The sequence below is a fragment of the Talpa occidentalis genome, unplaced genomic scaffold (genome assembly GCF_014898055.3).
Source record: "Talpa occidentalis isolate TD23 unplaced genomic scaffold, MPIMG_talOcc4v2.1 talOcc4.11, whole genome shotgun sequence".
NCBI classification, from domain to species: domain Eukaryota; kingdom Metazoa; phylum Chordata; class Mammalia; order Eulipotyphla; family Talpidae; genus Talpa; species Talpa occidentalis.
Genome location: NW_023601104.1, coordinates 102,145,439 through 102,199,092, shown reverse-complemented (window position 1 = coordinate 102,199,092; position 53,654 = coordinate 102,145,439). Strand labels below are relative to the sequence as shown.

General features: G+C 66.6%; 4 gene segments (V, D, J or C); all 4 read left to right on the top strand.

The window, feature by feature from the left end:
* The window catches only part of LOC119239489 (Ig mu chain C region membrane-bound form-like), an 8,830-nt gene extending 7,531 nt beyond the window's left edge, over positions 1 to 1,299 (top strand). Inside the window, 2 exon segments of the C gene segment in view lie at positions 992 to 1,107; positions 1,196 to 1,299. Coding sequence covers positions 992 to 1,107; positions 1,196 to 1,204 — 125 coding nt within the window.
* A 17,611-nt stretch (positions 1,300 to 18,910) lies between these two features.
* LOC119238160 (Ig gamma-1 chain C region, membrane-bound form-like) lies at positions 18,911 to 29,583 on the top strand. The segment is given in 6 exon segments: positions 18,911 to 19,020; positions 24,477 to 25,099; positions 25,352 to 25,720; positions 25,797 to 26,117; positions 29,000 to 29,130; positions 29,500 to 29,583. Coding segments are annotated over 6 exon segments (1,638 nt in total).
* A 146-nt stretch (positions 29,584 to 29,729) lies between these two features.
* Positions 29,730 to 40,585, top strand: LOC119238159 (immunoglobulin heavy constant epsilon-like). The segment is given in 7 exon segments: positions 29,730 to 29,781; positions 37,202 to 37,460; positions 37,526 to 37,893; positions 38,013 to 38,333; positions 38,447 to 38,779; positions 40,259 to 40,392; positions 40,460 to 40,585. Coding segments are annotated over 7 exon segments (1,593 nt in total).
* A 6,189-nt stretch (positions 40,586 to 46,774) lies between these two features.
* Positions 46,775 to 48,142, top strand: LOC119238158 (immunoglobulin heavy constant alpha 2-like). The segment is given in 4 exon segments: positions 46,775 to 46,820; positions 46,907 to 47,206; positions 47,305 to 47,637; positions 47,751 to 48,142. Coding segments are annotated over 4 exon segments (1,071 nt in total).
* Positions 48,143 to 53,654: the final 5,512 nt, after the last annotated feature.

Below are 53,654 nucleotides of genomic sequence, written 5' to 3'. Positions count from 1 at the left end.
ACGCACAGCACCAACCCGGGCCCATGTGGTCCTGGGCACACGTGCACCCTCACACAGGCACATGTGTGTGCACATGCTTACACACGCACACGTGCACACACAGGAACACACTTACACAGGCACACTGGCACCTGTACACATGTGCACACGCTCAAATATGGGCATGCACAGGCACGCACACATGTGGCTCCAGCCCTGGCACATGGTCACTCCTGTCCCACACTCTGCGCCCGCCAGCAGGCTCCCTCCTGCGCTGTGCTGGCCTCAGGCTCCCTGCCCAGGCCTCCGCTTGTCCACCTGTCTCTGCTTGAAGGTGCGGCTGTGCGACACAGCCGGGCGGGGCCCACACAGGGCCTGGCTGGCTTCTGCTCCTCAGAGAGGCCCGGCCAGCAGGCCCAGCCGCCGCGCCAGGGCAGGTGGGCGAGTCAGCCTCCCAGAGGCCCCTCCCAGGAGCCCCACCTGCGGGATTTTGCCCTGCGGGCCGCCCCATATAGAGGTGCAAGACCCCACCCGGCGGGATCCCCCAGACCCGCCCTGCAGGCCCCACTGAGTGTCCCCAGTCTGTCCACCCTGCACCCCTGCTGGGCCCTGGCCCACAGGCCCCTCACCCTGGGGCCATAAGTCAGGGGGCCCCCCACTGGAGACAGCATGTCCACCAAGGAAGCTGGGAGGGGCTTTCAGGCCCAGACACCCCAGCCTCCGTGCTGGCCCGGGGCCCAGGGGCTCCGGCCGACCCACCCTCTCTGCAAGGCTCTCACCGGGGCCCCACCCCAGCCACCCCGCCTGTCGCGCCTCTGCCTCCCTGCCCCGCACAGGGTGGCCCCGCCTGTTCCCTGGCCAGCCCGGCCTCCCGCACGGCGGCAGGGCTCAGCCCACCCAGACCCCCGCACCCGGCCCAGCCCTCCACGGCGCAGCAGAGGGACACGGGCTCAGGCCAGGGCGCTGGGGCCTGCGGGGACCCGCTGAGCAGACCCTGTGCTCTGTCCCACAGAGGGGGAGGTGAGCGCCGAGGAGGAGGGCTTCGAGAACCTGTCGGCCATGGCGTCCACCTTCGTGGTCCTCTTCCTGCTGAGCCTGTTCTACAGCACCACCGTCACGCTGTTCAAGGTGGCCAGCGGCCGGGCGGGCAGGTGGCCGGGCAGGTGGGTGGGTGGGCAGGGCCTGCCCCCCACTCACGCGTCTCTGCCGCCCGCAGGTGAAGTGACCAGGTGAAGAGCGTTGGCCCAGGGACAGAACCGCAGGGGCCCCAGGCTGCCCGCCCGCCATCCACACCAGCACCCCGCCCCAGAATAAACGTGTGTGCGCGAGCCAACTCGTGTGGTCTGTCCCGCCGGCGTGCGCAGGCCACGGGGCCCCCGCGTGTAGGGACGGGGTGCCAGGGTCTGGAGGCCGTCACAGCGTGCGCGGTGGGTGGGCTGTGAGGACACAGCCTGACGGGCCGCACACACGGCAGCTCGGTCCTCCTGTCTGTCTGTCACCCGGAGAGGACAGGCTGCCGGGAGGGGAGTGGAGAGCAGGGTCTGGCCAGGCGCGGGGGGGCATGGCCGCAGACAGGTGCAGAGCGGGCGGGCGAGCACTGGACAGCCACAGACCCGGCTCCAGGGCCTCTGCCATGAGGGGCCACCCCAAGAGGGGCCTCTCAGGGTCTGGGCGATGGGCTCAGGGACGGGTCAGGGGTGCGCAGCAGTGGACACAGGTCCCAGTGGAGACCGTGGCCAGAATGTGGGTGCTGCGCCGGCTACAGCCTCGTGGGTCCCAGAAACCCGTCCCCGCTCAGCTGCCCAGGTCAGGGGACCCAGGGAGGCGGCCAGGCCAGGGGGAGCCTGCCGCAGGACAGGCTGACCACACGGCAGAGCAGTCGGGCAGGTGAGGGGCACCCAGACCCCCAAGCCTGCCGCTCTACGTGGGCGCCACCTTGTGCTGCCCAAGGCGGCAGAGCCCATATGGGGAAGGACGAGCAGTTGGCAGGGGACAGAGAGAAGCAGCACCCGGCCCCACCCCCATGGGCAAGCGCGGTTGGACAGTTGGCCCAGAGCAGGACGGCCGAGGCCCGGCGCTGCCCACGGCCAGGGGCCACAGGACACGCAGGGTTGGGAGGACAGGAGCAAAATCATAATCGAGGCAGAGGCCACCACTGTCACTGCCCCACCCTCTTGCCCCGCCTGTCCTTTCCGAGTGTCCATCCGTGTGTCCCCTCCAAGCCCCGGGTCCCCCACGCGCCTCTGCTCCTGCCTCCCGCGGCCTCGCTGCTTCCCTCTGTCCGAGGCCTCTTCTGTCCCCGCCTCTCACTCAGCTCCGCCCCTGCCGGTGGGCACCAGGACCCCAGGGGCTACTGCAGAGACCCCCCAGGCCTGGGCCCCGCGACGCCTCCCCGAGCCTGCGCCACCCGCGGGAAACAGGACAAGGGCCACCCCACGCTCCGGCCGCAATGACCCGACCTCAGCCCCCAGCGCGTCCGAGGTCAGGGGTCAGCCCCTCGCCCGGCCCTCTCAACACCGGGCCTGGCAGAGTGCCAGCTGGCGGGTGCCCAGGCTGCAGGTGGGGCCTCCTAGCTGGACCAGGACTCGCGGTGCGGCCGAGGAGACCCTGGGGCCGCAGGGGTGCCTGGCTGAGTGTGGGGAGCCCTGCTCCTCCCTGGATGATGGGGGTCTGCAGGGCTGGGGTGGGGGGTTGGGGTGGGGGAGCGGTGCTAGGAGAGGGCGTCATGGGCCTGGAGGAGCAGGGGCAGCAGAGGTCAGCCAGCCTGTGGCCTGAGGGGACACCCAGGGGTGGCAGGAGGGAGGCCTGGCCTGGGCCAACGCCCACCTGGGACGGCAGCCACGAGTCCTGCCCTGGGCAGGGCCCTGCCCACTGCCCTCCCCAAGGGTCTTGTTTTCAGCACAAGGGCCAAGGGGCCAGCACCCGGGCACATGGGCCCCTCCTGCTGGCAGTCACGGTCCTTCCAGCCTCATACCCCAAACTGCAGGGACACGTCTGGAGCCCAGTCCCCAGAGACAGACACGGCGGGACTGAGGGGCCTGCGGGGCCTGCGGGGCCAGGCAGGACGCTGGTCTCCCTCCAAGGCTGCAGCGCCTCTGGCCAGCCCCTGCGCTGGGGCCACCTCCCAGTGCCGGCATGCAGCGTCCAGCCTCTGGCCCTCATGTCCTCCCCGACTCAGGTGGGGGTGCTGAGCACGCAAGGCCAGTGGGAACCAACGGGCAGCCGGGTGCAGAGGCTTGAGGCACAGGAGTTCCCAGTGGGCCCCCAGAGAGGCAGTTGCCTCTCCCTAATGACCCACCCATCCTCCCTGGTGACCACAGGCCCTGCTGCCGGGCCGGACCCTCCCCGCAGAGGCCACGGCCAGCTGTGCCTCCATCGGGACACAGGCCATGAGGGCAGGGCCAGGCTGGGGGCTGAGGTCCAGGGAGCTGCCCTGTCTGGGGGACAGAGGCATGGGCAGCTGAGGGGCCACCTGTTTGGCCTTAGCGAGGGGGATGCCAGGAAAAGAGCTGGGGGCCCTGCAGGTGCCTGGGCCCCCCCCCACCAAAAGGACAGGATGGCCGTCCGCCTGGACTCTCACAGCCCAAAGCCGCCATGCGGCCAGAGTCCAGGCCAGCCCAGCACCCAGCTGACTGGCCAGGCTCCCCCCTTACGCCCTCCGGATGGGCGTGAGGGAAACATGCCCCCGATTCCAGGCTTCCATTTGTCACAAGTGCAGCCAAGAACTGGGAGACGTGCAGAGAGCAGAGGCCGACCCCCAGCAGCAGCGGGAAGAGCCGGGTGAAGGCCAGCCCGGCCAGGCGCCCCTCACACTCCTCCTGCTGGAAGGGAGCCTCCTGGCCTCGGGCGCGGGTGTCCAGCTGGAGCGGGGGACTGACCCGGGGTGTCAGGGCCCGGTGTAGGGTAAATGGTTCTCAGGTTTTCTGCCCTCCCGCCACAGGGCTGCCCCGCCCGGCGGGCACCTGCAGGAGTCACGCTGCGGGGCGCTGTGCTGCGCGCCTTGGGGGCCGCGCTCAGGGTGGAGACAGTCGCCAAGAGAAGCAGAGGCGGAGAGAGACGGGGAGAGACAGGGAGAGACGGGGAGAGGGAAGCCAGAGAAGCCCAGAGTGAAGACTTGCCGGGGCTGGGGGGCCTGCCGGCCTCCCCCCCCCGACGCCCGGCCGCCGCGCGCCTGCTCGCTGCACCGCGTGTAAACGCGCGACGAAAGCCCTAGAAAGGCACGGAGGGCCCCGGGACCTCCTCTACCCGCCTGCACAGGGTCTTAGAGAACCTGCCCCGGGCCATCCCGCCACTACACCCGGTCCCCCGCCCCCTCACGCAGCACCTGCTCAGCTTGCCCGCTACACCGATGGCGCTGGGCACCTGCACCCCCCCACCCCACACCCCGCCTCCCCCATCCCACAGCCCCATGACCCTGCACCCCACGGCCCCTGTACCCTGTGACCCTGCACCCCACCATCTTGCAACTCACAATCCCTGCATCCCATGACCCCTGCACCCAGGGTCCAGGACAGGCTTCCCCAAGTCTCCGAGGCCAGAGCCGCCTTTTTGGTTTTTTACATATTCTTTTTAATTTATTTATGTATGCTACAAGAACTGGGGCACAGGCCAGAGTTCTGGGGGGTGAGCGGACTCCCCAGAGACAGAGTGAGGAGTGGAGCAGGCGGATCCACTGAAACCCACTGCTGAGGGAGCAGCGGGGAGCCAGGGGAGGTCTGCTGCGCCTGTGGGCAGCTCCCTGGCCGGGGATTGAACTTGCACAGCAGAGGCTGTGGATAGCTTCATTTTAACCCCTTGTGCCACCAGGGAGGCCCCGTATTTGTTTTAATGGTGCCCCAAGGTCTAGACTCCAAGCTTGCTGCCCACTTTCAGTCGACAACACTGCCGCACGCGCTCAGGGGCACGACCACCGCAGGGCCCCCTTCTTTAAATTTCCAAATCTCCAAGTCCTTGAGGTCAAAACCCCTTCAGGACACAGAGGAGGTATTGCCAGGAGGCCAGGCTGAGGGGCGGGCTTGGCACCCCCCGCAGCCTCACCCGGCCCCCCAAGGCCTCACCCCGCCCTCTGACCCATGGGAGGTCCTGCCCACCCCAGGGGCCATCCCGTGCCCCCACCACCACACCCCCAGCCCAGCACTCCTGCCTGGGGCGCAGGAGGAGCCCCGAGTGGACGACTGTGAGGATCGCAGGGCAGGGCCAGCAACTAGGGTCAGCACAGAGCAGCAAAGGCCTCGAGCACGAAGGGAGGCTCCAGAGAGCAGGGCAGCAGATTCCAGGGGGACTGACCAGACACCCCCGGACTGGGGCAGCAGACTTCCTGGACGAAGGAAGGGGCTGGGATAAGGGCTGTACACCTGCACATGGCTCCTGGGGATGCCAAGGTGGAGGGGCGACCGTGCGGCGCCCCCCAGGTCTGAGGGGCCTGAGGAGCCGGGAGGGGCCTCTTTGTTCTTTCTCCTTCAGAACCATCTCCCGTGTCTGTTCCTTTAACTAAATTTGCCTCCTCGCGCCTGCCAGGTGCTGCGCGGTGGCCCCAGCCCGGGGCTCAGCTGCCCGCAGCCCGCGGACTCTGGCCAGGACTAGCCCTGACAAGCTGGGGTCCGGCCCCACCACCACTGCCCCCAGCCGGACATGGCCATGGCCTTGGCCCCTCCAACCTCCAGCCAGAGCCCCCTGCTTGGTTCTTGGGTGTGCCCTCTGGGCCCGGCTCTGGGGACAGTCGTAGGCCCTGCCCGGCTGAGGCGCTGCCCGCACCCGCCCGCGCCCCGGGTCAGGGCCTGTGGGCAACTGCCGCCTGCTGCCCCCTGCTCATCGGGCTCCTCCCACGACTGAGGGCTGGCCACTGAGCAGCCTCCCTGGCCAGGCGCAAGGACCAGCTGTCGGGTCAGGTCCACACCCACGGGTGCTGGGCCACCTGACCCCAGGGCCCTGGCACCCAGCAAGGCTCTGGCAGGACAGGTGCACAGGGCGGGAGGGCGCTGATGGAGGGACAGGTCCTCAGAGGGGACTCCACTGCCCGTGAGAGGGGCAGGCGCAGGGCCGCAGGGTCACGCACACCAGCCCTCCCCGGCCAGCGCCCGCAGTGAGGACAGCAGGGGCCTCAGCCCTGCTCACACGAGGGTGCCCCGCCCCCCCAATCCCAGGGGGAGCCCAGGCAGGGCTGTCCCCATAGCCCCTGGCCTGCCGCGGCCAGAAGCAGCTTTGCCGGCTCTGGTCCAGGTCTGCCCGGCCTTCGGGGCGGCCTCAGCGGAGCGTGCGGGCCCAGGCCAGGCATGTGGGGGCAGCAGGCACTGGCCGCCGAGGGGCCTGAGCAGGGCCCTCCTGGGCGGGAGCCTCGACCCCGCGCACGGGCCCCGACACACGACCCACAGGAGAGCCTGGCGCTGCCCACATGGCCGCCTCAGGCTCGGATGGGACACCCCTTGGAGGACGGGGGGACAGAGGGGTGGGGGGACAGGGGGAACAGGGGGATGGGAGGACAGGGGTGATGGGGGGACGGGGGACAGGGGTGCAAAGGGTACAGGGCATGGGGGCACAGGGGGCACGGGGGGCACGGGGGGCATAGGGGCAACAGGGGTCACAGGGGGTACAGGGGCACAGGGGGAATGGGGGTACGGGGGGCATAGGGCTGACAGGGGAATGGGGGTACAGGGGGCACGGGGGCACAGGGGTACAGGGCACAGGGGCACGGGGGCACAGGGGGCATAGGGGGTGCAGGGCATGGGGGTCCCTGCTGACAACACTGGGCGTCCACACATCAGGGACACAGAATCCGCGTTCCTGGTCATTTCCCTCGTGTCCACCTCAGGGCATGACAGCTGGCAGCGGCCCCACCGGGCCGGAGGCTGACTGTGCCCTGTAGGGCCCTGTGGCCCGCCCACGGCCCCGGCCCCCCCGCATCTGTGGAGGCAGCAAACCTGGGACCGGCACCCCCAGGGGCCACCGGTCAGCCCTTGGGCCCTCGGCCCACTGCCGCGGCCCCGGCTCTGCCCGGCTCTGGATGGTAACCCCGGCACAGGGCCCGCTGCGTCCACGCCTGGAGCAGAGGTGGCTGTGGAGAGGCCAAGGCCACGAGGCTGAGCCCGCTGAGCTGCCCGCCCGGCAGCCGCCTGCCCTGTTCACCCATCGGCCCTGCCGCCCGGCTGACGCCGCTGCCCGGCACCAGCCCCTCCGAGCAGAAACCTGCGGGCACCCCGAGCCACTTCCCCTTCCCACCCCCTGGCGCAGCGGACGGGGCCCTGCAGGGAGCCGTGCTGGAGGGGACACCCCGCCCCCCCACAGCCGCCCCCACCCGCTCCCTCCCCCTCCGCGCCTACCGTCCCCACCGCCCCGGCGCCCCCGCAGCCTCGGGCAGAAACATCTGCTTCCAGCCGCGTGGTAAACAGGACGCAGGGCCCTCACCCTAAATCAACGCTTGACAGCGGCCCCGCGGGGGGGCACCGGCCAGCCCCGACCCCCGCTCCCGCCCCCCTTACACCCCCACCCCCGCCGTGCCGCCCAGCCAGCCTGCGCCTGAGGCCTCCCAAGTCCTGGGCGCAAGCCGGGCAGTGCCGCCCAGCCAGGGCTCCTGTCCACTCCTGGCCATCAGGGGCCGAGGCTGGCAGGACACACCCACAAGGGGACCAGGGCCTCAAAGAGCTAGGATGGGGTGTCCCTGCTGGGACACAGGCAACCCCAGACCCCCACGTACCCCCCAATTCAGGGCACTCTCAGAGCCACCCTTGCCGGGAGCCCAAAGGTGGACAGATCTGCCCACGAGAGATAAAAAGGCGTCCAGGAGAGCCAGGGAGACGCGGGGCGGCCGTGGGATGGCAGCCGGGAGGGGGGCGCAGACAGGAGGTGACGGGACAGAACAGGTGGGGAGGCCAGTAATAGACACAGAGAGACAGCCAGCCAAGGACAGGCAGGTGACAGGACGCCGGCCGCGTTGACCACGCCATCACGCCGGCCACCGCCTTCACTCTCCAAGGCCCCTGCGCACCTGGGCACCCCCTCATCAGGCCGAGCCGGGGCGGGGGCGCACGGCACACCCCACCTGCAGGGAAATTGCCAGGCCGCTTCCGGGAGGTGGGGACACTCACGGCCAGCAGACACACACCGTCGCCGTCTCCAGGGGTCAGGAGACCGACACGGGGTCGCTGCGCACAGGGTCAGAGAGCCAGAGCAAGGCCAGAGGGTGGGGCCCACGCCAGCCCTCGAAGGCTGACCAGGGGCACGGGGCAGGGAGGGGCGAGAGGGGATGGCAGGTGGTCAGGGAGGTGGGGTGCCCTCTGAGGGCAGCGGCAGCACCCGCAAGGAGACCCCACGCCATGGAGGACGGAAAACAGCAGAGTTTTGTCCATGAGGGAGGGAGACCAACAGAGGCCCACAGGGAAGGGCCCCGCACACGCCCGGCACATGCCCAGGACACGCTCAGGACACGCTCAGGGCACACGCCCAGAACAGCTAAGTGAGCTGTGGACCCTGCTCGGGCGGAACAGGGGTTGGGGGGGCTGGGGGGTGCTGGGGGGAGCGCTGAGTCGTGCTGGGTCCAGATTTGAAAGCCGGGAACAGAACAAAATGGCTGCAGAGAAGAAGGAGCAGCTCAGCACATAACCCCAAAATGCATGGTCACTTTTGGGAAGGCCAGGGCTGGCCGGGCAGGGAGTTCGGGTCCCGACGGGGGCAGCGCCGCGGAGAAACAGGGTCTGGGTGGTCATGGGCCCAGGCCCAAGGGGACACGGACCCTGGGCGTCCAGCCGCGGTGCCCCCAGGCGCGTGCTGGTTCCACAGTCACCGCTGAGAGGCCGGCGGTGGCGCTGTGAGCCCGGGAGGGCGCGGGGCCGGAGCTGGGGAGCCATGTCCGGTCCAAGGCCCCAGCGGGCAGGCTCAGGATGGACCGTGGCAGCGGCAGGACCTGGACCCGGGGGCGTTCTGGCCAAAGCCGAGAAGGCCAGTGGGAGAGCAGCCGAGGGCCCCGCAGCTGGGGCGGGGTTGGGGGAGCCAGGGTCTCCTCCCCCAGGCTCCGAGCCACAGGGCGGGGCCCCCCCAGCAGGGCCCTCCCGCCACGAAGGTGACTGTCCTCTGCGCGGAGGCCAAGCGCAGGGCCAGCCACGGTCCCGCCACCCAGGGCCACCTGCTCGGGCCTGGCCTCTCAACCACATCTGCAAAGCCCCTCTGCAGAGATGTCCACCCTCACCAGCTCCGGGCAGCCATGAAGGGGACAAGGGGACCCCCCTCAGCCACAGTGGACGTCTGCCCGGCAGGGGACCCACGCTCAGAGCCCCGCAAGGTGGGCGGGCCTCCTGCTGCCGGAAGCACAACCAGCGCCTCAGAACCCAGAGAGAGGGGGGCCCTGGGTGGGTGGGGGTGGCGGCAGAGAGGGGTCTGGACACACGGGGACGTGGAGGCCGACCCTCCGGGAGGAATGCAAGAGCCAAGGAGCGCTGCAGGCAGCAAGGTGGGGCGGGCCGCGGGTGCCGGGACGGGCTCCCTTGAACCCACACTGGGCACAGACCCGGCCCCGCAACAGCCGGGGCGTGTGAGCGAGCGGGGGGGGGGGGGCGGCGCGGGGGCGCAGGGTGGGGGGCTCAGGCGCGCACCCAGGGACCCCAGCCTGCCCGCACCAGTCTCCCGTAGCAGCCGCGCCCACAGCGGCCGTGCCCACCAGCAGGACCTGAGCGCCTTGGAGCAGAGGCAGGTCCACTGCGGGCACAAGGACAGGCGTGCGGGGCCAGCTGGACGGGGCTCAGCAGCCCAACGAGGCTCACAGTGAGCCTCGGGGCGTGGCCACCAGCAGGGCCAGAGCGTGGAGCGGACGACAGCCGCCAGCCCCAGCCGGGCAGACACGCAAACCCCGAGCCGGCGGGGCGTGGAGGGCGCTGTCTCGAGGCACCCGCGGGAAGACGCCCTCGCAGGGGGCGCAGCCCGGCTTGGGCACCTTCCCCCGAGGCCGGGCGGGCACGGTCCGGTGCGAGGATCGGCCGCAGCGAGCAAAGCCGGCGCTGCAGCCGACCCTGCAGTCTGGCCGCAGAAACCAGACCAGCCCGAGTCCCACAGCCGCCGCGGCCTCCGCAGGCCCAGGGCAGAGGGGAGGGCCTGGGTTGCAGGCGGGGCCTCGGGCCAGGGCCCTCGCAGCCTAGGGGTGCGTCCACGGCGGTGTGCGCACCGTCCTGGCCCGAGGGGTGGTCTGTGGGGCGTCCCCTCAGGACGGGGTCGGCGCTGGCCTGGCAACTTCTCCGCAGGTTTGTATCCAAGAAGCTCGTTCCTGGAGGCGAAGAGAGGCTTGCAGAAATATGAGATGTGGTATGGGCGGCCAACCCTCAGTGCACACTTCACCCGCCCCAGCCGGACCTCAGGCAGGAGGAAATGGAGCCCAGGTGGAGCTTGCCAGGAGGCGGGGCTCAGCGTGGAAGAGCCGCAGGGTCAGGAAGCCGCGGACACCAAGGCATGAGCAGGCTACAGGCGCCCTGTGTGGGGCTGATGGCATCATCTGCAAAGATGACAGAATCAGTGAGTGTTCCCGGGGAGGAAGAGCAGCTGGGCCAAAGCTCCGTCCACAGGATGGAAACTGGGGAGCTGAAGACCTGCGGACGGCATGGACTGGCACCCAGAATGCAGGGTTTGTACTCGACGTGAAGGGCTGGGGAGGCCCCAGGTGCTCCGCAGGCCCCAGGCACTCGTGCAGCGGCCAAGCCCACAAGATGGGCAAGAGCGGCTTTTCCAGAACTCTTGAACATAGTCAGAAGCGACAAGCAGCCAGGGGAGGGGACAGGGGAGCTGCTGGGCTTTGGCAGCGAGGACTGGTGTCTTGTGTGACCACATGCAGAACTTCATCACTTCCAGAAGCAGCCAGTGTCCATGGTGTGGCCCTCAGGTGCCACAGGCCTGGGATGGGAGCATGGCTGTGGGCCGGCCTGGTCCAGTCCCTGAAGGGTCGGCTGCCCCACGGCCCTCTCAGGACGCAGGGACCCCCAGGTGGTGGTTGTCAAAAGCATCCTGCAGGCTAGAAGGAAGACCACCAGACAAGAAATCAGCGCCAAAGGAGAACTAAACCCCAGCACCGCAGATGCGCGCCAGATGCACGGTAGGGTGAGATCCAGGGGACCATGCAGGAAGGGCAGCGCCTTACTTGTTCTCTGCCTAGTCTGGTAATTTTTGATGATTAGCCTAAAAGCAAGTATTATTGTATTTATGGCTTAGAAATTTCAAATGTTGTTTTCCACATAACTTGAGACTAATGCATTCAGAAGAATTATCTGTCTGTGCCTTAGCATAAGATCTATAAATCTGTAATTTTGTAACATCAGCAACAAAAAGGGATGGAGATGCAGACATAGGAGCAGAGTAAGGACTGAGGAGCTGGGGTACATTTAAATTCCCATGTTATGATTTTAGGCCTTGATTACAATGCCCCTGGCAACCACAAAGAAAATAGCTACAAAACAATCACAAAAGAAATGAGAAAGGAAAAAAAACCAACTAATCACAAAATCTAATCACTAATCACTAATCACCACAAAAAATCAACTAAACACAAAACTAAACAGTAACGCAACAAATGTAAAAGTTATAGGGTATATAGAAAACAAACAGCACAAAGGCTGATGAAGGTCTCTTATCAGTACTTTAAATATAAGTGGGTTAAACTGTGCAGTAAAAAGGCAGAGAATGATAGTGAGTGAAGATACAAGGCCTGACTATATGCCTTTTTTTTAAGAGACTCACTTGAGATCCAAATGGAAAAGACATTCCATGCAAATCGTAACTAACAGAGAGCAGGGGTGTTTACACTCATATCATAGAAAATGGATTTTTAAATTTTTTTTAATTTATTTATGCATACAAGAACTAGGGTGTAGGCCAGAGGTGCAGGGGTGGGTGTGAGAGGATTCACCAGAGAAAGGATTCACCAGATCTGCAGAACATGCAGATCCACTGAGATCCACTACTGAGGGGAGCAGCGGGGAGATGGGAGAGGTCTGCTGCACCCTATGGGTCACTCCCTGGCCGGGGGTCAAACTTAGGCCACAGTGGCTGGCGATAGCTTGATAGCACTGAGACTTTACCCCCTGCGCCGCCACGGAGGCCCTAAAATGGATTTTAAATAAAACGAGTTTCTGAGACCCAGAAGGACATTGTACACTAATAAAAGATGCAGTATCGCATGAGGGACATAGCAGCTACAAACACCTGCACGCCTAGTGGCAGAACAGAAAAATATATGATGAAAAAACTGGCAGAACTGAAGGGGGAAATGGACTGTGCTATAGTAGTAGCTGGAGACATCACTCCCCTGCTCACAACAATGGAAAGAAAATCAGACAGGAGATAATCAAGGAAACACAGGACTTGAGCAACCGTGACCCAATTGCACACGCGCACAGCACTCTGCCCAACAAGGGCACACACATTCTTCTCAACTGCACACGGGACACGTTCCAGGATGGCCGTAGGGTAGGCTACAAGTCAATGGATGTTAAAAGATAGGTGTCATATACAGAACCTTCCCCAACCACGACGGGATGCAGTTAAAAATCAATAACAGGGTAAATCTGGAAAATTCACAGATTTGTGAAACATAACACATTCAACCAACCAATGGGTTGTAGCAGAATTTAGAAAAGACTTAGAGATGCATGAACACAAACACATCACACCCAATCAGCAAACACAGTCTAAAGAGGGAAATGTGACAGCCATAAATGCTATCGAAGCAAAAGATGTCAAATCAACAACCTAACTGTACAACAGAAGGAACTAGCAAAGAAGTAGAACCTAGGCCCAAAGCTAGGAGAAGAAAGGAGATAATAAGATTAGAGCAGAGTGAAGTGAAATAGAGGGGGGGGAATAAAGTCCATGAAATTAAAAATTGGCTCCTCAAAAAAGATGAACAAAATTGACAAGGTTTTGGCCAGTGGTCTAAGAAAGGAAAGTGGGGCCATTATTACTGGTTTTACAGAAATAGGAAGGATGGGGCCTCCCTGGTGGCGCTGCACTGTGAAGCTGCCCGCAGCCTCTGCAGCATGGGTTCAATCCCCGCCAGCTGGCAAGAATCCCACATGGTGCAGCAGACCTCTCCTGGCTGGCCCGCTGCTCCCCTCAGCAGTGTATTTCATCAGTCTGCCTGTTCTGCTCCCTGCTCTGGCTCTGGTGCACACTCTCACACCCCGCATCTCTGGCCTGTACCCCAGCTCTTGTATAAATAAATAAATCTTTAAAAAAAAAAAAAGAAAAGAAAAAGAAATAGGAAGGATTATGAGTGGCTGTAACCAATATGTGTGCCAGCAAATCAGATAAACTGGATGAAACAGAAAAATTCCTAGAAACACAAAGTCTACCAGGCCTAATTGTGAAGAAGTACAAAATCTAAGCAGAGCTACAACAAGCAATTGGGTCAGTGGTCACAATCTGCCCAACAGAAGCCCAGGACGTAATGGTCTCAGTGAATTTGAATTCTGTCAGATGTTTTCAGAAGGACTAATCCCAATCCTTGAACTTTTCCCAAAGGTTGAAGAAGAGGGGGCACGTCTGACTTATGTGAGCCAGGTCATCCCGACCTGAAGTCAGGAGAGACCACTGGCCGGTGGCCCGTGTGAACAGTCATGCAAAGGCCTCCACAGAACCCTGGCTGAGCAAATCCAGGGCACATTAAGGGGCTCACACACCGTGACCAAGTAGGGTTCATTGCTGGAGTGCAAGGACGGTTCGACACACAGACAGTGATCAGTAGGACACATCACCCTCGTGGATGGTGCACAAAAAACATTTGACAGAATTCAACACCTTTTGGATTTTAAAAAACTCAAATAAGTAGGCAAAGAAGAAAACCCAACACCACAAAAGCCATGTCTGAGAAATCCACAGCAAACGTCGCACTCAGCTGTAAAAGCATCTTTTCTTCTAACAGCAGGAGGGAGGCAAAGGCGCCCGCGTTCATCACTGCTCTTGAAAAGCGGCCTGGAAGCCCCAGCCAGGGGCCGCCAGAACGAGAAGTAAAAGGCATCCAGATCGGGCAGGAAGAAGTAAATTCATCTCTGTCAGCAGATGATACGATCTCATACGTAGAAAACCCTAGAGATTCCACACAGAAAAAAAAAAAAAAACTGCTAGAAATCGTGAATTCAGCTAGGTAGAGGGCGCAGCGCCAGCTGCTGTTCTAGGCACTAGCAAAGGGCAGTCTGAACAAGAAGCCACGAGAACATTCCTGTTTGTACCAGCATCAAAAAGAATAAATACTTAGGAATTTATGAAAAAGGAGAAAGACTTGCACAATGAAAACCACCCAAAATGCTGAAAGGAATGAAAGAAAATGGACGTCCACGCTGTGCTGGGGCTGGAGGACTTGACGTGGTGAAAGCGTCACGCCACCCACAGAGATGGAAAAATGAGATTTTTTTTTTTTTTTTTTCAGAAACAGAAAAATAGACCCAAAAATTCATTTGGAATCTCAAGGCCCCCAAACAGCCAAAACAATCAGGTGAAAGAAGTCCAAAGCTGGAGGGCTCGCGCTTCGAACCCCAGAACTTACCATGTCAAAGTCACCAAAACATCGTGGCACCAGCACCAAGGCCTCCACAGACCAGTGGACAGGCCAGTGGAGCAGAATCAGGGTCTGCAAGTGCCCTGTGCACCCGGCTCCCGGTCATGGGCACGGGCGATGATCTCCACAGACGGTGCCGGCGAGCTGAACGGCCACACGCTTGTCTAAACTATGCGCAATAACGCAAACACCTACACGTGAGACAAAACTCTCAGAAGAAAATACAGGATGAACGTCACCGCGGCCGGGCAGCGACTTCTGGCTCCGACTCCAACAGCGCAGGCGACAGAAGAAAAGTGGACAGTCCGAGCGCGAAGCCTCGCTCTCTGCTGGGACGGCGCCCGCAGGGCCACCTGCTCCTCCGTGAGGCGACGACGTCCCATGCAAAGCCGACTCCTAAGGCACAACGGCAGACACAGACGCCCAGGTGGGGCGGGCGGGGACCGCTCACTGCCCCGCTCACAGCCGTCCGGCCGCGCCCTCGACGGGGTGGGCGAGCAGGGCAGGCACTGGGACAGCGCAAGGGCCCCTGAAGGGAGCAATGCTGATGCGCTGGAGGCCCTGGAGGCCTCACCGCTGCGGCCCTGGAAGGCGGGCCGGGCCTCACAGCCAGAGACATCAAAACACCCCGCCAGGAGCCTGTCCTCCCTGTGGGGTCCCGGCTTGCTGTGCCCAGGAATCCCAGTCAGGCCCAGGCCCCGGCTCCCGGCACCTCCCCTCAGAGCCGCACGGCTGCAGCCGGGCACCTGGGGCGACAGCCAGCGGGCAGGCCGCTCACGCCCGGGCGTCCGGATCCGGGGCGCTGCTCCCCGAGTCTGCAGGTGCAGGGCGGCAGCACCCGCCCCCGCCAGCCCCCCACCCCTCCTCCCTGCCCCTTCCCCCTCCCCGCCCCTCCCCTCCCCAGCTCTTCCCTGAGTCCTTAGGACGAGGGCGGCGGGGTGAGAACGGACCCTCGGAGTCCGCGTCCAGAAGCCGAGCGGGATCCACAGGCAGGCGCAGCCCAGCTCCAAGGGCAGCGCGTTCCTCTTTAGACTCAGACAGAAAATGAAAGGTGAGGACGGCGCGGGCAGCGGGGATGCACACGAGCGGGCCGCGCCGCCAGCTGGCCCAGCCCCGGCGGGAAACAGGGAGAACGTCAAGGAAAGTCTCGGTGCTGCTGCTGCCCCCCCACACACACACCTGCGGCCGCTCCTGCACGCGCCGTGGTCAGCGCGGAGAGACCCTGCCCCGGACTCCTGCCCGAGAGGCTCCTTCCCCGCTGCCCTGTCGGCGCGGAGCGGCACAGGACGGTCACCGCAAAGAACAATGAAGGCAAAGACACGGAAGAGCTGGGGCTCACGGCGGCCTCAGCTCCCACACTTCCCGCCGCACCCCCACGCTCCCCCCTCCCCGCCCCGCCCCTCCGCTCCCCATGCCCCCCAGGACAGCTGGTGCGGCAGACTAGCCGCAGGGTGGACACATCAAGCGCCTGCCCGGCCTTCCCTCTGCTCCTCGGCGGCGCCCCCTCCCCCGGTGTGGGCCTCGCTTTCCCTGCTGCGTCATTCTCCCTCCCTGGGGAGCGCCCTAAGGCCCTCCTTGCGGGGGGCAGGGCGCTGGCAACAGACGCCCTGTTTTGCTGCCCTCACGTTTAAGGGATAGTTGTGCTGGGTACGGAATCCGGCCGCGGGCTGGCGACCAGGCACTCTCCTGTCCCTGCGCCCCCACCTCACCCCGCAGGCTCTCTCGGCTGCACTCAGCCTTTCCTCTCGTCTGACCCCCCGGGGTCGTGACCTCCCAGGGGTCGCGATGGGGCCCGCCTCTCCCTGGCTCCCGGGTCTGTGGTCCGGTGCCTGCCACTAATTCTGGAGGATTTCCAGCCTTGTTCCTGAAAAGATTTCTCCTGCTCCTTTCTTTCTTGCCCTGCTGCTCTTCCTTTCTTCTCTTTCCTTTCTTTCTTTCTTTTTTTTACTTTTTTTTTTGGCCTAGTCAAGAAATTTGTTCTATTATTTTCTTTACCGAAGAATGTCCATTTGAGATCCCGGTTTGGTCTGTCATCTCTCACCGTCCACTGCCGAGCTCTGCGGACATCACCTTCTGGGCCACCTGCCCATCACCCTGGGGGAGAGGCCTTGGGCGCTCCCACCTCTCCCTGAGGCCTTCTCGTGGCCTGGACCCCGCGCGCTGCAGTGCTCCTCGCCCGCCTCCTGGCGCCTGGAGCTGGTCCTCCCATGTGGACAGCTGTGCTCCTTGCGCGCCGCCCGCTTCTCCCTCCAGGCACCGCAGCCCACACCAGCCTGGATGTGCTGCTCCCTGGGGCCCCTTGCTCTGGAGGTCATGGCGCTGTGAGGAACACACAAGCCTCATCCACGGCTCCCTTTGGGCCCACAAATCATGCCAGTGGTAGTTCTGGCAAGTCCCGCACCGGATGGCAGGTGAAGGCTCCAGGTTGACCATCGGTGCTCCCACATGGTGCCCACCGCCAGCCAGCTCCACGTGGCTCCCTGCCCCACCCCCGCTGGACCTGCTGAGACCCTGCGGGCAGCAGCCACAGCATCGCCTGTCAGGCCCAGCCTCACACTGCCCTCGGCGCGGGAGCAGAAGTGCACAAGCCCCGCGTCGGCAAGCAGGCTGGCCCTGGCCCACACAGCCTGGCGGGGCTGGGCGCCTGCTCGTCTACTCTGGTCACCAGGCATCTCCAGCGGGCCGCCACGTCCCCTCTAAGCTGTGCTGGGCGCCTCCGGGACAGGCCTTCCCCGAGCCGGCTCAACACGCCCACCCGCGGGACGGGGCACCGGCAGCCGGGCAGGCGGCTGCCCCCCTGCACCTCGGATGCCCCTTCCTCCCGCGCCTCCTGCCCTTTCCGTTGGGTCTGACGCGCCCTCCGGTCCCTGGGCCCTCCCCTTGGACGACGGGCCTGGGCTCCCCGCACCCCCGGACTCCTGCCCTCAAGGTCCCTCTCTGCTCCCTGGCGCGGCTTTCTTCCCGGAACGCCCTCGGCAGGTCACTCCAGCAGCCGGCTGCCCCCAGCCCGTGCGGGCGAGTCCGGCCGTGGCCTGGCCCCTGGGCAGTCAGCGCGGTGCGTCCGGGTGGGGCCTGGCCTACGTGTGGATGGCGACGCCTGCCAGAGGCACGGACAGCGGAGAGCGCGCGTCGGCGTGGCCGGGCGGGTGGGCGAGGGCGAGCCTCGCGAGCAAACTGCTCCGGGGGAGAGGCTCTCCTCACAAGGGCCGAGGCCAGACCCTCCAAGCGCACACTCGTCTCCCGTCCGGGAGTCCCGGCCAGCCCCAGGACAAGGGGGGACGGAGCCGTGAGTATGGAGAGGCAGCCGGTGGCCGCTGCTGACAGATGGCGCAGCGGCCGCCGGGGACCGTCCAGGGGGCTGAGCCCACTGCAGGGGCTCACGGGGAGGCAGCAGGCCCGCGGGGGCCGAGCCCAGCCCGCGGGGACACCGAGGCCCACCGTCCCTGACGGGCCTGTGCACGTGGCTCGGTCATGGGACGGAGCCCGGACGGCAGGCGCGGGTGGCCGCGTTTGAACCCGGCGAGGAGGGAAGGGACTCGGAGGAGCGGGCGGGCGTGCCCGGGTCCGGGTGCCGGGACGCCGGCCGCGGGGGCTGCAGAGCGCTCCTGCCAAAGCGGGTTCCGGACCGGCCCGGGGGCCCGCAGCCAGTTCCGGTCATCGGTGGCCCGGACGTGTTGCCGAGTGGGGTGGCACCGAACCCGGACCGGTGGCGGCAGGACAGGCTGGAGCGGCGGCGCTGGCCACGCTGGGCCCCCGGGCAGCGGGGGGAGAAGCTCGCACACGCGATTCAGCGGCTTTGCGGCAGAACCCGAAGGGCTGGAGGAAACCAAAATCCCGGGCGCGGGCCGAGGCGCTCCCACCTCTCCGGCCCGCCGGAGAGGACGCGGTCCCGGCTGACCAGGCGGCCACCCGCCCGGGGACCTGGACGGGACACGCCTCCTGGCGGCCAGTGGGGTCTCGGCCCACACGCCCCGTGACCCCCGAGCACCCCCCCCCAAGCCCCAGAGCTCGTCTGTGCCCGACGGGAGGCCGTGGGCGGAGCTGGCGAACCGGGGAGGCGGCCAGCGGCCTGCGCACCCCCACGCCCGGCCGGGCCAGTGCCATTGGGGCCGAGCGGGCACCACCCAGATGGGGGCCGGGGCAGGCAGCACGTGACCCCTCCCCGGGCACCCCCTGGTGTGCCCCATGCGCGCACCTGAGGCCCTGGACTCCCCCCACGCCCCGAGCCAGAAACCACCATGAGAAAGGGGAACTTGAGCCGGTGCCCCCGGTTTCAATCCCCGTCTTAGTCCTGCAGGGCCCAAGGGGTTCACACCTCGGCCCCGGGCACCAGGCAGGTGCCGCCCACGGCGAGGGCTGTGGGGGCAGGGGACAGAGGCTCCGCGGAGCCGGGGCCAGGGCAGGGCCGCCATGGGCCACGCAGAGGGACAGCCTGGCCACCCGAGGAGGACAGGACGGGGCTGCAACGGGCGAGGTGCCCCACGCCCGCCCCAGCCCAGGCCCCCGAGCCAGGGCGGCAGGTGAGTGGGAGTCGAGGGGGGCCCAGTGCTGGGCCCAGACGGCACAGGTGGGGGCCAGAGGCTGGGGTCAAGGCACTGACCCCCAGACTGGGGGGACTCAAACGGGGCTCCGAGCGAGGGGAGGGGCCTGGAGCAGGAGCTACTCTGGGAGGGCTGGTGGGCGGGAGGCCCGAGGGGTCAGGGGCCAGGGGCCCACACACCCCCATGCGCACTGACCAGTGCACAGAGGGGCTTGCGGGGGGCGGGGGGCCCGGCTGGGCCTGGACAAGGGGCAGCGGGGACAGGAGGGCAGGGTCACCTCCAGAGACCAGGGGAGCTGGCAGAGATTATATAAGGGTACAAGGGCAGCTGGGAACAGAGGATAGACATGGGGCTCCCCAGATTCAGGGGAACAGACTGAGCTGTTTAGGGGTAGAGTGGGGTAACAGGAGGGCAGGCCAGGGGTTCCCAGGAGCTTGGAGAGCAGGCAGCTAGTTCAGGGGTACAGTGGAGTAACAAGAGCTCAGGGCAGCTCAGGAGCTCTCCTGCAGCTCAGGGGAGCAGGCAGGCATAGCTAGTTCAGGGGTACAGTGGGGTAACAGGAGGGCAGACAGGCAGAGCTAGTTCAGGGGTACAGTGGGGTAAGAGGAAGGCAGGGGCTCACCCGGAGCTTGGGGAGCAGGCAGAGCTAGTTCAGGGGTACAGTGGGGCAACAGGAGGGCTGAGCAAGCCAGGGGCTTCCGAGGAGCTTGGGGGGCATGCAGAGCTAGTTCAGGGGTACAGTGGGGTAACAGGAGAGTAGGGAAGGCCAGGGGCTCGCCAGAGCTCAGGGGAGCAAGCAGAGCTAGTTCAGGGGTACAGTGGGGTAACAGGAGAGCTGAGTAAGCCAGGGGCTTCCCAGGAGCTCAGGCAAGCAGGCAGAGCTAGTTCAGGGGTACGGTGGGGTAACAGGAGGGCTGAGCAAGCCAGGGGCTTCCCAGGAGCTTGGGGAGCATGCAGAGCTAGTTCAGGGGTACAGTGGGGTAACAGGAGGGCTGAGCAGGCCAGGGACTTCCAAGGAGTTCAGGGGAGCAGGCAGAGCTAGTTGAGGGGTACAGTGGGGTAACAGAAGGGCAGAGAAGGCCAGGGGCTCCCCAGAGCTCAGGGGAGCAAGCAGAGCTAGCTCAGGGGTACAGTGGGGTAACAGGAGGGCTGAGCAGGCCAGGGACTTTCATGGAGCTCAGGGAAGCAGGCAGAGCTAGTTCAGGGGTACAGTGGGGTAACAGGAGAGCTGAGCAAGCCAGGGGCTCCCCAGAGCACAGGGGAGCAAGCAGAGCTAGTTCAGGGGTACAGTGGGGTAACAGGAGGGCTGAGCAGGCCAGGGGCTTCTCAGGAGCTCAGGGGAGCATGCAGAGCTAGTTCAGGGGTACAGTGGGGTAACAGGAGGGCTGAGCAAGCCAGGGGCTTCCCAGGAGCTCAGGCAAGCAGGCAGAGCTAGTTCAGGGGTACAGTGGGGTAACAGGAGAGCAGGGAAGGCCAGGGGCTCCCCAGAGCTCAGGGGAGCAAGCAGAGCTAGTTCAGGGGTACAGTGGGGTAACAGGAGAGCTGAGCAAGCCAGGGGCTTCCCAGGAGCTCAGGCAAGCAGGCAGAGCTAGTTCTGGGGTACAGTGGGGTAAACAGCTAGGCAGGAAAACCAGGAGCTCCCCCAGAGCTCAGGGGAGCAAGCAGAGCTAGCTCAGGGGTACGGTGGGGTAACAGGAGGGCTGAGCAGGCCAGGGGCTTCTCAGGAGCTCAGGGGAGCATGCAGAGCTAGTTCAGGGGTACAGTGGTGTAACAGGAGGGCTGAGCAAGCCAGGGGCTTCCCAGGAGCTCAGGCAAGCAGGCAGAGCTAGTTCAGGGGTACAGGGGGGTAACAGGAGGGCTGAGCAAGCCAGGGACTCCCCAGAGCTCAGGGGAGCAAGCAGAGCTAGTTCAGTGGTATAGTGGGGTAACAGGAGGGCTGAGCAAGGCAGGGGCTTCCCAGGAGCTCAGGCAAGCAGGCAGAGCTAGTTCAGGGGTACAGTGGGGTAACAGGAGGGCTGAGCAAGCCAGGGGCTTCTCAGGAGCAGGGGAGCATGCAGAGCTAGTTCAGGGGTACAGTGGGGTAACAGGAGGGCTGAGCAGGCCAGGGGCTTCTCAGGAGCTCAGGGGAGCATGCAGAGCTAGTTCAGTGGTACAGTGGGGTAACAGGAGGGTTGAGCAAGCCAGGGGCTTCCCAGGAGCTCAGGCAAGCAGGCTGAGCTAGTTCAGGGGTACTGTGGGGTAACAGGAGGGCTGAGCAAGCCAGGGGCTTCTCAGGAGCAGGGGAGCATGCAGAGCTAGTTCAGGGGTACTGTGGGGTAACAGGAGAGCAGGGAAGGCCAGGGGCCAGAGCTCAGGGGAGCAAGCAGAGCTAGTTCAGGGGTACAGTGGGGTAACAGGAGGGCTGAGCAAGCCAGGGGCTTCCCAGGAGCTCAGGCAAGCAGGCAGAGCTAGTTCAGGGGTACAGTGGGGTAACAGGAGGGCTGAGCAAGCCAGGGGCTTCCCAGGAGCTCAGGCAAGCAGGCAGAGCTAGTTCTGGGGTACAGTGGGGTAACCAGCTAGGCAGGAAAACCAGGAGCTCCCCCAGAGCTCAGGGGAGCAAGCAGAGCTAGCTCAGGGGTACAGTGGGGTAACAGGAGGGCTGAGCAGGCCAGGGGCTTCTCAGGAGCTCAGGGGAGCATGCAGAGCTAGTTCAGGGGTACAGTGGTGTAACAGGAGGGCTGAGCAAGCCAGGGGCTTCCCAGGAGCTCAGGCAAGCAGGCAGAGCTAGTTCAGGGGTACAGTGGGGTAACAGGAGGGCTGAGCAAGCCAGGGACTCCCCGGAGCTCAGGGGAACAAGCAGAGCTAGTTCAGTGGTATAGTGGGGTAACAGGAGGGCTGAGCAAGCCAGGGGCTTCCCAGGAGCTCAGGCAAGCAGGCAGAGCTAGTTCAGGGGCACAGTGGGGTAACAGGAGGGCTGAGCAGGCCAGGGGCTTCTCAGGAGCAGGGGAGCATGCAGAGCTAGTTCAGGGGCACAGTGGGGTAACAGGAGGGCTGAGCAGGCCAGGGGTTCTCAGGAGCTCAGGGGAGCATGCAGAGCTAGTTCAGGGGTACAGTGGGGTAACAGGAGGGCTGAGCAAGCCAGGGACTTTCAAGGAGCTCAGGGGAGCAGGCAGAGCTAGTTCAGGGGTACAGTGGGGTAACAGGAGAGCTGAGCAAGCCAGGGGCTTCCCAGGAGCTCAGGCAAGCAGGCAGAGCTAGTTCTGGGGTACAGTGGGGTAACAGCTAGGCAGGAAAACCAGGAGCTCCCCCAGAGCTCAGGGGAGCAAGCAGAGCTAGCTCAGGGGTACAGTGGGGTAACAGGAGGGCTGAGCAGGCCAGGGGCTTCTCAGGAGCTCAGGGGAGCATGCAGAGCTAGTTCAGGGGTACAGTGGGGTAACAGGAGGGCTGAGCAAGCCAGGGACTCCCCAGAGCTCAGGGGAGCAAGCAGAGCTAGTTCAGTGGTATAGTGGGGTAACAGGAGGGCAGAGAAAACCAGGGGCTCCCCAGAGCTCAGACGAGCAGGCAGAGCTAGTTCAGGGATACAGTGGGGTAAAAGGAGGGCAGGGAAAACCAGGGGCTCCCCCAGAGCTCACAGGAGCTGGCAGAGCTAGTTCAGAGGTATAGTGGGGTAACAGAGGGCAGGGAAGGCCAGGAGCTCCCCAGAGCTCAGGGGAGCAAGTAGAGCTAGCTCAGGGGTACAGTGGTGTAACAGGAGGGCTGAGCAGGCCAGGGACTTTCAAGGAGCTCAGGGGAGCAGGCAGAGCTAGTTCAGGGGTACAGTGGGGTAACAGGAGGGCTGAGCAAGCCAGGGGCTTCCCAGGAGCTCAGGCAAGCAGGCAGAGCTAATTCAGGGGTACAGTGGGGTAACAGGAGGGCAGGGAAGGCGAGGGGCTCCCCAGAGCTCAGGGGAGCAGACAGCTAGTTTCAGGGTATATTGGGGTAACAGGAGGGCTGAGCAGGCCAGGGGCTTCCCAGGAGCCCGGGGCAGCATCAGAGCTAGTTCAGGGGTACAGTGGGGTAAAAGGAGGCCAGGGAAGGCCAGGAGCTCCCCAAAGCTGAGGGGAGCAAGCAGAGCTAGGTCATGGGTACAGTAGGGTAACAGGAGGGCAGGGAAGGCCAGGGGCTCCCCCAGAGCTCCAGGAGCCGGCAGAGCTAGTTCAGGGGTACAGTGGGGTAACCGGAGGGCTGAGCAGGCCAGGGGCTCCCAAGGAACTCAGGGGAGCAGGCAGAGCTAGTTTAGGGGTATTTTGGGGAAACAGGAGGGCAGGGAAGGCCAGGGGCTCCCTCAGAGCTCAGAGTTCAGTGGGGAGCCAGGGGAGCTGGCAGAGTCATTCAAGTGTACAGTGGGGTAACAGGAGGCCAAACAGGCCAGGGGCTCCCTGGGAATTCAGGGGACCAGGCAGAGCTAGATCAGGGATGCAGTAGGGTAACAGGGGGCTTAGCAGGCCAGGGGCTCCTCAAGAGCTCAGGGAGGCAGGCAGAGCTAGTTCAGGAGGGCTGAACATGCAGGGGCCCCCCAGGAGCTCGGGGGAGCAGGCAGAGTTAGTTCAGGGGTACAGTGAGGTAAAAGGAGGGCTGAGCAGGCCTGGGGTTCCCCAAGAGCTCAGGGGAGCAGGCAGAGCTACTTCAGGGCTACAGTGAGGTAACAGGAGGTCAGGGACGGCCAGGGGCTCCCCAGAGCTCAGGGGAGCAGGCAGAGTTAGTTCAGGGGTACGGTGGGGTAACAGGAGGACTGAGCATAGCAGGGGCTCCCCAGGAGCTTGAGGAGCAGGCAGAGCTAGTTCAGGGGTACTGTGGGGTGACAGGAGGGCAGGGAAGGCCAGGGCTCCCACAGAGCTCAGAGTTTAGTGGGGAGTAGGGGAGCTGGCAGAGTCATTCAAGGGTACAGTGGGGTAACAGGAGGAATGAACAGGCCAGTGGCTTCTAGGAATTCGGGGGGCCAGTTAGTTCAGGAGTAACAGGAGGGCTGAGCAGGCTAGGGGCTCCCCAGAGCTCCGGGGAGTTGGCAGAGCTAGTTCAGGCGTGCAGTGGGGTAACAGGAGGGCTGATCACGCCCGGGGGTCCCCAGGAGCTTGGGGGCGCAGGCAGAGCTAGCCGCTCTGGGGTAACGGGAGGGCAGGACATGCTGGAGACTCCCCAGCAACTCGGGTGCAGACAGGGCGGCAGGGCAGGGGTGCCCCTCAGAGGGGTGCGGGCAGGCGGCTGAGGATCCTGGGTGGTGCTGGACCCGGCGCACAGCCCCTCTGGGCGGGTGACCCCCGCCCCGCCGCGGGCGTCGGGGCTCAGCGGGGAGGCGGGTGGAGGAGCGGGGGCCAGAGCCGAGCCGCCGGGGCCCAGAGGAAGGTGGTGGAAGCCGGAGACGCAGCCCCCAGGGGCCCTCCCGGGGCGCTGGGCTGAAGGGGCGGGGCCGTCCCCAGGGACGCAGGCCCCGGCTCCGGGGTGGGCAGCAGCGCCCTGCCGGGTGCCCGGGGTCTGCGCGGGGGCCCAGCGCCGGCCGCCCCGGGAGAGCGGGGCCCGGACAGGGGCGGGAGGGCCAGGGCGGCGGCCGTGCCCCGCCGGGAAGCCCCGCTCAGGGGGCTCGGGGCAGGGCCGGGCTGGGCCAGGGCGGGGCCCGGGACTCGGGCAGGACGGCCATGCCCCGGGGGTCCCGCCGGCCCGGACCTCGGGGGCCGGGAGGGGCCGGGGTGGGCAGCCGGGCACGAGGGCGCCTCCGGCGGGGCCCGGCCTCACGCGCCTTCTCCCGCAGCCAAAACCACGGCGCCCAAGGTCTTCCCGCTGGCCCCCGCCTGCGGGCTCAGGAGCGGCTCCACGGTGGCGCTGGGCTGCCTGGTGTCCAACTACTTCCCTGAGCCGGCCACCGTGTCCTGGAAGGGGGGCGCCCTGTCCGGAACTGCCCGCACCTACCCGGCCGTGCTGCGCGCCTCGGGCCTCTACAGCCTCAGCAGCATGGTGGCCGTGCCCGCCGGCAGCTGGCCCAGCCAGAAGTACACCTGCAGCGTCTCCCACCCGGCCAGCAGCACCACGGTGGACAAGGCCATCGGTGAGAGGACGGGCTCCGAGAGGCGGCCGGAGGCCTCCCCGGCCCGGGGCGGGTCCGCGGGGCGGGTCGGCGGGGCGGGGCGGCGGCCCCGACCTGAGCCCCCCAGGGTGGCGTCTCCCGGCCCCAGTAACCCCGTCCCCTCCACTTGCAGTGCCAGGCAAGATCCCGGCCCCCAGTGCCCGCGTGAGTCGAGGGGCCTCGCCCCGCGGGGGTCACCCAGGCAGGCGGGGGCGGGGGGCGGGGGGCGGGGAGGGGGGGGGCACGCCGGCTCCGGGGGCTGACGCCGCTGTGTCCCCACAGCTCTGGACGTGGGGCCTTCCGTCTTCATCTTCCCCCCGACACCCGAGGACACGCTCAAGATCTCCCACACGCCCAAGGTCACGTGCATGGTGGTGGACGTGAGCCTTGACAACCCCAAGGTCACGTTCAACTGGTTCGTGGACGGCACGGAGAAGACGGAGTTCGAGACGGAGTCCGAGGAGGAGCACAACAGCACCCTGCGCGTGGTCAGCCGGCTGCCCGTCGCGCACAAGGACTGGCTGGGCGGGAAGGAGTTCAGGTGCAAGGTCAACAACAAGGACCTGCCGAGCCCCGTCGAGAAGACCATCACCAAGACCCAAGGTGGGCACGGCGGGCGCGGCGGGGGTGGGCGCGGGCGCCGGCCGGGCCGGAGAGTGACCGCGCCGCCCCCCCCCAGGCCCCCCCCAGCCGCCGCAGGTGTACGCGCTGCCCCCGCCCAAGGAGGAGCTGACCCAGAGCAAGGTGACGCTGACCTGCCTGCTGAGGGGCTTCTTCCCGGGCGACACGTACGTGGAGTGGCAGCAGAAGGGGCAGCCGGTGCCCGAGGACCGCTTCCACACCACGCCCCCCCAGGAGGACGGCGAGGGCCACTTCTTCCAGTACAGCATGTTGCGGGTGAACAGAGACTCGTGGAATGCGGGCGACACCTTCTCCTGCACCGTCATGCACGAGGCCCTGCACAACCACTACACGGAGAAGACCATCTCCAAGTCTGCCGGTAAATGACCGCGCGCCCGCCCGCAATAAAGCTGTGCCCGCACCGCCTGTCCTCCGGCTTCTTCACGGCGGGGGGCGGGGGGGCGCCGCAGCCGAGCCCGCGCACGGAGCACACGCGCACACGCGCACACGCCGCGCCCAGCCGGCCGGCGGCCTCACACACGCGCACACGCGAGAGCCTCCCCCGTGCGTGCGCAAGCGGGGACCTCCCACCTGTCCACACGGGCACGAGTGCACACACAAGAGCCTCACAAGCGTGCACGCACTCGCACTCCAGCCTCCCTGACTGGGGCCCCGAACACACTCAGCCCCCACACACTGGGCCCTGCTCACACTCAGCCCTCACGCTCTGGGCCCCGAACACACTCAGCCCTCACACGCTGGGCTCTGCACACTCATCCCACATACACTGGGCCCTGCTCACACTCATCCCACACGCTCTGGACCCTGCTCACACTCGGCCCACACAAACTGAGCCCTGCACCATCATCACGCATACACTGGGCCCAGCACACTCCTCACACACACTCTGAAACCTGCTCACACTCAGCCCTCAACTCTGGGCCCTGCACACTCATCCCACATGCTCTGGACCCTGCTCACACTCAGCCCATACACACTGGGCCCTGCACACTCATCCCACATACATTGGACCCTGCTCACACTCAGCCCCCATACACTGGGACCTGCTCACAATCAGCCCTCACACTCTGGGCCCAGAACACTCAGCCCCCGCACACTGGGCCCTGCTCACACTCAGCCCACCCACACTGGGCCCTGCTCACACTCAGCTGTCACACTCTGGACCCTGCTCGCACTCAGCCCTCACACTCTGGGCCCTGCTCGCACTCAGCCCTCACACTCTGGGCCCTGTTCAAACTCAGCACCCACTCTAGGAGCCCTGCTCACACTCAGCACCCACACTCTGGGACCTGCTCACACTCAGCCCCCGCACACTGGGCCCTGCTCACACTCAGCCCACACACACTGGACCTGCACACACTCATCCCACATACACTGGGCCCTGCTCACACTCAGCCCTCACACTCTGGGCCCTGCTCGCACTCAGCCCCCACACTCTGGGCCCTGCTCGCACTCAGCCTTCACACACTGGGACCTGCTCACACTCAGCCCCCACACTCTGGGCCCTGCTCACACTCAGCCCCCGCACTCTGGGCCTTGTTCAAACTCAGCACCCACACTCAGAGCCCTGCTCACACTCAGCACCCACACTCTGGGACCTGCTCACACTCAGCCCCTGCACACTGGGCCCTGCTCACACTCAGACCCCGCACTCGGGGACCTGCTCACACTCAGCCTCCACACTCAGGGCCTTGCTCACACTCAGCACCCTCACTCTGGGACCTGCTCACACTCAGGCCCCGCACACTGGGCCCTGCTCACACTCAGCCCCCACACTCGGGGACCTGCTCACACTCAGCCCTCACACTCTGGGCCTTGTTCATACTCAGCACCCACACACTGGCCCCTGCTCACACTCAGCACCCACACACTGGCCCCTGCTCTCACTCAGCACCCACACACTGGCCCCTGCTCTCACTCAGCACCCACACACTGGCCCCTGCTCTCACTCAGCACCCACACTCAGGGCCCTGCTCACACTCAGCACCCACACGGGGCACTGCTCACACTCAGCCCACACACACTGGCCCCTGCTCACACTCAGCACCCACACGGGGCACTGCTCACACTCAGCACCCAACTCTGGGCCCTGCTCACACTCAGCCTTCACACACTGGCCCCTGCTCACACTCAGCATCCATACTCAGGGCCTTGCTCACACTCAGCACCACATTCTGGGCCCTGTCACACTCAGCCCACACACACTGGGCCCTGTTCACACTCATCAACCACACCCTGGCCCCTGCTCACACTCAGCCCTCACACTCTGGGCCCTGCTCACACTCAGTCCTCACACTCGGGGCCTTGCTTACACTCAGCCCTCACACTCTGGGTCCTGCTCACACTCAGCCCTCACACTCTGGGCCCTGCACACTGAGCTCCCACACTCTGGGCCCTGCTCGCACTCAGCCATCACACTCTGGGCCCTGCACAGTGAGCACCCACACTCTGGGCCCTGTTCACACTCAGCCCCCATACACTGGCCCCTGCTCACACTCAGCACCCACACTTGGAGCTCTGCTCACACTTAGCCCTCACACTCTGGCCCCTGCTCACACTCAGTGGCCACACTCTGGGCCCTGCTCACACTCAGCAGCCACACTCTGGGCCCTGCTCACACTCAGCCCTCACACTCTGGGCCCTGCATACCTGTCCGGGCGTCACTCACATGCAAGCCTCACACACAGGGCATACTCACTGGGATCTCATGACCCACACAGCCTCACATACACACTCAGCAATGTCACATGCAGATATCAGCCTTTCACTCCTACAGTTGCATACTCAGGGTCGCACACTTGCTGTTCCAACAAGGGCTCCTTGCACGGGCCCCCACCCAGGCCCCGAGCACAGGATTGGGAGTCGGGCACACTTCCCTGGGCACCAGCCTAGCCCTCACCCCAGACACACTGGCCACACACTGACCACTGACTGGCAGATCTCAGCCTCCCTCCCCCTCACTACAGAGCCCCCCTGCGCCCTGCCCAGGGGCTCCCCAGGCCCTCCTTGACCTCCCCTGGGCTCTGCTGACCCTCCTGCCCCTGGTCTGGCCTCGGGGTGGGGGGCCGGGTTGGGGCTGCTTCCTGGAGGCCCCAGTACAGGTGGGAGGAGGACAGGGAGTGAGTGCCCTCAGGCCAGCCAGACCTGGGGAGAGGACAGAGAGCTGGGGGCCACCCCAGCCCAGGAGGGCTCACCCCCAGCCAGCCCAGAGGGCACAGCTGAGCACCCCTCCCTGCCCAGAGCTGCTGCTGACCGACAGCTGTGAGGACGCCCAGGACGAAGAGCTGGACGGGCTGTGGACCACCCTGTCCATCTTCATCACCCTGTTCCTGCTCAGTGTGAGCTACAGTGCAGCTGTCACCCTCTTCAAGGTGGGCCCCACGCCCCCTAGTCACCCCCAAGTACCCTCCAGTTGCCCCCAGTTGCCCCCAGGCACCCCTCCAGAACCCCAAGGCACCCGGCCACCACACAGCTGCAGTGTGCCCTAGTCCCACTGTGCCCCACGGCCCCCCACCCCTTTAGTGTCCCCTCTGTCCCCCATTCTCCCCTTAGTGTCCCCTCTGTGCCTACTGTCCCCTCTGTCCTCCACTGCCCCCGCAGAGTCCCCCATCCTCACTGTCCCCTCCTGTCCCCAGTGTCCTTCTGTCCACTGTCCCCCACTGCCCCTCCATGTCCCTGTCTCTGCTGTCCCCGCCCCCATCGCCGGGGTGCTTGCTGGACTGGTGTCTGACCCCCCACAGGTGAAGTGGATCTTCTCATCGGTGGTGGAGCTCAAGCAGACCATCGTCCCCGACTACAGGAACATGATCGGGCAGGGGGCCTAGGCCGCTCCGCTCTGACCACGGCCGCCAGGCGTCACCCCCCCACGAGCTGCATCCTGCTGTCTGCACCCCCGAGAGCCGAGAGGACGGCGACTGTGGCCCCGCGCTGAGCTGAGAGACGCCCTCTGGCCTCGGTCCGGCCACCGGCCATGGCCAGGCTGCTGGACGCCAGGCACACAGGTCCCTCGGTGGCACTGCCCGGTCAGTCCGTCGGCCCCACAAGGTCCCCTGCAGAGCCCAGCGCCTCCACGGGCCTCGTCCCATCCTCAGGGCAATGTCTGCTGCCAAACAGGGAGAGCCCTGGCCGCCATCCGCTGGGAGGGCCTCTCCCAGAGGCTGCCAGGAGCAGGCTGGGGCTGGGGCCGCCGGGAGCCGAGGGGGTGCAACCCGAGGAGGGGGCAAGGCCAGCCAGCAGGCCTCTGGAGGGGCCCTGGTGCACAGGCCACAGGCACGGCCGGCCCTCCCCGCCAGCCCAGCCACCCCAGGGACTCAGCTGAGCGGGGGCTCCGTGAGAGACCAGGACCCCCAGGCAGGCCCAGCCCGTGGCCTCCCAGGAACACCGGCCATCTCTGCAGCCAGAGCAGCCAGCACCCCCGAGGGGGGGCCCCGACTGGGATGGGCAGGGAGCCCACAAACGCCAGCCGCTTGGGCAGCTTTCCTCCCTTCCAGGCCGCGTCCTGCGGTTCTCTCTGCTGTCGTTTCTAAACGTCAATAAAACAGTTGGGCCCTCCTGGGCCACCCCGAGTCCACGTCTCCTGAATTCCAGTCGGGCCAGGCCACAGTGCGGCCCCTTGCCAGTGCCCCTCCTGGGGGAGCCCCCAGCCCGTGGGCCAGCTGGGAGCCAAGCAGGGGCGGTGGGAGGTTCAGGGGGACCAGGGGGATCTTGGGGGGCCATGGAGGACTTGGGGGGCCGGGGGCCACAGGGGGCTCAGGGCTATGTGGGGCCACATCACAGCCACAGACTGTCCCTAGTCCTGGAGGTGGGCACACCAGGCAGCACCACCCAGGCCCAGGTCCCGCCGAGGCCTCGCTCCCGGCATATAGACATGTCCCCCGCGTTGTCCCCAGCTCACCTGTGTCCTCCCCACAGAGACCGGCCCTGTTGGGCAAGGATGTCCACTGGCCTATTTTCGCGAGCTCTCAAGTGGCTCCTCCAAGCCCAGTCTCATTCTGAGGTCCTGGGTCAGGACCTCAAGATGTGAATTGGGGGGACACAGTTCAGACCCAGATGGGGAACTGGGTACAGGCATGGGTGCGTGGGGTGCAGGCCAGGGCCGAGGTGGGGAGGCAAAGACAGAGAAGCTGCCCATCAGCAGGGCACAGCGACAGGGCAGGACAGTGGGCAGTGCGCAGGAGGCAGCTGTGCTCCCACAGTGGAGACGCGGCTCGGGGAGGGGCGGGCAGCCCGGGAGGGTTGGAGGGTCAGAGCTTGGAGAATCAGAGGCTGCCACCCCTGATGCGAATCCCTCTCGAGGGCCAAGTTTCCAGGACGGTCCAGGAGGGGACGCCCTGGGGAGTGATGCCCGTGGGAGGGACGGCCTGGGTAGAGGCCCAGCCGCGGCAACTGCCCGCACATCACCCTAGAGGGGGTCCATGAGGCCCCCGGGTAGCTGCCCACGTGACTGTGGTGCCGGTGGCTGGCAGCATGGTCAGCTCCCTGTGGGGCGGTCACTGAGGGGCAGGCGAGGTAGGCACGGCCCTAGGACGGCAGGCATCACCCTGCGGGGTGGGGTGCACAGGCAATCACCTCCCTGCCCCACACTTTCGGTGTCCGCCTCTGAACTTCCAACTGAAAAGCTGGAAGGGCCCCGCAGCCTCCCGCCCAGCCCGCCTCTCACGTCACCCCTGGGCCAGCTGTCAGCCCCGGCCAGCCCACCGTGCCCACCGTGCCCACCGGCCACCAGCTCCAAACTCTGGTCCCTTGGCTCTGCCAAGCACCAGGCCCTGGCCCAGGATGGACACCCACACCCAGCACCTCAGCCCCCAGCAGCTGGGCACCCAGCATCCTGACTACTCAGCACCCCAGTATCCATGCACCCCAACACCTCAGCACCTGGCATCCATGCACCCCAGCATCCATGCCCCAGCATCCTGGGGTGGGGCTGGGCAGGGCAGGGAGGGGTGGGGCAGGGTGGGAAGAGGTGGGGAGGGGAGTGGTGGGGTGGGCCAGGTAGGGGCATGGAGGGGAGGGGAGGATGGGGAAGGGTGGGGTGGGGAGGGACAGGGAAGGGCAGGGAGGGGTGGGATGAGCTGGGGTGGGTGGGGAGGGGCGGGGCGGGGTGAGGTGGGGAGGGGTGGGATGAGGCGGGGTCAGGTGGGTTGGGGCGGGGAGGGATGAGGCGGGGCTGGGCAGGGCAGGGTGGGGCGGGGTGGGGCGGGGCGGGAGGGAGGAGGCGGGGTGGGGTGGGGAGGGATGGGAGGGAAGAGGCGGGGTGGGGCGGGGAGGGGCTGGGCGGGGCTGGGCGGGATGAGGCGGGGCGGGGCGGGGCAGGAGGGATGAGGTGGGGCGGGGCGGGAGGGAGGAGGCGGGGTTGGGTGGGGAGGGGCGGAGCGGGGCGGGGCGGGATGAGGCGGGGTGGGGAGGGAAGGGGGGCGGGGGGCGGGGGGGCAGGGGGCGGGGCGGGATGAGGCGGGGCGGAGCTGGGCGGGGGGGAGGGATGAGGTGGGGTGGGGAGGGAAGAGGCGGGGAGGGGCGGGGCGGGGGCGGGGCGGGGGCGGGCGGGGCTGGGAGGGAAGAGGCGGGGCGGGGCGGGGCGGGGCGGGGGCGGGGCGGGGCTGGGAGGGAAGAGGCGGGGCGGGGCCGGCGGGGTCCCGCCCTCGGCCGCTGCCGTCGGGCCGCAGACCAGGCTGGGCGCCGTGTCCACCGGGGGCAGCGGGCGCGCGTGGGGCCGGGCGGGCGTCCGCGCCTCTGGCCGGGCTGGGGCCGCGGAGCCGGAGTGGCCACGCGCGTCCCGCCTCAGCCCGCGGGCCCCCCCGGGGCGTCCAGCCGCGGGGCGCGGGGCGGGGCGCCTCCCTCCGCCGCCCGGGCCCTGCCGAGGCCGGGGCGCCCCGGGCTGCCGCGAGCGTGTCCCCGCGTGGGGGGGCGCCCCCGATCGCGCCCGGGCCGCGCGGGGCGGGCGTGGCCGCCGGCCGAGCGCGGGAGGCCCCGGGCGCAGAGGACGCTGCGGCCCGGGCGCCCCGAGACGCAGCCCCCTCCCCCCCACGGCCGCCGGGTCAGCACAGCCGTGGGGTCCGGCCGGCGTGGGGACGGCGACGCCCCCGTGGTCGGACGACCACCCCCCGCAGCAGAGGCAGCCCCGGGCCGCGGTCCCGGGCTTGGGCTCCGGACGGACATGCCTGCGCCCGCGACCTGGCTGGGCCGCCGGCCCTGGGGGGGGGGGGGGGGGGGCCAGCGGGAAGGCCGCGGGAGGCCCCGGGCTGGGCACCCTGACTGGCGTGGGCAGCACCTGGGGGCAGCCGGGCCTCCGGAGGGAGCAGGCGGGCCGCCGGGCAGGGGCTGCAGACCCAGGGCAGCAGCCCCCACTGTCCCCCCACGGCAGCCCAGCCCGGCCCGGGCAGGGCGTCCCACGGGGTCCGAGGCCCGCGGGTCAGGGAGAACAGCGGGGGCGCCCCCACGCGGGAGGCCGTGGACGGCTCTGCCTCAGGCCTGCGCCCCAGATCCAGGCACCCCCGGGAGCGCCGTCCCTTCCGCCTCCCGGGCAGGGCAGCCGGACAGACCGGGCCGTCGGGGCCGTGGGTCTCGGGGACGGTGGGCCTCCGGGTCCCGGCTGCCCCAGCCTCTGCTGTGGCTCCCCGGGCCAGCCCCTCCTTCCAGCCAGCGCCCGCGGGCCTCAGGGACCCCAGGCCCGATGGCCCAGCCCCGGCCCCCGCGTGGGGCTGGCTCCGGCCGGGCTGACCCGTCTCCAAGACCCCGCTGGCCCTCAGAGGCCCATGCTGGCCCAGGGCCCCCGCACGCGCGGCCTCGGGGCTGGGACCAGGCCCGGGAGTGGGCGAGCAGGGCCCGCGGGTGCCCAGGAGGGCCAGGCCCGCGCCTTGGACTCGCCGCGGAGACCACCAGGCCCCCTGCAGCTCCGGGCCTCGGGCGCCGCCGCCTCTGGACACCGGCCGCCGGGGGAGGAGGCCGGGCAGCAGGCCTCGAGCAGGGAGCAGGCCGCCTCCCGCACGTGGCCGCAGCGCCGGGCGCCTGGGGGGCCGGGCCGGGCGGGGCAGAGGAGAGGCCTCGGGACCCGCTGCGCCGGCGACTTCCCGAGAAGAGAGAGTCGGGGACTTCCAGGCCTGCGAGGCCGGGGCTTCCCGCCCCGCTTTTAGCCGCGGCCCCCGCCCCAGGCCCCCGGCCGACGTAAAAATAACGCCAAGGCTGGCGGGCGATTGGCCACCTGGGAGCCCACCGGGCAGGCGGACGCAGCGCGCCGGACGGAGGCCCCGGCCCCCCAGGTACCCCGGCGGCGGGTGGGCCCCGCGGCGCCTGGCCACGGCCGGGCAGGGGCTGGGCTGCCCGCTGGAGTGGGCCAAACCAGGTCCCTCTGTGCCAGCTGCCCCCGCCCTCGTGGGCACACCGCCCGGCCTGGACAAGGCGAGGGGCTGTGGCTCAGACGGACGGGGGGGCCGGAGCCGGGAGGCGAGCTGCGGGGGACAGCGGGCCGTGCGGGGCTGGCCGGGAGGACGCGGGCAGCTGGCTCTGCGCTGGACGCGGGCAGGCGGGCTGGGCGCACACCGGCCTAACTGGGTGTGAGCAAGGGGGGAGGCGGGCTGGGCACACCGGCGGGTGCTGCCTGGCTGTCCGGGCCTGAGCGGCCGCCAGGGTGGACGCAAGGTGAGTGGGGCCAGTGGGCTTGGGTCCTCCATGAGCCGAGCGTAGCTGGGGGCGGCTCCGCACCTGGCAGCCGGGGCTGGGCTTCAGGGGGTTCCTGCTGCCCAAGCAGCCAAACTAGGCTGGACTGGGCTGGGCTGGACCAGACTGGGTAGAACTGGGCTAGGCTAGGTCCGGCTGGGCTGAGCTGGCCTGGGCTGGGCTGAGCTGGCCTGGGCTGGCCTGGGCTGGCCTGGGCTGGGCTGGGTCCAGCTGGGCTGGGCTGAGCTGGCCTGAGCTGGCCTGGGCTGGGCTGGGCTGGGCTGGGCTGGGTCCAGCTGGGCTAGGGTGGGTCCAGCTGGGCTGGGCTGGGCTGGCCTGGGCTGGGCTGGGTCCAGCTGGGCTGGGTTGGCCTGAGCTGGCCTGGGCTGGGCTGGGCTGAGCTGGCCTGTGCTGAGCTGGGCTGGGCTGGGCTGGGCTGGGCTGAGCTGGGCTGGGCTGAGCTGGGCTGGGCTGGGTCCAGCTGGGCTGGGCTGAGCTGGCCTGGGCTGAGCTGGCCTGGGCTGGGTCCAGCTGGGCTGGGCTGGGCTGGGTCCAGCTGGGCTGGGTCCAGCTGGGCTGGCCTGGGCTGGGCTGGGTCCAGCTGGGCTGGGTTGGGTCCAGCTGGGCTGGGCTGAGCTGGCCTGGGCTGGGCTGGGCTGAGCTGGCCTGTGCTGAGCTGGGCTGGGCTGAGCTGGGCTGGGCTGGGTCCAGCTGGGCTGGGCTGAGCTGGCCTGGGCTGAGCTGGCCTGGGCTGGGTCCAGCTGGGCTGGGCTGGGCTGAGCTGGCCTGGGCTGAGCTGGGCTGGGCTGGGTCCGGCTGGGCTGGGCTGGGCTGAGCTGGCCTGGGCTGAGCTGGGCTGGGCTGGGCTGGGTCCAGCTGGGCTGGGTCCAGCTGGGCTGGGCTGGGTCCAGCTGGGCTGGGCTGGGCTGAGCTGGGCTGAGCTGGGCTGGGCTGGGCTGGGCTGGGTCCAGCTGGGCTGGGTTGGGTCCAGCTGGGCTGGGCTGGGCTGAGCTGGGCTGGGCTGGGCTGGGCTGGGCTGGGCTGGGCTGGGCTGGGTCCAGCTGGGCTGGGGTGGGTCCAGCTGGGCTGGGCTGGGCTGGGCTGGGCTGGGTCCAGCTGGGCTGGGCTGGGCTGGGCTGGGCTGGCTGGGTCCAGCTGAGTTGGGCTGGGCTGAGTGGGCTGAACTGGGTCCAGCTGAGCTAGGCTGGGCTAGACTGGGTAGGACTGGGCTGGACTGGGTCCAGATCAGCTGGGCTGGGCTGGGCTGCCCTAGGTCCAGCTGGGCTGGGCTGGGCTAAGCTGGACTGGGCTGGGTAGCACTGGGTTGGGCTGGGTCCAGCTGAGCTGGGCTGGGCTGGGCTGTGTCTACCTAGGCTGGACGCTGAACTGGGCTGAATTGGGCTGGACTGGGCTGGGTCCAGCTGGGCTGGGCTGGGCTGGGCTGGGCTGGGTCCAGCTGGGCTGGGCTGGGCTGGGCTGGGCTGGGCTGGGCTGGGTCCAGCTGGGCTGGGCTGGGCTGGGTCCAGCTGGGCTGGGCTGAGCCTAACTGGGTCCAGCTGGGCTGGGCTAGGCTGGACTGGGCTGGGTAGCACTGGGTTGGGCTGGGTCCAGCTGAGCTGGGCTGAGCTGGGCTGTGTCTACCTGGGCTGGACTGAGCTGGGCTGGGTCCAGCTGAGCTGGGCTGGGCTAAACTGGGCTAAACTGGTCCAGCTGGGCTAGTCTGGGCTCAGTTGTGTCGGGCTGGGCTGGGCTGGGTCTAATTGGGCTGGCCTGGGTCCGGCTGGGCTGGGCTGGGCTGGGCTGGCTGGACTGGCTGGGTCTAACTGGGCTGAACTGGGCTGGGCTGGACACTGAACTGGGCTGAATTGGGCTGGGCTGGGCTGGCGGACAAGCATTCTCACTGGGTTGAGCTGGGCTGAGCTGAGTCCAACTGGGCTGAGCTGAGCTGGACTGGGCTGAGCTGGGCTAAGCTAGCTGAACAGGGCTGAGCTGGGTCCATCTGGGCTGAACAGGGCTGGGCTGGGCTGGGCTGGGCTGGGCTGGGCTGGTTTCTGCTCTTGGACTCTGGAACTCCCCAAGGGTCACTGTCTGGAGCTAAGTGGCCTGGGTTGGATGGAGCGGCTGGTCAGTGCTTGTCTGGACTGGACTGTGGAACTCTGGGCCTGGCACTCCTGACGGGCCATCTGGTGTAGAGCTGGGCGGATGGGCAGCTGGGGAGAGTGGACAGAGCTGAGCTTGGAAGAGGCCAGGGCGGGCGGCCAGGGACGCCTGCAAGACTTGGCTGTCGGGAGGGCGAGAAGAGGGCCCCGCTGGGTCGTCCGGGCCTGCAGGCGGACCCCTGGGCCATGGGGGAGGGGGCCTCCAGGGGGACACATGGTGAAGGGGGCTGAGTGCTGGGCCACCCCTGAGAAGCCCTTGGGGGCTAGGGAGGCTCCCCGGCCACAGGGAACGGGGCCCAGTGGGGGGCAGACGGACAGCTGAAAGCCCGGGACTCGCGGCGCGGCGCGCTCAGGACACCAGCCCCAGTAGGTCTGTGGGTGACCAAAGAGACAGCGTGGCCATTCCTGGGGGCCCGTGGCTGGTGCTGGCAGCGGTACAGGGCAGCTGAGGGCCCCTCTGGGGATCGGGGCACTAGGGGAGGTGCAGGAACTGCAGGAGGGGTCCGGCACCCCTGTGCACCACCGTGAGCCCCCCACAGCCCTCCAGACCCCAGGGCAAGGGGCGGACCCTCGACCTGGGCTGAGCCGGCAGCCTGGCCCCAAGGCCAGCACTGACCCCGCCGCCCCTCAGCTTCCCCGCAGGGTCCATCGGTCTTCCCCCTGGGGCCCTGCTGCCGGGACAGCGCCCCCGACTCCTCCGTGGTGCTGGCCTGCCTGGTCACCGACTACTTTCCGGATCTGGTGAACATCACCTGGGACACCGGGTCGCTGGCCAGGAACGCCTCCACGACCTTTCCTGCCATCCAGCAGAAGGCCTCCGGCCTCTACACCACCGCCAGCCAGGTGACCGTGTCCGGCGAGTGGGCCACGCAGCCGGTCACCTGCACTGTGTCCTACAAAGACACCACACGCGTGGAGACCTTCTCAGGTGAGCCCGCGGGAGGGCGGGGGGGAGGGCGGGGGGCGGGCTGGGGCTCACCCGGCCCTCCTGCGCCCCAGCCTGCTCCAGGAACTTCACCAGCCCCAGCGTGAGGCTCTTCCACTCCTCCTGCGACCCCAGCGGCGACACCAGCACCCCCATCCAGCTCCGGTGCTTCGTCTCCGGCTACCCCGGCACACACATCAGGGTCACCTGGCTGGTGGACGGGCATGAGCACGAAGACTTGAACACCTACACGGCCCCCGCGCAGCAGGAGGGCGAGCTGGCGTCCACCTACAGCGAGCTCAACACCACGCAGGGCCTCTGGGCAGCCCAGAGCACCTACACCTGCCAGGTCTCCTACCAAGGCTACACCTTTAAGGACGAAGCCCGCAAGTGCACAGGTGCGCCCAGCGCTCCCCAGCGTCCCCACCAGCGCGGCCCCCACCAGCGCCCCCACACCCCCGGGGCCCACACAGGGCAGGCCAGGGCCCAGCCTCACGCCCCCTCTGCTCGCTCACAGAGTCCGAGCCCCGCGGCGTGAGCGCCTACGTGATCCCACCCAGCCCCCTGGACCTGTATGTCCACAAGTCACCCAAGATCACCTGCCTGGTGGTGGACCTGGCCGGGGTCGACGGCATGACCCTGACCTGGTCCCGGGAGAGCAAAACCCCCGTGCGCCAAGACCCGCCGGTCACCAAGAAACACTTCAACGGGACGTTCAGCGTCACGTCCACCCTGGAGGTGGACATCAATGACTGGACAGAGGAAGAGACCTACCGCTGCACAGTGGGCCACCCAGACCTGCCCAGGGAGATCGTGCGCTCCATCACCAGGCCCCCAGGTGGGCGCAGGGCGGGCGCACGGGCGCCGGGTGCGGGGCGGGCAGGGAGGTGGGAGGCGAGGCGGGGCCAGACCCCCGGCTGTGACCAGCACGCTGACCCCCCCTCCTCCCAGGCAAGCGCTCCAAACCGGAGGTCTACGTGCTCCAGCCGCCAGACGAGACCCAGGGCACCGGGGACAAGGTGACCCTCACCTGCCTGGTCCAGAACTTCTTCCCCGCGGACATCTCCGTGCAGTGGCTGCAGAACGACAGCCCCGTCCCGAGGGAGGAGCAGGCCACCACGGGGCCCCGCAGGACCGGCGGCCCCGACCCCGCCTTCTTCGTCTTCAGCCGCCTGGAGGCCAGCCGGGCCGCCTGGGAGAAGGAGGACAGGTTCACCTGCCGCGTGGTGCACGAGGCCCTGCCCACGACCAGGATCCTGGAGAAATCGCTGTCCAAGCCCCCCGGTAAATGACGCCACCAGGACCGCGTCCTGCTGCGCAACGCCCCAATAAACAGTCTGCCGCATGATGCTCCAGGCCCTTCTTGGGGGGGCTGCGCAGGGGCCCAGGAGAGGGGCAGGGTGGGCCAAGACTCGCCCCCGCCCCACCCCTGTGAGGCCTGCTGCCCTGAGAGCAGAGGGAGGTCGGGGCAGGGACCCCGGAGACCCTACGGAGGCCCCAGAGGCCTGGCCTCCGCCCCCTGCGCCCTGCTGACCCCTGGTCACAGTCAAGCCCCAAAGGCAGGTCAGACACCCCCACGCAGACCTGGTGCCCCACCCCTGGTCCCACAGCACCCCCGGTGCCTGGGGCCAGGCGGAGCCCCCATCAGAGCCCCCTCTGCCTTCTGCCTCCCACCCCGCATCCATCCCAGGATCCATCCCGCTGCCTGCTGTGCCCACGCCCACCCACTCACACCGGCCAGCCCCACACACGCCCGGCCCCACGGCCACCCAGCACCCCCACACACCCGGCCCCACAGCCACCCAGCACCCCTGGCACCACAGGTGGCCGCAGCCCTCCTAGTGCTCCCCTGAGCCCTGGCCGCACCTTGGCCAGCAGCCCAGACACACCGGCCACCCCAGCCGGAGCCCAGACGGAGCCCAGCCGGAGCCCAGCCGCCCACTGGACCCCACACCAGCCCAGCCCCAACCCCAGCAGTGCAGCAGGGACAGACACACAGACACATGGATACACATGCTGACACGTGCACACGTGGAAACACATGGACACGTGGGCATACCGAGACACATGGACAGACACACACACAGAGACACATGGACACACGTGGACACACAAGGACATACGGGCACACACAGACACACATGGACACACGGACACACATGGGCACATGGGCACACACAGACACACATGGACATGCGGACACATATGGACACACATGGACACATGTGGCCACATGGGCACCCACAGATACGTATGGACACTTGGGCACACATGGACACACATGGACACACGGGCACACAGAGACATACATGGACGCGTAGACACACATGGGCACACACAGACACACATGGACACGTGGACACACAGACACGCGGGGAAGGCAGGGTGACCGCCAGGCCACATGCAGCCCCACACCAGCCCCATGGCCGAGGGCCACGCTGATGGCCCCTGCTAGAGCCAGGGGCCCCTGGGGAGGCGGCCCAGGTGGGCCAGGACCTGGCGGGGATCCACAGAGCCAAGCAGGCCCAGGGCTGGGCTGCCCCTCAGCCACCAGCGATGGCCAACTGAGGAGCCACGACCCTCCCACTGGCCGTGGCGGTGCCACCAGGCCAGTGGCCAGCGCCGGGGCCTGTGGGGCTGAGCGGGGGTGTGGCAGGAGTCCGCCTGGGGCCGGTGGGCCAGGAGGGAGCAGGCAGGCAGGGCCCCGGTCTGCGGGCAGAGCCTGAGGCTGGCCGAGCGGAGCTGACCCCGTCTCCGCCGCAGAGCTGGACCTCGCCGAGCTGTGCGTGCAGGAGCCTGAGGGCCAGGAGCTGGACGGCGCCTGGGCCGGCCTCCGGGTATTCGCGGTGCTCTTCCTGCTCAGCGTGGCCTACGGCGCGGCCGTCACGGTGCTCAAGGTGGGCCCCGGCCCGGGCGGCGGGGCGGGCGGGCGCAGGCGGCCGAGTCTCACGCGCGCTCCCGCAGGTAAGCTGGGTCTTGGCGGCCGAGCAGCAGGACGGGCCTCCCGGCCCCCACGACTACACCAACGTGCGGCCCGTGGCCACCCGCACCCCGCAACACCCCCGCTGCCTGCTCTGTCCCTGCGCCTGAGGTGGTCCGGCGGCCTGGAAGACGCCACTGCAGCCCCCACCCCACCGCACCACCGGAGCAGGCGAGGGTGCCGCCCACCTGGCTTCCTGGCCCCTGGGGAGGACCCGTCTCGCTGAGCCCCGGGGCGAGCGCCCCAGGCCCCTCGCTGTGGGCTCAGAACCTCCACTCGGGTCACCTTCCAGCCCAGAATCCCTGCCCCGCTTCCCAGGCTGACCGCCCTGCCCCTGCCTCCTCCCCTGCCCAGGCTGACCGGCAGGCCCCTGGGCAGCTGGAGGGGTTCCCACAGCAGAACACACCCCAGGGGTCTGCCCCAGGTGCCCAGCCCTCCCCGGCTATCCTCTGGGGGGGCCGTGGGGGTGGGAGGCAGAGGCTCTGGACTGGTGGGGGGCAACTTGGTGGACCCAGGTAGCTGGCCTCAGGCATCCCTATGACCCTGGGGCCCGGGAGCCCCGCTCAGCCCGCGTCAGGTCCCCAGCCCAGATGGACACCCCTGCCCACGTGTAGTAGCAGCAACACCTCCGGCTGCTCCTGTGGTCAGGTCCACGGACAGGCTGCAGAGTTCCGAGGGCAGCGTCAGTCTTTGGACTCGGTCACCACGCCCAGCAGCCAGCCCATGCATGGGCAGCGAGGCCAGCACCTCAGAAGGAAGCTCGGGGCCAGCAACAGAGGCCACCATGGGGATGGACACTGGGCTGTGGCCCACTGTGGAGGAACGATGGACTCTGCTGGACAGACCCACCCCCAAGAGCCTCTGTGAAGCTGGCACAAGCGAGGGAGACACCCCAAGGCTGTGGGCACCCGAGGGACAAGGAGCGCTCAGAGCCAATAAAAAGGGGCCGGTGACGGCAGCGAGAGGGTCTCAGTCATGAGGAAACCCGGGCTAAGGGGGGGACCAGCGCCTGAGGTCGCCGCTGAGGCCGGCTGGGGCCGGAGCCCGCCCAGAACCAATACCCAGAACTGCCGGCCGCCGCCGGGGACTGCAGCCCATCTGGAGACAGGTGCCAGGTGGCACGGGGAGGGCGTGCCAGGGCAGGCTGCGTGGACTCACGCTCGGACTCACACTCGGGCACTCAGACTCACAGTAGGACTTGCACTCAGACCCACACTCACTCACACCCAGACACACAGTCCCGGGGAAGCGGCCCCAAGCCTCCCACAAGGTCTTCCATGACCAGCGGGCCCTCCCAGGCTGCCTGGACACCCTCGCCGGCCTGCTGGGCTCACAGCCCAAGCCCGCACTGTCTCGCACAGGGGTATCCCCGGTGGAGGGAGACGTGAGGCCCCACCTAGAGGGTGGCAGAGGCCACAGTCACAGGCGGCCCTGGGACAGCTGCCTAGGGGGTGCTGCGGGCACCGCCCGTCTAGCCCCAGGGGCTGACACCACCTGGGGGTGTCTGCCCAGTGGGCACTGCCCAGGTGCCCTCCTCTGGCCACCTCCTCCCCGCCCCAGGCCGGCCCAGCTGAGCGCCTGGGGAGGACTGGCCGGCCATGCGCCCAGCACAGGGTCTCCGCGCCTGCATGTGCAGCTCTGCCAATGGCCTCCGGACCTGCTGGCACCAGAGCTTCTGTGCCAAAGAAGTGAATGCGTGGGTGGGCACAGCGCAGACCCAGGAGGGGTCTGGCCCTGGTGCCCGGCAGCGTCTCAGCATGTCTGCAGAGCCCAGGCAGGCCCAGTGACGCCACAGAGGCTGCCGGCTGCCCAGCCAGCAGGCCCCAGGCCTAGGCGGCCGACCCCACGGAGCCACCCTGGCCCATTAGACGGCACAGGTAAGCCCGCTCGGGACCCTGCCCCCACTCCTGACCCAGGGTCCTGTGGCTGCAGTGCCCACGAGGCTGCCCCGCTGCCCGTCAGCACAGCCCATGCCACATGCAGCCTCGTGGCCTCCCGGGCAGACTCCCGGCCTCCTGGCCCCGGCCACACACACCTGGCCCCACCACAGCCAGACCACAGACCAGACATGACGTGGCGAGGCGGCCACGCCGGCGGGGCAGGAAGTGGGCGAGCGACCCCGAGGGGGCCAGACAGCCGCGGCTCTCCCGGGAGCCCCAGCAGGCCCAGCCTCGCCTGCGACCGTCCCAGAGCCTCGCCAGCCCCCGGCCCAGCTCACTCCTCTCTGGACAGGCGAGCAAGCCGCCTGCGGCGTGGGACACTGGCCCGGGAGGCCTGGCCTCTCAGCCCAGCAGACTTGTCAGCAGCCAGACGGGTGGATCTTGGGGGTTCCCACCCCAGCCTCTCCTCGGCCAGGCCAGTCTGCACCCCAGGAAGAACAGGGCGGGAGCAGACATGGGGAGGGATGCCAGGCGGACACAGGACCCCAAGGCACAGGAGGCTCCTGACCTCAGCACGGTGCACTGGGATACAGGGTGACTGGGTGGGCCATGGGGTACACTGGGAGACGGGGCAGGATGAACTGAGCTGAGTTGACTGGGCTGAGCAGGACTGCGGAATGGGCCGGGTTGCATCAAACTGAACTGAACTGGTCTGGGCTGAGGCTGAATTGAGCTGGTTTGAACTAAACTCACCTGGCTCAGCTGGGCTGAATTGGGCTGAGCTGGGCTGAGGTGGGCTGGATTGACCTGGGCTGAGCTGGGTGAGCCGAGCTGGGTGAGCTGAGCTGGGCTGAGCTAGGTTGGGTGGAGCTAGGTGAGCTGAACTAGGTTGGGATGGGTTGACCTCAGCTGAGCTGGGTTGGGTTGAGCTGAGCTGGGCTGGGCTGATCTGGGCTGAGCTGAGCTGGGCTGAGCTGGGTTGAGCTGAGCTGGGTTGGGTTGACCTGGGCTGAGATGGGCTGGGCTGGGCTGAGCTGGGCTGAGCTGGGCTGAGCTGGATTGGGTTGAGCTGAGCTAGGTTAAGCTGGGTGAGCTGAACTGGGCTGAGCTGGGTTGTGTTGAGCTGGGTGGGCTGGGTTGGGCTGATCTGGGTGAGCTGAGCTGGGTGAGCTGGGCTGGGCTGGGCTTGGCTGAGCTGGGCTGAGCTGGGTTGGGTTGAGCTGGGTTGGGTTGAGCTGGGTTGGGTTGAGCTGGGTTGGGTTGAGCTGGGGTGAGCTGAGCTGGGTGGGTTGACCTGGGCTGAGTTGGACTGAGCCGGATTGGGTTGAACTGAGCTAGGTTGAGCTGGGTAAGCTGAACTGGGCTGAGCTGGGTTGGGTTGAGCTGGGTGAGCTGAGCTGGGTTGGGTTGAGCTGGGAGAGCTGAGCTGGGTGGGTTGACCTGGGCTGAGCTGGGCTGAGCTGAGCTGGCTGAGCTGGGCTGAGCTGGGTTAGGTTGACCTCAGCTGGGCTGGGCTGAGCTGGGTTGGGTTGAGCTGGGTGAGCTGAGCTGGGTTGAGCTGAGCTGGGTTGGGTTGACCTGGGCTGGGCTGGGCTGGGTAAGCTGAACTGGGCTGAGCTTGGTTGGGTTGAGCTGGGTGCGCTGAGCTGGGTTGGGTTGAGCTGGGTCAGCTGAGCTGGGTTAGTTGACCTGGGCTGAGCTGGGCTAAGCTGGGCTGAGCTGAGCTGGCTGAGCTGGGCTGGCTGAGCTGGGCTGAGCTGGGTTGGGTTGACCTGAGCTGGGATAGGCTGAGCTGGGCTGAGCTGGGTTGGGTTGACCTGAGCTGGGCTAGGCTGAGCTGGGCTGAGCTGGGTTGGGTTGAACTGGGTGAGCTGAGCTGGGTTGGGTTGACCTGGGTTGGGTTGACCTGGGCTGGGCTGAGCTGGGCTGAGCTGGGTTGGGTTGAGCTGAGCTAGGTTGAGCTGGGTAAGCTGAACTGGGCTGAGCTGGGTTGGGTTGAGCTGGGTGGGCTGAGCTGGGTTGGGTTGAGCTGGGTGAGCTGGGCAAGCTGGGTTGGGCTAAGCTGGGTGAGCTGAGCTGGGCTGAGCTTGGTTGGGTTGAGCTGGATGAGCTGAGCTGGGTTGGGTTGAGCTGGGTGAGCTGAGCTGGGTTGGGTTGAGCTGGGTGAGCTGAGCTGGGTTGGGTTGAGCTGGCTGAGCTGAGCTGGGTTGGGTTGGGTTGAGCTGGCTGAGCTGAGCTGGGTTGGGTTGGGTTGAGCTGGGTGAGCTAAACTGGGCTGAACTGGGTTGGGTTGGGTTGAGCTGGGTGAGCTAAACTGGGCTGAGCTGGGTTGGGTTGAGCTGGGTTGAGTTGGGCTGAGTTGAGCTGAGCTGGGTTGAGCTGAGCTGGGTTGGGTTGACCTGGGCTGAGCTGGGCTGGGCTGAGCTGGCTGAGCTGGGCTGAGCTGGGTTGGGTTGAGCTGAGCTAGGTTGAGCTGGGTAAGCTGAACTGGGCTGAGCTGGGTTGGGTTGAGCTGGGTGGGCTGAGCTGGGTTGGGTTGAGCTGGGCAAGCTGGGTTGGGCTAAGCTGGGTGAGCTGAGCTGGGCTGAGCTTGGTTGGGTTGAGCTGGATGAGCTGAGCTGGGTTGGGTTGAGCTGGGTGAGCTGAGCTGGGTTGGGTTGAGCTGGCTGAGCTGAGCTGGGTTGGGTTGGGTTGAGCTGGCTGAGCTGAGCTGGGTTGGGTTGGGTTGAGCTGGGTGAGCTAAACTGGGCTGAACTGGGTTGGGTTGGGTTGAGCTGGGTGAGCTAAACTGGGCTGAGCTGGGTTGGGTTGAGCTGGGTTGAGTTGGGCTGAGTTGAGCTGAGCTGGGTTGAGCTGAGCTGGGTTGGGTTGACCTGGGCTGAGCTGGGCTGGGCTGAGCTGGCTGAGCTGGGCTGAGCTGGGTTGGGTTGAGCTGAGCTAGGTTGAGCTGGGTAAGCTGAACTGGGCTGAGCTGGGTTGGGTTGAGCTGGGTAAGCTGGGCGAGCTGGGTTGGGCTAAGCTGGGTGAGCTGAGCTGGGCTGAGCTGGGTGAGCTGGGCTGAGCTGGGCTGAGCTGGGCTGGGCTGAGCTGGGTTGGGTTGAGCTGGGTTGAGCTGAGCTGGGTTGAGCTGAGCTGGGTGGGTTGACCTGGGCTGAGTTGGACTGAGCCAGGTTGGGTTGAGCTGAGCTAGGTTGAGCTGGGTAAGCTGAACTGGGCTGAGCTTGGCTGGGTTGAGCTGGGTGAGCTGAGGTGGGTTGGGTTGAGCTGGATCAGCTGAGCTGGGTGGGTTGACCTGGGCTGAGCTGGGCTGAGCTGGGCTGAGCTGGGTTGGGTTGACCTGAGCTGGATTGGGCTGAGCTGGGCTGAGCTGGGTTGGGTTGAGCTGAGCTAGGTTGAGCTGGGTAAGCTGAACTGGGCTGAGCTTGGTTGGGTTGAGCTGGTGAGCTGAGCTGGGTTGGGTTGGGTTGAGCTGGGTGAGCTAAACTGGGCTGAGCTGGGTTGGGCTGAGCTGGGTGAGCTGAGCTGGGCTGAGCTGAGTAAGCTGGGCTGGGTGATCTGGGCTGGGCTGGGCTGAGCTGGGTTGGGCTGAGCTGGGTTGGGCTGAGCTGGGTTGGGTTGAGCTGGGTTGGGTTGAGCTGGGTGAGCTGGGCTGGGCTAAGCTGGGTGAGCTGGGCTGAGCTGGGTTGGGTTGAGCTGGGTCGGGTTGAGCTGGGTGAGCTGAGCTGTACTGAGCTGAGCTGGGTTGGGTTGAACTGAACTCGGCTGGGCCGAGCTGGGCTTGCTGGGCTGAGCGATTTGAATTGAGCTGATGTGGACTGGGCTGAGCTGGGTTTAGTTGAGGTGAAAGGGGCTGAGCTGAGTGGGCTGCCCGCGGCTGGGCTGGGCTGGGTAACTGATAAATGATGGCAGAGCTCCTAGTGCCCCTGCACATCTTGGGGTACATGAAGCTCTGCAGCCTGCGGGTGCATAACTCTTATGCTGTCAGTGTTGGTGGATAATGGGGTGGTGCGGGCAGAACACTCCCAGAGCCACGGTGTTCAGGAAAGAACCCGGATGATAGGCTGGATTGGCTCTGGGGCCTGAGAGGCCGAGGCTTCTGGGGCTGCCTGTCGGGACGGGCTGAGCGTGGTTGGGTTGAGCTGGGTGAGCTGAGCTGGGTTGGGTTGGGTTGGGTGGGTGTGGCTGGCGACTGGGACCCTGGCGGGCCAGGGACCTGCGAGCACTGTGCCCCCTCAAGGCCCCCCAGGCAGCCCTACCCCCGTTTGGGGCCCTGAGGCCCAAGCACTTGGCAGAACCAGCTGGTCAGAGGGAGCGTCGTGGCTGCCCGGGGCTCTGTGCCCAGGCAGGGGCGGTGCCCAGGGGCCTCTCGGAAGCAGTGTGCAGCCCGCACCCGCCCTGACCCTGGGCACAGCGTGCAGCATGGTGGCCTGGGCCGGTCACTCGCCCTGTCTGCTGGTGTCCTCCAGTGTGGCGCGGCGGCCCCAAGGGCAGCGGCTCGGCCCCGGCCCCACCCTCCGCAGGCCACTGTCTGACAGGGCCCCTGTGTTGCAGCGACCAAGACCAACCCCACCGTCTTCCCGCTGACACTGCCCGGCACGGAGAAGGCCGAGTCCGTGGTCATCGGCTGCCTGGTCCGCGGCTTCATCCCTTTGCCCGCCAAAGTGACCTGGGACCACAGCGGAAATGATGTGACCATCAGGGACTTCGTGCCCACACAGCCCGGCACCGGGGGTCTGTACACCATGAGCAGCCAACTGGTGGCGCCCACCAAACAGTGCCCGAAGTCCGGCACCATGCACTGCCAAGTGCAGCACTACGGCTTCAGCAAGACCCTGGACGTGACCTGCCGAGGTCAGAGCCGGGCCCGGCCCCAGCTGCAGAGGGGGCAGGTGGGAGGGGAGGGACGGAACAGGGGTACTGACCACCCCCTTCTCTCTCTGCTCCAACAGAGCCGTGCCCAAAGTGCCCCATACAGACCTGCCAGCCCCGCCTGGCGCTGCAGGAGCCCGCCCTCGAGGACCTGCTGATGAAGTCCGAGGCCAACCTCACCTGCACACTGAGCGGCCTGAGGGACCCCAAGAACGCCACGTTCACCTGGAACTCCCTGGGCGGGACAAACGTCGTCCAGGGGACGCCCGAGCTTGACTCCTGCGGCTGCTACAGAGTGTCCAGCTACCTGCTTGGCTGCGCCGACCCCTGGAACAAGAAGGAGACCTTCACCTGCACCGCCTCCCACCCTGAGCTGCAGCAGCCACTCAGCAAGTCCATCTCCAAGTCCGCAGGTGCGCCAGGCCCAGCCCTGCCCGCAGGGGCCCTCACTGGCCTCCTCCAGCCCTGGGGTGGGGGCGGGGCCCTTTGCCACCTGCCAGGCCCTGACCCCCCTCTCCACCCGCAGGCCCCATCCACGTACCCCAGGTGCACCTGCTGCCGCCGCCGTCGGAAGAGCTGAGCCTCCAGGAGCAGGTGACGCTCACCTGCATCGTCCGCGGCTTCAGCCCCAAGCAGGTGCTGGTGCGCTGGCAGCACGCGGGCCGGGAGCTGCCCCCGGAGGATTCCCTGACCTTTGGCGCCCAGCTTGAGCCCGGCCAGAAGGACACCTACGCCGTGACCAGCCTGCTGCGCGTGGACCCCGAGGCCTGGAGGCAGGGGGACAACTTCTCCTGCTTGGTGGGCCACCAGTCGCTGGAGGAGGGCTTCACCATGAAGACCATCGACCGCATGGCGGGTAAACCCACCCACGTCAACGTGTCCGTGGTCGTGGCGGAGGCGGACGGGGTCTGCTACTGAGCCGCGCAATAAACTCCAGCCGCAGCAGCCTGCGCTTGTCGTGCCGCCGCCGCGCGTCCGCGCGTCCTCCCGGCCGGGCGCCCGAGCTTCCTGCCCAGCTTGGCGCGGGCCCTGCGCTGCGGGAGCCTGTGTGCGCGCGAGTCTGGGTGTGCGCAGGAGTGTGCGCGTGAGTTTGAGTGTGCGCGGGAGTGTGCGCGCGAGTCTGAGTGTGCGCGGGAGTGTGCGCGCGAGTCTGAGTGTGCGCGGGAGTGTGCGCGCGAGTCTGAGTGTGCGCGGGAGTGTGCGCGCGAGTCTGAGTGTGCGCGGGAGTGTGCGCGGCTGCGGGTGGCCGGCGAGGCGCGGCGCCAGCACCTGTGCTAGGAAAGTGCCCCGGGACGGGGCGGGGGGCAGGGAGAGGCGCAGCCGGGGTGCAGGCCAGGCTTCCCCCACGCCCCGCGGGCACACACGCCCCCAGGTGCTCACGCACACGCCCCCCCATGCCCACACACGCCCTCCCAGGTGCTCACACACACGCAGCTGCTCACACACACAGGTGCTCATACACACGTGTTCACACACACCCTCCCAGGTGCTCTCACACTCACAGGTGCTCACACACACACACAGGTGCCCTCCCAGCTGCTCACACACACACACAGGTGCTCACACACACAGGTGCTCACATACACAGGTGCCCTCCCAGCTGCTCACACACACACACGTGTTCACATATGCCCTCCCAGGTGCTCTCACACACACTCACATGTGCTCACACACAAACACAGGTACCCTCCCAGCTGCTCACACACAAGTGCTCACACACACACACACAGGTGCTCACACACACAGGTGCCCTCCCAGCTGCTCACACACACAGGTGCTCACACACACGTGTTCACACACGCCCTCCCAGGTGCTCACACACACACACAGGTGCCCTCCCAGCTGCTCTCACACACACACAACTGTTCACACACGCACTCCCAGGTGCTCTCACACACACACACAGGTGCCCTCCCAGCTGCTCACACACACACACACACACAGGTGCTCACACACACACACAGGTGCTTGCACGCACACACACACAGAGATGCTCACACACACAAACAGATGCTCACACACAGGTGCTCACACACACCCTCCCAGGTGCTCACACACACAGGCACACATACAGGTGCTCACACACACACAGATGCTCACACATGCCCTCCCAGGTGTTCACACACATACCCTCCCAGATGCTCACACACAGGTGCTCACACACACACACACACAGATGCTCACACACGCCCTCCCAGGTGCTCACACACACAGGTGAGCACACCCATTTGCTCACACACACACACAGATGCTCACACACACCTTCCCAGGTGCTCACATGCACACATACACAGGTGCTCACACACACACAGGTGCTCACACACACCCTCCCAGGTGCTCACACACACAGGCACACATACAGGTGCTCACATACACAGGTGCTCACACACACACAGGTGCTCACACACGCCCTCCCAGGTACTCACACACACAGGTACACATACAGGTGCTCACAAACACAACCTCCCAGGTGCTCACACACACACACAGATGCTCACACACGCCCTCCCAGGTGCTCACACAAACACACAGGTGTTCACACACACACCCTCCCAGTTGCTCACACACATACACAGATGTTCACACACACCCTCCCAGGTGGTCACACACACACACAGGTGTTCACACACATGCCCTCCCAGGTGCTTGCGCACACAGGCACACATACAGGTGCTCACACACACAGGTGCTCACACGCACACACAGGTGCCCTCCCAGGTGCTTGCACACACAGGCACACAGCTGAGCCCTGCAGGTCCGCGATGTTGCCAGCCCAGACTCAGCTCCAGAAACACAAGGGGAGCCCCTGCCTGCCCTCAGCCTGTTTCTCCTTGAGTGTCCCCGTGTGCCCAGCGGGGCCAGCGCAGGGCTGGGTTCCAGGCCCCTCAGGGGCTCCTGCTCCCTACCCGCCACCAGACTCACATCTGAGCTCCACCCTGGACAGGGCGCAGGGCAGGGGGAGGCGACAGAGACAACTCCCCCAGGGCAGCTCTGCAGCTCCTGCTTGGGATCCCGGCCGTCAGGCAGGGGAGCACCAGGACCGCTGTGAACCCTGGCACAGGACACCACCAGGGGGCAGAGGCCCAGGGTCTCCTCCCAGACACCTGCCTCCCCAGGACACTGACCTGGCCTTCCTCTGTGCCCACAGCCAGGGTGCAGGGGAGAGCCCACCCCTGGCCATTGCTCCCCTATTGAGAGTCGAGTCACCAAGGGGAACTAAGAAGTGGATTAATGAGAAAGGGCTGCACAGGGAAGGAGCCACAGCCACCAGGGGCCCGGACCTCCCCAAAAGAGGAGCACCCTAAAGAGATGGAGAGGGAGAGCCAGCCTGGGTGGGAGTGGGGGACAAACCAACAGATGGACAATGGCAGATTGGCAGATAGATTATAGGACCTACAATGGATGGAAGGACAGACAGACATGTAGATGGACAGATGGGAGATGGGAGAATGGAAGGATGGACAGACAAAAAGATGGATGGATGGAGGATGGATGGATGGATGGAGGATGATGATGGATGGATGGAGGATGGATGGATGGATGGATGACAGATGGATGATGGATGGAGGCTGGATGGTGGGTGGATGGATGGATGGATGGTGGATGGATGGAGGATGGATGATGGATGGATGGAGGATGGGTGGATGGATGGATGGAGGATGGGTGGATGGATGGATGGAGGCTGGAGGATGGATGGATGACAGATGGATGGATGATGGATGGAGGCTGGATGGTGGGTGGATGGATGGAGGATGGATGATGGATGGATGGAGGATGGATGATGGATGGATGGAGGATGGATGATGGATGGATGGAGGATGGGTGGATGGAAGATGGATGGAGGCTGGATGGTGGATGTGTTGGGGTGTGGATAAAGGGTGAGTGGGTTAATGATTGTGCGTGCCTTTATATGACAAGCAGATCCGAATCCCGTTAAACATGAATCCCGCAGCCCTGGCCCTGGGGCGTCAGGACTGCCCGTGCTGGTTGCCGTTCCCTCGCTCCCTCGGCCCTCCTTGGCTTCCCTTGGGCTTCTTGCAGCTTCTCAGTTTCATCCCCTGGGGGGGCAACAGAGACCCTGGTTACCCGCCTCTGGCCCCCGAGACACTGCACGACTAACTCAGGTCTGGTCCCAGCCGGGAACACGTGGTGACGGCCAGGTCTGGTCCTCTGGCCCCACTCGGGGTCCAGGACAAGGCCAGTCTGCTGGGGTCCGCCTCCCACCCCCCAGGAGCCCCCGGGCCCTGGTGAGGGCTTGCTGTGTAGACTAGGCCTTGGGTCCAGGCTCTCCTTCGAGCGGCCGTGTCACCCACCAGGCCAGGCCCCTCCCCAAGATCTCAGACACCGGGGACCTGCAGCGTCTCCAAAGCTCAAGGTCCCAGCCTCTGTCCCGGGGCCTGAGGCACTGCCCGAGAGGGGCCCAGTGCGGGCGGCGGGCAGGCAGCCCCACACAGGATGCGGTGTGTCTTCCAGACAACTCAAAGTCACCCCTCTGCGTGATGCTGGACCTGCTGCAGGACAGCCTGGAGGAGGACGCGCCAGGGGCCAGCCTGTGGCCCACCACCGTCACGCTGCTCACCCTCTTCCTGCTGAGCCTCCTCTACAGCACAGCACTGACCGTGACGAGCGTCCGGGCGCCCCCCCACAGCAGGGAAGGCCCCCAGTACTGAGTGGGAGCCCGCTGGGCACAGGTGGGTGGCCGGGAGGCACAGCGGGTTCACACTGCAGGGCCTCGGCTCCCAGATCAGATGACCCCACTTCATGGTGGGTCCCCAGAGATGACCCCTCAGGCACCGGGATGCAGGCAGACCTGGGGTCAGAGCCCAGGGCACCCTGGTCAGTCAGTGCTGGGGTCCGCCTCCCACCCCCAGGAGCCCCCAGGCCCTGAGCCCTCTTGTGCTTGCAGGGAGGAGCCTCCTGGAGCCCCGAAGATGCCCCCCAGCCTGCTCAGCGGCCCCTCCTCCCACATGGACCTTCCCAGTGCAATAAACTGTTCTCGGAGACAAAGACTGTCTGACTCTGGGCACAGGGTTGGGGGGGAGGGAGGAGGAGGCCTGGGGAGGGCAGGGCAGAGAGGGCAGGGGAGCGTAGAGGAGAGAGGGCAGGGAGGGAGCGTCCAGGAGCAGGTGCTTTCCACTTGTCGGGCGGGGTCCGCGCCATCACGGGGTCCCCTTGCATGACCCTGACTTGGGGCTTCTTTAGGCCAATGGCTGGTGTGGCTAAAGATAAGAGCAAGATCTGCCTGGACAACACCCAGCGCTGGGTGGGTCTTGGACACTGAGCCTCGTCCTGGTTCTGACCCCTGGACCCTGGCCTCCATAACAGAGGCCCAGTCCTCATCACTGGGCCTGCTCACTGAGTCTGGGCCTGGTCACTGGGCCTGGGCCTGGCCACTGGGTCTGGGCCTGATCACTGAGCCTGGGCCTGGTCACTGGGCCTGGGCCTGAGACTAGCCCCAGTCACTAGGCCTGGGCCTGGTCACCAGGTCTTGTCCTGGTCACTGGGCCCGGTCACTGAGTCTGAGTGCAGTCACTGAGCCTGGTCCCAGTCACTAAGCCTGGGCCTGGTCACTGAGCCTGGGTCCAGTCACTGAGCCTGGGTCTGGTCACTGGGTCTAGGCCTGGTCACTGAACCTGGGCCCAGTCACTGAGCCTGGCCAATTCACTGAGCCTGGACCTTGTCACTGGGTCTGCTCCTGGTCACTGAGTCTGATCCTGGTCACTGGGTCTAGGTCTGGCCACTGAGCCTGGTCCCGGTCACTGGGCCTAGCACTGGTCACTGAGCCTGGGCCTTGTCATTGGGTCTGTTCCTGGTCACAGGGTCTGGGCCTGGTCACTGAGCCTGTGCCTGGTAAATGGGCCTGGGCCTTGTCACTGAGTCTGGTCCCGGTCACTTGGCCTGGGCCTGGTCACTGAAGCTGGGTCTTATCACTGGTCCTGGTCACTGGTTCTGGTCCTGGTCACTGGTTCTGGTCCTGGTCACTGAGCCTGGGCCTGGTCACTGAGCCTGGACCTGGTCACTGGGCCTGGGGCTGGTCACTGGCCTGGGTCCAGGTCCTGGTGCCGTTGGCCCCAAGCCTGTCTAGGTCAGGGCCTGCTCTCGGCCCTCGGCCATGCCCAGACGTGGCCTGGCTGCCCTCTGGACATGCCATGCGTGAGGAAAGCAGCAGGGGGCGGGGTTGGGGGGTGTCGTGCAGGCCCTGGGGCTGGCTCAGGGTCCCAGGGGGGCCGGGTGCAGGTGTGCGGCCGGCAGGGCCGGGGCTGTTTTTCTCCTTTTTCCCCACCCCCGCCCCGCGCCCAGGCCCGGCTCAGCCACCGAAACAGCCGCGCTGGGGCCCGAGTCATCGCCGGCCGGGCCAGGTGGCCCCAGGGCCCGCGAGTCCGAGAACCCGGCCTGACAGCCACGCCAGGCCAGGCTGGGGCCGGGGCCA